We start from the raw sequence: 71,494 nt of genomic DNA, 5'->3' as shown, positions 1-71,494 counted from the left end.
ACCCCTCCGATGCCAAAGTTAGTATGAGAAACTTATAGCAAATAATAGAGTAAAAATGTAGATTTGTCAGTCACAACAAACATGTCTAGATGGAGTGGATATTCGTTTGTGTCACCGTGGAAGTAGAGATTCCTTTCAATGGTCACCGGTGTGGTGCCTGCCACAACCCCTCCGATGCCAAAGTCAGTATGAGAAACTTATAGCAAATAATAGAGTAAAAATAATTAGGGATGATGTTTTTGCATTAGAAATAATGTACCTTTTTGTTGGAGGTGTGAGGGTTATATATATATATATATATATACACACACACACATTCCCTTAGTTCCTAGCTGTTGTGGCTGTTATGGTGGTCATAATTCCCTTTGGACAACGCCTTACCCCTAGTAAATGTGGGTTTTAATGGGCTTCCAACGGTTTGCATAGCTAGCATTTTAACCGTTCGACTCATTTATTGACTGTATTGAATGGCTTTTCTGCCTTTGTCAGTGGCGTGTTTGTATCACCGATGATGCTTAGTTGTTTTCGTCTGTCAAGGTTATCTCGTTAGTATTAATGACTTCATCTAAGCAGGTTGACTTTGTCAATCCCGTTAGCTGCCCCCGAGGTTCTATGGTCATTGTGACGTGTCATGATGATCATAGAAGATGAAAGGTTTTTATGAGCTGTTGATGACCCTTGGGGTTTCGCTCCATATTAAATGTATAGTGGTGGCGCCACATGCATCGTGGCCACGTGGCACGTTCTGATCAGTGGACTTAATGCTCCAATCGTATGGCTCTTGGGTTTCCTACTGATTTTCAGTTTTTTGAGCCTTGGTTTTTAAACTTCTCCCCATTTTTCCCTTTCACTTTTTTCACACTTCCAGTCATTACTTCGAGTGTCTTCTTCTCCGGTCCTCCTCTGTGATTCTTCTCCGATTTGGTGCTTGGCCGAACTATCTACATTTCCTCTTGAGTTATGTTCCTCTCCTTACTTTCTATTTCCTTTCTTTTTCGGCGTAGACATATATACTATGGTGAATTTTTGATTTTCCCTTCCTTTTCCTTTGTGTTTGTTTTTGGGTCTTGGGGCTTTTAGTATTTTCTTCCTTTGTTTTCTCGTTCTTCTATGGTTAGTGGCTCTGTGATTAGGGTAGCTTGTCCTTCAATCTCCTTTCTTTTTGCGTGTTTAGGAGGGTTATTGGGGGTTTTCCCTCATCTTGAGAACTTTGTTTTTTAGGGTAATAGTCTGAGTGTCGCGTTGGCTGATTTGCTGCCTTTGCTTCGTCAATCCATTGATTGGTATAAGGGTTTAGTGAGAGAACAAGGGATTATGTCTAAGGTAAGGTCGAGCGAATTAGAGATTGGGTTGTCCTCTAATGACGGTCCTGTGGAGGTTAGGGGCGATACTACAGTTTCTGCTCCCCGGGAGGTTAGGGCTTTTTATGCCCTTGAAGAGGTGTGTGGTTTAGATGCCGAAACGCTATCTAGATTTAAGGATAGGTTTCAATTTCCTGATAGGGTTAGGGTTCGTCTACCCAGTGAAGAGGAACAGGCATGCCATTTTTTCCCGGGGGAGGTATGCTTCTACGAGGCTGCCTTCCTGTGTAGCCTTAGGCTCCCCGTCCATCCTTTTATCATGGAGCTGTTAAGCCATTTCGGCATTGCTCCTAGGCAACTTATGCCCAACTCGTGGAGGATAGTAGTCAGCCTAATGGGAATATGGTTGGCTGTTACGGACGGAGACATGATCAGAGTGGACGAGCTCGTTCACCTGTATTGTCTAAAGGAGTTTAAGGAGCATGGGTACTATAAGCCAGTACTATGGGAGAGGAAAGCTAGGATCTTCCGAGACTTGCCTTCGTCCTTTAGATACTAGAAGTCCTGGTTCTTCTTTGTGTCTGGGATGATTGGGAGATGCCCTCTAATGAACTTTGGGGTGATCTCCCAAGGCTGCTTCGTCGGTGGGGTACCCCGACTTTAGGTGCGTCTTTATTCTTCCTCGTCTTTAATTTTCATTGTGCTTAATGATCATCACTAACTCTCCTGCTCATTGTCTGATGCAGTTAAGAGATGGCCTAAGTTCAAAAGCAGGTACGTGAGTTATGTTGAGAAGGTGGTTGAGCACGCGAAGACGATTGAGGACTGGGATGATCTGGTGGATCCACGGACCCTCGCCTTCTATTGTCTGGGCTCGGAACCGTCTGCCTACATCCTGCGAAACATTGATATTGAGGAAAAAAAGAGTAAGTGTTAGCCTCGTCATTATTAACTCCTCTCTTTTTTTATATTCTCTTGCTTATGAGCGGTTTTTTTTTTTTTTTTTAAGGAATGACGACAAAATTTAACCAGAGTATGCATGCCTGAATAAGGGAAAAAAAGAATGAGCCCTTGTCTAATCTTGGGGCAAAGAATGTGAAGGTGACGGACAAGGGTGCCTCCGTTACACTTGCAACTTCGGTTACTCCTGGTGTAGAGACGACGAGGATGGCCTCTCCAACCACCTCAATTGAAGAAATCCCTCCTCAACGGAAGAGGTAGCAGACAGGTGAAAAGGAGAAGGAGAAGGTCGACTCTTGTTCGTCCAATGTCTGGGATGATGCTGGGGTCGCGATGGCTAGGGCTCAAGAGGTTTTTACTATGGACGAGATGAAGATATTCTGGGGATCGTCTCCAGCGCACTTATAGGTCGTCACCTCCACAAGCTTGTCTAGGTAATGTCCTTGTGCAAATTCCATTTTCCCTTTTCTTTTTTTTTTCTTTTATTTATTATTATTTTTTTAAGGTGTTGGGGGAGAGCCTCTATCTTTCTTCTAAGTATCTTGCTCAGGAAGCTAAGGTCGAGTCTGCACTGTCTCGGGTGGTGGTCTTGGAGATGGAAAATTCAAAGTTGAAGAAAGAGTTGATAATCGTCATGGGAGAAGCCAACCTCGCCAAGGAAAAGGCCAAGACTCTTAGTGATGACCTCAGGGCTAAACAATAGTTAACTGTGGAGAAAGACGAGCAACTCCTTCAGATTGTCCAGATGAGCAAGTTCTTCTCTACTCTTGACGAGCATATCATCCATATACACCTCCATATTTCTGCCAATTTGCTTGTTGAACATCTTGTTCACTAGCCTCTGGTAGGTTGTTCCTACATTCTTTAGCCTGAAGGGCATCACCTTATAACAGTAGAGTCCCTGACTTGTGATGAAAGCAGTTTTCTCTTGATCTTCTTCAGCCATTTTTATCTGGTTGTATTCTGAGAAAGCATCCATGAACATCAGTAACTTATGCTTGGTCGTAGAATTCACTAACTGATCTATTCTTGACAGAGGGAAATTGTCTTTCGGGTAGGCTTTATTTAGGTTTGTGAAGTCCACGAACATTCTCCATTTCCCATTTGCTTTCTTCACTAGAACGACATTCACGAGCCAATTAGGATAGTAGACCTCTCGGATGAAGCCTGTTGATAATAGTTTGTCAACCTCGTCTGTAATCACTTGGTTCCGTTCTGGGGCAAAGACCCATCGTCATTGCTAGACAGGCTTGCTCTTTGGGTCTACGTTCAGCTTATACTGAATAACTTTTGGAGATATGCCTAGCATGTCTTTGTGAGTTTAGGTGAAGACGTCCAGGATTTCTTTAAGGAACTGGATGAGCCTTGATTTCATCTCGGGACATAGTGTTGTCCCTATTCTTGTCATCTTTGTTACCTCCCCTTCAACCAATTCTACTGTCTCCAGGGTTTCCACTTTATCCTCTTCTTTCTCCTTGATTATCCATGTATGGCTCTCCTTTGTGGCCAATACGGACTGGTAGCACTCTCTGGCTAGGACCTGATCTCCTTTTACCTCGCCGACAATAGGTGGACGTGGCTGACTTCCACCGGTTGAGCGTGGCCCTCCCAATGATCACATTGTAGGATGAGGGGCAATCTACCATTAAGAAGTCTAACTGACGTGTCAACTGCTTTGGGTAGGTCCCCACCGTCACTGTCAAAGTTACTATACCCTTGGGATATATTCTATCACCATTGAAACTGATGAGGGGGGAATCAAATGGGCGTAGTCTCTCTGGATCGAGCTTTAATTGTTGGAAAGTGGGAAGGTAGATGATGTCCGCGGAGCTACTATTGTCCACAAGGATTCTCTTGGTATTGAATCCTTCTATTGTGAGTATTATGACCAAGGAGTCGTTGTGAGGCTACTTCACTCCCTTAGCATCTTCTTCATTGAAAGACATGTCCTGGTTCGTCCGTCTTTATTTAAACGAGGGTGTCGTGTGCACACTATTCACCTGCCTCTAACATGCTTTCTTGAGAGACCTGAATGACCCACCTGTGATCATCCTTATCTCCCTTATCATGGTTTGTGGTCGTTGAGACGTGTGATCCTCATCTTTGAGCGAAAACTCGCACTGGTTTTTATCTTCGTCTCTGAACCTGCTGGATTCTCCCTTCTTCATATACTTCTGCAGTTTTCCTTTTCGTATCAATTCCTTTATCTACTCCTTCAGGTCCCGGCAATCTTTTATGTAGTGACTATGGTCCTTGTGGAACTGGCAGTACTTCTTCTTATCTCGGACATTAGGGGACGAATGTAATGGCCTTGGGCCATTTAAGGTAATGCTCATCCTTAATCTATGCCAAAATCTTGTCAACTAGCATAACTAAAGGAGTGAATTTTACCTTTTGAGGAGTTTTTTCGTCTCTCCGTTTACTCCCGTCGCTGGTCCGGCGATCTGGACGCTTCCTTTTTTGTCCTCTACGATCGTCCTCCTTCTTTCCATTGTCTGTTGGCTTCTCTATGTCTCTTATGGCGGCTAATGCTTCTTCATCATTCATGTACTTCTGTGCCTTCAGGAGCATATTTGCCATTGTTTTAGGAGGATTCTTCGCGAGTGACATCACGAATTCTCTAGACTTCAGCCCTACCTTAAAGGTCGTCAGTTGCACTTTATCGTCAGCTTCATCTACCTCCAAGGTCTCCCTCATGAATCGTTTCATGTACGACCTAAGAGTTTCTTTCTCCCTTTATCTAATAGTAAGCAAGTGGTCCATTGGCCTCTTGGGGCGTTGCCCCCGACGAAGTGGCACAAAAAGGCGTTGCTCAACTGCTCAAAGCTATCGATGGACGAAGTTGGCAACTTTGTGAACCACTCCCTTGCAGCTCCTTTGAGAGTGGTAGGGAAGGAACGACACAATATTTTATTAGGAGGCTGTTGAAGGCCTAGTGTCGTCTTGAAGGTGTTGAGGTGGTCCTAGGGGTTCTTAAGTTCGTCAAATGGTTCAAGCTGGGGCAATCGAAATTTTGACGGCACTGGGCACTCCAGGACGGTAGTGGTGAAGGGAGAGTCTGTTGCCCTAACCATTCTATCCAGGCTCCGGTCTGTCATCTCCTTAATGGCGTTCCTCAGCTAGTCCATGTCCTTCCTCATCTCTCTCGAAGATCTGAGTTCTGCTTATCTGGAGTAGCAGGCCCTCGACGGTCACTTCTTCTACGGCTATCTCCCTCATCCTCTTGATTGGCTCTGGACCGATTCTCCTCCTATTGAAGCCGCAGCCTCATTTCCTGATTCTGCCTAGTGAGATCTTCAATGGTGGCCACTAGAGCCTAGACTTGTTGAACCAATGCTGTTGAGTCCTGATTAGATTCCATATGAATATATAGAAGTTGGTAGGAACTACGTTTTTGAATCGGAGCACGAAAATGTCACAATTCCCATAGACGGCGCCAAACTGATGAAGTGTAGATTCGTCTAGATGGAGTTGGATATTCGTTTGCGTTACCATGGAAGTAGAGATTCCTTTCAATGGTCACCAGTGTAATGCCTACTGATGAAGCGTAAATTCGTCAGTCAAAATGGGCAGATGGAACTCCCCGTCAGCACCAATGTATCCTTTAAGAGGGTCATCGGTGTGATGCTTGTCATAACGCCTCCGATGCCAAAGTTAGAACAAAAAAGCAATTCACCAAATGGAAATGAATGAACTAGAATAGTAATGGGTACTTTCTTAGAGTGTCAGTATCTGTACCTTCTTCTGCCAATGTAAGGGCTTTATATATGTGATTTTGGTTGCTAGCCGTTGGAGTGTTAATGCCTTTCTTAGTAATGCCTCCAGCCCAATAATGGGGCTTTTAATAGGCTCCCAACGGTCTGTTTTGCTGGTTTCGTAACTGCTCAGGTTACTGGCTGGCTTCATTGAATGATTTTCTTTCCTTCGTCGGTGATGACTAATTTCCTCGTCACTAGGGCTGACCTCGTCATTAGCGTTGACTTCGTCAAGGTAATGCATTCTCATCACTCCCATCAGTTGTCCCCCAAGTTTTGTGGTCGTTAGTGACGTGTTATGAGGGCCATAGAAGGTGAAAAGTTTTTCTTGAGTTGTCTATGACGCTTGGGGTTCTGCTCTGAATTTAATGCATGATGGCGGCGCAGTACGCAATGTGGCCATGTGGCGCGTGCTGATTGAAGGCGTTGATGGCATGACCCTTGGGTTTCCTGCTATTTTTCAATTTCCTTGGATTTTTGGTTTCAAAACTTTTCTTTTTCCTTTACTTTGATTTTTGCTCTAAGTGTTATCTTTCTTGCTTATTTCTACGATTACTCCGATTCTGCTCCGGCGACTTTGACCTTGCTCCGGCGACGCTTCTTTCCGAATTTTTCTGGCTTCGACCGTTTTGCTCTTCAAGGTATGCTACTTTTTTATTCCCCTTCTGTTCCCTTTCTTTAACGATCTTCTTATGGGTTCCGGATTTTTCCTTTGTCCTTTGCTTTTGTTGTTTTTGTGTTTGATTTTGGGTTTTTAGGATTGTGTACCCTTTTCATGGTTAGTTCTTCTGAGGTTAGGGTAGCTTGCCCCTTAGTCTCTTTCTTTTTTGCTTGCTTAAGGGCGGCTTTGGGTGTTTCTGGTGACTTTTTCCCTTTGGTTGGGGATTATATTTTTGAAGGTTATGGGTTGAGTGTAGTTTTAGGGGAACTATCTCCAATTTTAGGTCAGTCACTAGCTTGGTTTGAAAGAGAAACGAAGAGGATGTCGGAGGTGAGATCCAGCGAACTAGACACTGGGTTGTCGTCCAGTGAAGGCCTGGTTGAGGGTGATACGGCCGTCTACGTCCCTCGTTAGGTTAGGGCTTTTTACGCCCTTAGGGAGGAGTGTGGGCTGGACGCTGACACCGTGGCTAGGTTCAAGGATAGGTTTCAATTTCCTGCACAGGTCCACGTTCGTCGGCCTGGTCCTGAGGATTGGGCCTGCCACTTCTTTCCTGGTGAAGTATGCTTCTACGAGGCTGCTTTCACTTCTGGGCTTAGGCTACCCGTCCATTCGTTGGTGATGGAGCTTTTGGGTTATTTTGGTATTGCCCCCGGGCAACTCATGCCTAATTCATGGAGGATAATGATCAACTGTATGGAGATATGGTTGGCCGCCAACAAGGATATGATCAAAGTGAGTGAGCTCGTCTACCTTTACCGCCTAAAGGAATCAAAAGAGTATGGATATTATGAGCTAGTCCCTTGGACGAGGAGGACTAGAATCATTAAGGGTTTAGCCTTGTCATTCAGGTACTGGAAGTCACATTTCTTTTTCGTGTCCGGGGACGATTTTGAGACCCCTTCTAGCGAGGCTTGGGGTGATATCCCAAGGTTACTCCGTCGGTGGGGAACCCCAAACTTAGGTGTGTCAATGTTTCTCCTCATCTGTTAATCTTCATCTTGCATATATCGTCGTCCTTAACCCCTTGTTCATTTTTCTTTGCAGTTAAAAGACGCCTCAAACTAAAGAGTAAGTACCATGGTCATATTGAGAAGGCGATAGAATACGCCAAGTCAGTTGAGAGTTGGGATGACCTTGTGGACCCACGGACGCTTGCTTTCTACTGCTTAGGCCCGGACCCATCTCCTTACGTCTTGCGCAGCATTAATATTGAGGAGAAGAAGAGTAAGTGTTTACCTCGTCAGTATTGATCTTCACGTGTGTACTTTGGATTTCTAAGTTTTTTATTTTTTATTTTTTATTTTTTTATTTTTTAGAGATGAAGACCAAGTTCAACAAAGACATGTACGCTAAGATGAGGTCCAAGAAGGACGGACCTTTAGTGAATATTGGCAAGAAGGGTGTCCGTATCACGGGGAAGAGTTCGTCAGTTCTTCCATCTGCAGACGCCACTCCCATTGTCTCTGGAGTTGAGAGCTTGTAGGTGGCTTCTCCGGCTACCTCGGTCGAGGAAATTCCCACCCTTTCCTCCAAAAGGCAGCGAATGTCGGCTAAGGAGAAGGAGAAGGAGAAAGTGGGTTCGTCTGTCTGGGACGACGAGAGTGCGGCCGTGGAGCGGGCGCATGGCGTTGTAAAGGCTGAGGACCTCAAGGTCTTTTTTGGAATGCCTCTCAACGTAGTTGCGAGTCAGCATGTACACAAGGATAATTGTGCAAATGGCCAGAACTGATAGCTGAGGAGTACTCCACAGTGCTCTTTAGTTGGTACTTCAAGGGCTTCGAGCTCCTACGTATGTATCTCGTCAAGCATCCTATCGGGGTTGACCTGCTGAGCCTGGATCTGGAAGTGGTAGATCAAGAGATGGTTGCTGACGAGGCTGCTCAGTCATCGGCCCTTGAAGGTGAAACCCCTGGTGATTCCCTCCCATCTGGTAACGCTCCTGCCGCTGACGATATCCCCGCTGACACTCCTACTGACGCCCAGACTTGATACTTGTGTAATTTTGCCCTTTATGTTTTGGGCTTCCTGATAGCATTTTTTTTTTCAATCTATTTTGAGAACAATGTTTCTTGGCCCAATGTTTTATGGGTCTTTAGGAAGAACAAGGATAATTGCCCGCTGTTTTTGGGCTTTAATTGGCTTTATGATTTTGCATTTTCCTGTCTGTATGACTATGCTTTTATTGGTAACTAACATGCCTGTGATGTTTTGAGTTCGTCCATACCTTGTACTTAGTATAAATTTCTTAGTTGTGATTTCTCCATTCGTCCATGATACTCTTGATCCTTTGGAAGGGCTTGGATACAACCTGAGTTTTGTTTTGATTTGTTGCAAGGTTCTTGTCCCTTTTTTTTTTCCCTCTCTTCCTTTATTTTTTGTGGATTCGTCAGTGGCCTGAATTCGTCAAGCGGGATCTTGTTGTTTGCACTTGCTAAAGGATTGTGCCTGCATTAGTGACTTACATCCATCAAAGCGGAATCTTATTACTTAGCTCTTTCTTGGTGACTTACATCCATTTAAGGAATCTTGTCACTTGGGCTTCGTCAGTGATTTACATCCGTCTTGGCGGATTTTTATCACTTAGATTTCATATGCCTTAAACCCGTTAGAGGGATCGTCAGTAACTTACATCCGTCAAGGCGGAATCTTGTTACTTAACTTTTTATGCCTTAAACCCGTTGGAGGGATCGTTAGTAACTTACATCCTTCAAGGAGGAATCTTGTTACTTAAACCTTTTTTATGCCTTGAACCCGTTAGGGGGATCATCAGTAACTTACATTCGTCAAGGCGGAATCTTGTTACTTAACCTTTTTTATTTTATTTTATTTTTTTTATGCCATATGATTGGCTAGACCTGCTTACACAAAGACATTAGAGGAATAATTCTCTTATTAACTTCAAGAATGAACATGCTTGTTTGTTACATCTACTTGTGGTACTTTTTTTAAATGCTCGATGTTCCATGGTCGAGGGAGTCTTTGTCTGTCCATGGTTTCAAGGTGGTAACTGCCTTGTCTTGAGTAGTGAGTAACTCAGTAAGGCCCTTCCCATGTGGGACCCAGTTTTCCTTGGGTAGGGTCTTTAGTTGCTATGTTGGTCTTGCGCAGTACGAGGTCTCCTATGTCCAGTCGTCTGAGTTTAACCCTTTTATTGTAGTATATGACCATCTTCAACTGGTACTTTGTCATCTTGCTAGATGCGTTGTCTCTTACTTCGTCTAGACAGTCCAAGTTGAGTCACAGTGCATCGTCATTGCACCCTAAATTGAATGTCCCTCGTCTGACGCTTGTTACTCCCACTTCGACTGAGATTACTGCTTCCGTGCCATAAGTAAGCCTGAAGGGGGTCTCTCCTGTTGGGGTTCTTGCTGTGGTTCTATTAGCCCACAGGACACTAGGTAATTCTTCTGGCCAGGCACCCTTTGCATCGTCCAGCTTGGTTTTGATAATCTTGAGCAGCGTTCGATTCGTCACTTCCGTCTGTCCGTTTGCCTGGGGATGCCCCGGGAACGAGAACTGATTCTTGATCTCGAGGTTTGAACAAAAGTCTTTGAACCCTTGGCTGTCGAACTGCCTCCCATTATCTGATATGATCGTCAAGGGAATCCCAAACCTGCAGATTATATTCTTCCACATAAAGCTCCGTATTCTTGCCTCAGTGATCGTTGCTAGAGCCTTTGCTTCAACCCATTTTGTGAAGTAATCAATAGCAACAAGTAGAAATTTTGCCTGACCTTTACCTTGGGGTAGTGGGCCGATGATGTCAATCTCCCATTGTGCAAATGGCCATGGGGAGGATATGGTCGTTAGTTTCTCTGCTGGAAGCCGTTGTACGTTCCCGTATCGCTGGCACTTTTCGCACCTCTTGACCATCTCAACAGCGTCCACCTGCATAGTTGGCCAGAAATATCCTGTCCGTATTACCTTGTTCACCAGGGATCTGGGGCCAGCGTGGTCGCCGCAAACTCCTCCATGGATTTCTTCTAGTATGTATCTAGCTTCTTCTTCGTCGACACACTTCAAATAAGGCATGAAGAAGCCTCTCTTGTATAAGGCGTCATTAAGGATCGTGAACCTGGTTGCCCTCTTCTTGACCTTTTTAGCTTCTTCTGTACTTTGAGGGAGGTGCCCGTCCTGGAGGAAGGACATTATGGGTGTCATCCAGCTGTTGGCGCTCTAGATGACAAATGCCGGGACCTCTTCAATGCTGGGGTGTTTCTGGATTTCCATCTTCAAATCCGCGCTAATCTCCCCTTTTTCTGATGACGCTAGCTTCGAGACTTCGTTCATCCCTATATTCTGGCTTCTTAGGATTTGCATGAACTCCACGGTATCGAATTCCCGAGTTAGGTGTTTCGTCAGCCTGAGGTACTTCTGCATCCTTTCTTCCTTCGCTTCGTACTCCCCTCTAATTTGCTCGATTACTAGTTTTGAATCATTTTGGATTAACAGGTTCTTAGCTCTAAGTGCCTTTCCAAGCCTCAATCCCGTCAGTATCCCCTCGTATTCAGCTTCGTTGTTGGTAGCCAGAAACTTTAGTTGGACCCTATATTTCAGCACCTTTCCGTCGGGGGTGGTTATGATGACCCCTACTCCCCCCTTCCTCTAGGCTGATGAACCATCAGTTTGTATCGTCCATCTATCTACTTCGTCGGTAAGTCTGTCTTTGTCCGAAAGGGTGAACTCTGCGATGAAGTCCGCCAGAGCTTGCGCCTTGATCGCCGTTCTGGGATGGTACTTGATGTCAAATTGACTAAGTTCAATCGCCCATTGGACCATTCTTCCGGCTGCCTCAGGCTTGTTCATTGATTTCTTAATTGGTTGATCCATCATTACAAGGATGGGGTTTTCCTGAAAGTATTGCCTTAGCTTGCGCGAGGCTATTATTAACGCAAACGCGATCTTTTCAATCCTTGGGTACCTGGACTCAGCCCCTTGGAAGGCCTGGCTGACGTAGTAAACTAGGAGCTGCTTCGTGCCCTCTTCTCTGATCAGGGCTGCACCTACTGCTGAGGCTGACACTGCCAAGTATAAGTATAGGTCTTCCCCTTCTTTGGACGGGCTTAAGAGGGGTGGACTACCCAGGTAACGCTTTAGTTCCTGGAACGCTGCTTCGCATTCGTTGGTCCAGGCGAAAGCCTGCTTCAAGGTTTTGAAAAAGGGTAGGCATTTGTCTGTAGCCTTGGAGACGAACCTGTTCAAAGCTGCTATCCTTCCTGTGAGTTTTTGAACTTCCTTGACGGTCCTGGGTGATGTCATGTCGATGATAGCTCGCACTTTCTCTGGGTTTGCTTCTATTCCTCTTTGGGACACCATGAATCCCAGGAATTTTCCGAAGCTACCCCAAAAAAACACTTACTTGGATTCAACCTTATCTGGTGTTTTTTGAGGGTTGCAAACGTCTCCTTCAGGTCGTCTAGATGTGTGAGCTCTTCCTTACTCTTGACGAGCATATCATCCACGTATACTTCCATGTTCCTGCCAATCTGTTGACTGAACATTTTGTTCACCAACCTCTGATATGTAGCCCCAGCATTCTTCAATCCAAAAGGCATTACCTTGTAACAGTAGAGTCCTTGACTTGTGATGAAAGCGGTCTTCTCCTGGTCTTCCTCAGCCATCTTTATCTGGTTATACCTTGAGAAGGCGTTCATGAACGTCAGTAACTTGTGCCTAGCTATAGAGTCCACGAGCTGGTCTATTCTCGGTAGAGGGAAGCTGTCCTTTGGGCATGCTTTGTTCGGGTTGGTGAAGTCTACACACATCCTCCATTTTCCGCTTGCTTTCTTTACTAGGACGACGTTCACGAGCCATTCAGGATAGTACACCTCCCGGATGAACCCTGCTGTCAGGAGTTTGGTAACTTCCTCTGCAACTGCTTGATCTCGTTCTGGGGCGAAGGTTCTTCGTCTTTGCTGGACGGGTTTCCGTTCCGGGTTCACATTCAACTTATGCTGGATGACTTTTGGAGTTATGCCCCGCATGTCCTCGTAGCTCCATGCGAAGACATCTAGATTCTCTTTAAGGAACCTTATGAGTCTTGTTCTCATCTCGGGGCTTAACGTCATTCCTATCTTAGTCGTCTTGTTCGCTTCTCCTTCTACCAATTCCACCGTTTCCAGGGCCTCCATTCTGTCTTCTTCCTTTTCTTCAATCATCCATGTGTGGTTCTCCTTCGCAGCCAGGACGGCTTGATAGCATTCTCTTGCCAGGACTTGATCTCCTTTCACTTCACCGACGCCATTATCTGTTGGGAATTTTACCTTCAAACAGTAGGTTGACGTCGCCGCTTTCCACTTGTTGAGCGTGGGCCTCCCAACGATGATATTGTAGGATGAGGGGCAATCCACCACTAAGAAGTCTATCTGACAGGTCAACTGCACCGGGTTGGCCCCCGCCGTTACTGTCAATGTCACTATGCCCTTGGGGTATACCCTGTCTCCGCTGAAGCTGACGAGTGGAGAGTCAAAAGGGCATAGTCTCCTTGGATCTAGTCTTAGCTGCTGGAAGGCTGGGAGGTAGATGATGTCTGCGGAGCTGCCATTGTCTACGAGGATCCTCTTGGTATTGAACCCTTCTATATTCAGCATTATGACCAAGGGATCGTTGTAGGGCTGCTTCACTCCCATGGCGTCTCCTTCATTGAAGGACATGTCCTGGTATGTTCGTTTGTGCTTAGACGGAGGTACGGTGTGGACATTGTTTACCTGCCTCTGGTATTCCTTCTTGAATGATTTAAACGATCCTTCCGAAAATGGCCCTCCAGTAATCGTCTTTATCTCCTCGATCACTTTGTGCAGAGGTTGGGATGGACGGTCGTCATCCCGGGAAAAGGATTCATGCTGGCCTTTATTATCGTCCCTAAATTTACTATATTCTCCCTTCTTCACATATTTCTGTAACTTCCCTTTACGTATCAACTCCTCTATCTGCTCCTTTAGGTCTTTGTAGTCTTCCGTGTTGTGGCCGTGATCTTTGTGGAACCGGCAATACTTGTTCTTGTCGCGGACATTGGGGGATGAGTGTAATGGTCTGGGCCATTTGAGGTAATGCTCGTCCTTGATCTGCGTGAAAATTTTGTCAACAGGCATAACCAAAGGAGTAAATCTTACCGTCTGAGGACTTTTATCGACCTTCCTCCTATTCCCATCATTGTTCCGACGGTCCGGTCGCTCTCTCTTTTGCCCCCTATGGTCGTCTTCTTTCTTTGCCTTGTCTCCTGGCTTCTCTGTATCCTTTATGGCTGCTAAAGCGTCTTCAGCGTTCATGTACTTTTGTGCTTTTAGGAGCATTTCCACCATTGTCTTCGGTAGATTCTTTGCAAGGGAGGCCACGAGATCTCTGGACCTCAGTCCTACTTTGAAAGTCGTCAGCTGCACCTTGTCATCAGCTTCGTCCACCTCCAGAGTCTCCCGGGTGAAGCGTTTGACATATGACCTCAGGGTTTCCTTTTCTCCCTGTCTAATGGTGAGTAAGTAGTCTGCCGGCCTCTTTGGATGTTGCCCCCCTATGAAATGGCGTAAGAAGGCATTACTTAACTACTCAAAGTTGTCTACAGACAAGGTTGGCAACTTCGTGAACCATTCTCTTGCAGCCCCTTTGAGAGTGGTAGGAAAGGAACGACACAGTATCTCGTCAGGTGGTTGTTGAAGACCTAGGGTCATCTTAAAGGTATTAAGATGATCTTGAGGGTCCCTGAGTCCGTCGAATGGCTCAAGCTGAGGTAAGCGAAACTTTGGCGGTACGGGGCATTCAATTATCGCCGTGGTGAAAGGCGAATCTGTCGCCCTGAACATTCTGTCTACACTTCGATCCGTCTTCTCCTTAATGGCGCTTCTCAGTTCGTCCATCTCTTTCCTCATCTCTCGAAGGAGATCTGAATTCTGCTCGTCCGGAGTAGTTGGCCTCTGAGGGGTACCCCTCCTGTGGCTATCCCCTTCTCCTTCCAGGTTACCCTCGGACCGGTTCTCTTCCTGTTGAGCCTGTTGGACCTACTGGAGTCGTAGCTTCATTTCCTGGTTTTGCTTGGTGAGTTCTTCAATGGTAGCTGCAAGGGCTTGAATTTGTTGGGCCAAGGCTGCTGAATCTGGATTGGGTTCCATCTGAATGCAGAGGGGTGATGGAAACTACATTTCCAAATATGAATATGAAAATGTCGTTCCCACAGATGGCCCCAAACTGATGAAGCGTGAATTCGTCAGTCAAAATGGGCAGATGGAACTCCCCGTCAGCACCAATGTATCCTTTAAGAGGGTTACCGGTGTGGTGCCTGCTACAACGCCTCCGATGCCAAAGTTAGAACAAAAAAGCAATTCGCCAAATGGAAACGAATGAACTAGTATAGTAATTGGTACTTTCTTAGAGTGCCAGTATCTGTACCTTTTGCTGCCAATGTAAGGGCTTTATATATGTGATTTTGGTTGCTAGCTGTTGGAGTGTTAATGCCTTTCTTAGTAACGCCTCAGGTCCAATAATGAGGCTTTTAATAGGCTCCCAACGGTCTGTTTTGCTGGTTTAGTAACTGTTCAGGTTACTGGCTGACTTCATTGAATGATTTTCTTTCCTTCGTCAGTGATGACTGATTTCCTTGTCACTAGGGATGACCTTGTCACTAGGGATGACCTTGTCATTAGCGTTGATTTCGTCAAGGTAATGCATTCTCGTCACTCCTATCACCTACCACAATAGTACTTAATAGTTTCAAAATAAAAAGATTGTACTATATTTTTTACAAAATAAGGGCAGCCCATTTTCCCCCGTAAATCGTTGAGGAATTGAGTATCAAGCCCGCCCATTATGGCAGCTTTCTTCCTTTTTTTTTTTTTTTCGAGAAGCATTATGGCAGCTTTCCTAGCCTCCTAGGTCCACACACGTCATAATATATTATCTGCACGCGTCATAATTGAATTGGTACCAAGCCTGCACAATCAAGGCAAACGTAGTGATTCCAAGGCCCACACACGTCATAAACTAACCCACTTTTGCTTCTTCTTCTCTTCCTTTTGTTTTATTTATTTAAATGGTTTTAAGACATTGATAAAATATATTACATTCTAGTTATATATATAAATATATATATATATATATATATCTTAAAAATCATGTTTGCTTAAATGTCACGTTTGAAAGTAAGTGTTTGCTTGTGTTCAACTTATTTAGATAATTTTTAACTTTTATGTACTTGTTAAAATGTCAAATTTCTCACTTTACCTTACTTTAATTTTCAAAGTATTAATATATTTTAAATTATTTTAAAAAGTATATTTTAATTTTTAACACGCTTTTAACAAAAAAAAAAAAATCAATAATAAGCTAAATAAGAAGAAGCTAAATAAAAAGATGTTAAATGCATATTAAAGGTCCGTTTGGATACAACTTATTTTGCTAAAAACTGAAAACACTATAGCAAAATAATTTTTAAATGTGTAATTAATACTGTGGGACCCATTTAATTTTTTTTTTTTGAATAAAGAAGTTGTGAGTTCCGTGAACTGTGCATGAATAGTGCACAATGTCTCTTGAGCAGTATAATCCGCGTGCATGAATAATGCGGGTTATTGTTCATAAACCTAAATGCACTGTTCATGTCCCATGAATAGTGCCAGAGGCGCTAAAAAAAAAAACCACAAATGTAGGGGGAGAAAGCAAATACAAATGCTCATTAAGTGTCTATTTGGGAACCTATCTAGCTTTTTTTGAATTTTTTTTTTATTTATTAAAAGTGTGCTAAAATATATTTGTACCTTGAAAAAATTTGAAAAAGTAAGAAAATGCGGGAAAAGTGAAGTTTTAAAAAATTATACATAATTTTTTTTTTTTAAAGAACTAAAAATTGAGCTTATAAATTGATGTCAATCAGACACTAAATATCAAAGGTTTATTATACAACTATAATAACCGCTTATTAACAATGTAAACAACAAAATAGATTAATACTTATCAACAAGGTAATATACTAATAAATTGAGAATGCAAATTTTATTGGTAATAGGTAGCCCTCTTACGTAAAACAATACATATACCACAAAATCGTGTAAGGTAACTATAAAACCGCATCAATAGCCACACTTGAAATAGCAAACCATTGGCAGGAAGAGAAGTAATAGCAATTGCCCCCCTTAATCCCTTTGTCTCCTGCCTTGTTTCAAATAGTCAAACCCTGCACATTAAATAAAAATTTCAAAGTCAAGAATAATTCAGTATCCCCCTTTGACAAAGCTTGCATTTGGATTGAGCATTTTGCCTAATCGGTGCGTTTTGTGTTTTTTAGTGGTTCTTATGGGTATTATTTACTTTTTCACCAAATTCAACAAAACATAGATTTTTAAGTAAATTTAGGTACTATAGTACTGTTCATATATTTAAAAATTATTTTGTTATAGTGTTTTCCTAACACACCCAAAGTTTGGCTACAAAGGAAAACTTAAAACCAGAAAGAAGAGAACTAATGAGGAAAAAGAGTAAATGAAGAAAAGGCATTAATAGAGACTCACTGCTGAAATTCTATGTTAATACATGAGGCTGAAGGTTTGGCAATCATCCCAAATGCAGTTTTAGAAAGAACAATGGTGGCACCATGCCGGGAAGGCCTAGAAACTGAACTGAGTGCTCGATCAACGATCCTTATTTGAATTGTTTGGCCTGGAATGCAGGTTCTAGGGTGAGCCGCGCTTATGCACCGCACCAAATACTGCCTCCCACATGCAGCACCATTGTCCCATATCCCCTCGCCGGCCGACGCGAAGAGGTTGCTTGAAGGGAACTGTGCTGCATTGTTTCCATAGCAGGCTGTGGCTGTGTAAAAGGAACAAAAAAAACATAGTTCAAAGTTTTGAAAAACTGTTATGGAAGTTATTTTTGAAGCCACATTTATCGAATGCTACTTACGTAAATATGGGGTTCTGTAGTGGGCAGATGTGCCAACATCAGCACGAGAGAGTTGAGAGAGATAAATCAGCACTGCCAGAATTACAAATAGGCTTTGAGAGAAAAGTTGAACCTTGTGCATGCTGTGGATCTAATTTGGTTTTAGGACAACAATGAACAATAGTTAAGATGTGATTCAACAGTTGGTAACTGGTTACAAATGTAATGACAAATAATATTTATATATATATATATATATATATATATAAAATAAACAGTAGTTAAGATGTGATTCAACAGTTGGTAACAGGATTTTTTTCTGAAAGGGTTACAAGAAAATTATTGTGTGCTCTTAGAGTACCATAAATGCATTCTCTCTCTTTTTACATGAATGGTGACTCCTAGTAATTAAATTCATGATGAGACCTACCGTTCATGTGAGAGAGAGGACCACATATTTATGGTACTCTAAAAGTATCTAATAATTTTCTTTACAAATGTAATGACAAAATAATATATATATATATATATATATATAGGGTCCATTTGGATTGAATTTATTTTTATTGAAAATGAAAACATTGTAGCAAAATAATTTTTAAATATTTAAATAGTACTGTAAGACCCATTTTTAATATTTTTTTAATAAAATAGTTGTGGATTCACATAAACAGTACTGCTACAGTACATAAACAGCGCACGTATCGTTCATTGAATTTTGTCTCTAAAAGCGGAAACAAGTGCAAAAAAAGAAAAGAAAAGAAAAGAAACAAACAAACACGCAAACTTGTAAACGCAGCCCAATCCAAACCGCACCATTATGAACAGTAGTTAATATATATATATATATATATATATATATATTGAGATAACTATTTGCCTTATATAAGAGAAATTATTGCGTTAATTAAGGAGAATATTTCGTGCAATGGGCCAACGACTCGTTGACCCGTAGGTCTCCATGACTCCTGCGCCGCTAGGCAGTCCATTTCCTCTGCCCTACCACCAACCCTAATAATAAGACAACCGAAAATCATGGCGTGAATACGTATAAAAGTTCTAAGTGATTTTTCTTTTACACAATTTGATATCAACTAATGAGTCATATATTATTTTATAATATTTTTATAAAATTTTAATAATACAACTTGAAATTCTTTTATTATTTTTTATTTGAATCTACTATTAATATCATTTTTATATTTATCAATAATCAAGGATGACATGATGCATTTTGGAGTTAAATTCAGATCTTATATATATATATATATATATATATATATAGAGGCTTCGTTTGGATTGGCATCTGCGTCCAAGATTGTGAAATATATAGGCTCTGGTAATTGGAAATGATTTTTTTATTATTTTCAGTTTTCAGTTTTCAACAAAATAAGTGATATCCAAACGCATACATATATAATTTAAACTCTAATCTCTTGCGTTTAGATGCAAAATTACTAATTAACCACATAGATTTTTTTTTTTTTGGAAGAAAGTTTATAAACACAAAAAATTTGACAAGACTTTTCACACCTATTGATGAGGCAGATTTATAGTAGTAAATAAAAATTAATGTGATGTTAGTGGTAGATGAGAACTAGTAAAAGATTTTCAACTCAATAGTTGTGAAAAATGTTATAAATTTTTTTGTGTATTGCTTTTTTTTTTTTTTAGAAGTGTTACATGTACAACATTTTCACAACAAATCTTATATGTTAATTAAGTTATTATTGATTCTAATTTGAATCCACCACTGAAATTATTTTCTATCTACCAATAATAGTTAACAATAACCTATCAAATAAAATTTATTGTGAAAATGTTGTGGACGGCTTACAGCTTATCACCAGCGAGATAGAAATAAGAGAAAAGGGAAAGACAATAATAGATAGGAATACAAAGTTACAGACAGTTTATAGTCTATAGATGGATGCTGTGCTGAACGTGAATGAGGAGGAACCTCCCGTATCAGATACCACCAATGGTAACGACAAAATCTTTTAGTAACATGCACTCAAATTGTTTGGTAAATTTTCCAAGTGTTTTACAATGTTCAAATGGCAGGCTAAATAAATCATATATATATATATATATATATATAGAGGTATGTATATATGTAAATTAATAATTTCTTTATGTTGTTAAGCATTTAACAACTACAGACAATTAAATAGTCATAAGACGAGATCCATTGATGCAATTATCTCGAGATTCAATAAACAGTAATTCTATGTAGTATTGGTTTCTCTCTTTTGACTCTTTTGATGTGTACTTCTAGTTCAGTTAAAATGACTAGTTTTCTAATTTACTTTAATCTTTACTTGTTCATTAAGGTAGGAGTCACATTAAAAAACTAATCTAATTGACCAATTTGATAAAACACTTAAGGATATGCAATTATATCCCCGTTAAACCTCTAACTTATGACACGCGCCTTATCATCAAATTAATTTACTCTTACATATAATTCACGGACAAAATGAGCTTTTGCCTTTTTTGGGCAAATTAATTAGTTTTTTGCCTTTCTTCCCAAACTAAATAGGGAAATGCCCCTTTTTTGAAAATCGAGTTTCTCAAAATCGAGTTTAAAAAAAAAAAAAATTCTAGAGCCCTATAGTGACGTTTTTAAGGACCTATAATGACGTTTTAAGAACCTATAGTGACGTTTTATAACTTGATATCCAGGAAATCGAGTTATAGGCAATTTTATTGCCTATAACTCGATTTCATGGATATGAAGTTACAAAACGCCACTATAGGTCTTTATAAACGTCACTATAAGTCCTTCAAAATGTCACTATAGGGCTTAAATCGATTTTGAAAAACTCGATTTTTCAAAAGAGGGGTATTTCCCTATTTAGTTTGGGAAGAAGGGCAAAAGGCTAATTAATTTGCCCAAAAAGAACAGAAGCCTATTTTGTCCTATAATTCACCCTATATAGTACTTCTATGGGTTGACTATCGAAGGAGTTCAAATATCTACATTGGTCATAGCAATGTATTAGATCGTTGGCTTCTTTCTCCTTCGAATTTGTATCAATTAATTTTATATTTTCTTCTTGTTTGTGGCTAATCAGTAATGTACCTACTATATAATTGTTTTCTTAAATTTAATTTTTGTGTGAAGGAGCTTGGGCAAGCCAAAGCTTTCACCAATGAGATTCTATTCACCTTTTATTTCTGGTCGCCGTAAGTTTCTTTCCATTTTGATGTGTTGGCTATCTTGGTAATGAATCTCTTCATATCAAAATAATCAATTTTGTACTGGAGATTGTACCGGTTTAGCCAGTGAAATGAAATATTTCGATACCAGTGTACCATTTTGAAATTACCATTATTTTATAAAGAGCTCAAATTTAGTTATAATGATGAAGTGTAAAACTCATGTCAGTAAAAGTCGAAGTGCACACAATTTATTAAATGTATTTATAAATTATAAGACATCTCATTTAAATAACTTTTTTTTTTTTTTGAAAAACTCATTAAATATCTTTGATCCTTAAGTTTTAGTTAAAATGCTATCTTTTAAAATTCATTATACATTGATATTATTTTTAATTATTATTGTTAATAATACAAAGTTTTTTTTAGATGACACATGGTAGTAGGTTTGCTTAATAATAATTATTATTATAATGATAAATCCATTAGATATTTATGTATTTGGTGTACTATAGTTGAAGCTAAAAATAAAAGGCGAAAAACCCATTTTCATCCTTACATTTTCACGTGATTCTCACTTTGGTCTCTATCTTTTATTTTCACCGCTTTTAGTCTCTAAAATCAAAAAAGTGATCTCGTTTTTGTCCCTACAATTAGTGCCTAATGGCAAAGTCCTAGGTGGCAGATGGAACACCCTATTAGTTGACGTGGCATTGATGTGACGATTAAAATATTATTTGACATTTTTATATGCCACATCAGCATTTTAATTTATAAAAAGCCATGTTAGACAATTTAAACCAAAAAAGAGAATAAATTTAAAAACAAAACTTAAATTTTTTTTTTTTTTTTTTACTTTCATTATTTTATCGTAAGAACTGAAGTTGTTCTTCGTGTTCTTCTAAATCCATGAAATAAACCAATCTCTAGCAAACCCCAAATCCAAATCCAGCAACCAAATCTACTCCATCAAATCTAGAAAAAAAAGAAATAAATCGAAGAAACCAAACCAAACCATAAATAAATTGAAGAAATAAACCCATAAACCCAATAACCAATTCAATCTCTAGCAAACCCAAAAACCCATAATTTTTCTTTAGAAACGAACACAAAAAAAAAAAAAAAAAACCCATAAAAACAAACAACTCCACGTTCTGAATCTAACCCAACCGGTTTGCACTTCAGAAGCCTCATCCTGCTTACTCTATACACAACAATCATCCAAAAGGAGCATAGTTTTTAAACACACACACTCTCTCTCTAACCTGCCTCTATAAAAACCCACACCCTCACTTCCTTCCTTTCCTTAAACACTATTTTTGACTCTTTCACTTCTTGTTCCAAACAAATCCAAATCTCCAAAACTTTTACAAACCCAAATGGCTCCTAAAGACAGATTTGGCTCCGTCAACCTGGATCTGAACTCCAAGGAGATCTGATACAAAGGCGTGAGGAAGTATCCATGGGGTTGCTACGCAGCCGAGATTCGCGACTCGGGGAAGAAGACCTGAGTCTGGCTCGGCACTTTTGACATGGTCAAAGAGGTGGCGCATGCCTATGACGCCGCAACTCGCGAGTACCGCAATGCTAAGGCCAAAACAAACTTCTTGAACCCTTCCCCAAACAATTCCTCCACCTGTAGTCCTCGCCAGTGCAGCATTGTTGACTCCTCTTCCCCGCCACCTCCGCCACCCAAACTTTGGGTTTGTTTGTGTTTTTGTATTTTTTTGGAGAGAACGTTGAGTTGTTTGTTTTTATGGGTTTTTTTGTATGTTTGTTTTTGAAGAAAAATTCTGCGTTTATGGGTTTGCTAGAGATTGAATTGGTTATTGGGTTTATGAGTTTATTTCTGTGATTTATTTATGGTTTGGTTTAGTTTCTTGGATTTATTTCTTGTCTTTCTGGATTTGATGGAGTAGATTTTGTTGCTGGATTTGGATTTAGGGTTTGCTAGAGATTGGTTTATTTCATGGATTTAGGAAGAACACGAAGAACAACTTCAGTTCTTACGAAAAAATAATGAAAGTAAAAAAAAAAAAAAAAGTTTTGTTTTTAACTTATTTTCTTTTTTGGTTGAAATTGTCTGACATGGCTTTTTATAAAAAATTAAAGGTGAAAACCACATTTTCGTCCTTACATTTTCATTTGATTCCCACTTTGGTCCCTAACTTTTATTTTCACCGCTTTTAGTCCCTATCTTGAAAAACACATCTCGTTTTTGTCCCTGCTGTTACATCAGAGATGGAAAATGCACACGTGGTAAAGGAAGTGTACTATTGGCACACTAAAAGTTGACGTAGCCATTAAAATAATAATAAAAAATGTTATTTGCCACATCAGCATCTAAATTTAAAAAATTAATTTATTAATTTTAACTAAATAAAAAAAATCAAAACAAAAATAAAAATAAAAATTCACATGAATTAAGATCTAAAAGAATCTTGAACAAGAACACCAAGAACACCAACCCATACTTAATATCTCAAAATTGAAAACCCAAAACCACAAACCCAGCAACAGATCAACCAAAAGTAAAATCTCCCCTATTAAAAAGGAGGCCTAGGGTTTGATACCTTCTCCTTCATCCTCTACTTCTGCAACAACAAATCACCATGAAAGCAAAGCCTCCTTCAAAACCAAAAACCCATCTTCATCTTCATCAAGAAGAACCCCAAAACCCATCAGAGTTCTCATTCGCCATACCCAAAATAGCAGTCTCGCAGATCTGCCAGTCAGTGGGGTACAAGGCCACCCAGCTCTCCGCACTCAATGCTTTGACCATGGTGGCCACCAAGTACCTTGAGGCCATAGCCAAGTCGGCCTCTTCCTTGGCCAACACCTCCAACTGCACGCAGTCGAACCTGCTGGACCTAACACTTGCCCTCCACCACCTTGTTACTCTCCATACCTCCACTCTCTTCTCCATCTCTTTCTCCAGAGGAGGAATCATCAGAGATCTCGCTGACTTCGTCTCCTTCAATGACGAAATCCCATTTGCCAAGCCAATCCCACGCCTACAGATTACTTCCATTCCTTCCTGGACTTCTTCTTTTTCTTCTTCTTCTTCTTCTTCTCATGTGCCCAAATGGCTGCCCAAGTTTCTTGATAGTGTTATTAGTTGCTCAGTGAATGAGAGGAAGTGTGGGGAGAGGTTGTGGGAGGATTCAGTTTTGGGTGGTAGAGGATTTGGTTTGGTTGATCTGTTACTGGGTTTGTGATTTTTGGTTTTTAATTTTGAGATCTTAAGTCTGGATTGGTGTTCTTGGTGTTCTTGTTCAAGATACTTTTAGATCTTTTTTCATGTGAATTTTGATTTTTATTTCTGTTTTGATTTTTTTATTTAGTTAAAATTAATAAATTAAATTTTTTTTAATTTAGATGCTGACGTGGCATTTTTTAATGCCAAATAACATTTATTATTATTATTTTAGTGGCCACGCAGCTTTTAGTGTGCCAACAGTGCACTCCGTTTGCCATGTGTGCATTTTTCGTCTCTGATGTAATGGCAGGGACAAAAACGAGACGTGTTTTTAAGGATAAGGACTAAAAGCGGTGGACATAAAAGTTAGGGACCAAAGTGGAATTGTGTGAAAATGTAGGGACAAAAATATGGTTTTCGCCAAAATTAAAATGTTGATTTGGCATATAAAAATGCCAAATAATATTTTTAATAATATTTTGATCACCACATCAGTGTCAAATTAGCGCCACATCAGTTAATAGAGTGTTCTGTCTGCCACCTAGGATTTTGCCATTAGGACACTGACGGTAGGGACAGATTGCTTTTTTGATTTTAAGGACTAAAAGTAGTGAAAATAAAAAATAGGGACCAAAGTGAGAATCGTGTGAAAATATAGGGATGAAAATGAGATTTTTGCCAAAATAAAATTCATAAAAAAATTAAAAAAAATAAAAAACTTAATAAAAGGAAGTTAAGTTTGAATTTATCTTCACGTGGCTAGGTGTTAGACACAAAAACAATAAAAGAAAATATAAAATTATTTTATTCAAATAAATTAATAATAAAAGGGCTGAAGTTGGAACTTGGAATTTATTAGTAGTAAAAGTTGGGTAAAAGTTGTCAAGCACATAAACAAAAAGAGAAATGATATGTCTACAACATTTTTACAACAAATATAAGTGGCAGGTTATTACTGGTTGTTATTGTTAGGGCAAAAAAGTAATCTTAGTGTTAGGTTCAAATTTGAACTAATAACAACTAACCACTTGTGATTTGTTGTAAAAATATTGTAAACGTAGCTTCCTTCAAACAAAAAAAGACAAAACAAAAGAAACTAAAAAGCCAAGCTAACGCAAAACAAAAGCCAAGAAAGAGGTTCTGGGTTATTTAATGAAGAAGAAGTGGAAGGAGAAGGAGATCAACAAAATGGGACTTCGGCAACATGGCGGTGATTTTCTAGTGGCGGTAGTAGCATAGTGAGAGACCGGAAGTTAATATGTACCTGAAAGAGGGAAGAGATACTGTATCTGAAAATTTTTCTTTCCTTTTGATCTGAAAGTCATGTTCCGGTCCGGTACAATTTTTCTGGCCGAAATATGCTATTTCGTCTGATATAGCCAGAACAACCTAGTATAACCGGTATTTGAACCGGAATGAAACACATGTGTTTCGGTACTGTTTTAAGCTCTGGTAGGGAAAATATAGGCCATACCAGCTGATACAGTACAGTATCGAGTAGCATCTTTGACTAGCTACTATAAGGACGGTTTTTTTTTTTTTTTTTTTCATTGTTATTAATACCGTTCCATTCTGGCCAGAACAGCCAAAATTTTTCATACCGGTATGCAAACTGGTACCAGAATACCCCCCGTTCCACCTTGAGTCAGATTTCGGGTAGTTTCAGGCCATTCTGGTAAATTTTGACAAATTTCGGCCGGTACGCAAATTTGGGCTTATTATTATATATATAAAAAAAAAAATAGTAAAGGTCCAAACGACACCATTTTGGACTTTACTAAAAGACCAAATCTCAGATTCTCAAATCTATTCTTTTCTTTCATTCTTTCACTCTGAAATCCCTCATTCACTGTCGCCATCGTGTTCTTTGTGGAGTCTCTGTACTCAGTGTGCTCTCTCATTTCATTGGCTCTGTGTTGTGCTCTCTCAGTCTCTGTCTCTGACTCTCTCACTCTCTCGGATTGAAGTATTGAACAGCCAAATCAGGTATTCTTTCTCTACTCTCACTCTCTCGGATTCAACCTTCAGCCAAATCATAAATTTTTTTTTTCTTATGATTTGTTTTGTGGTTAAGATTTAAGAACTTACTAAGATATGTGATTTGTTTGTTAAGATATGTGATTGAACAAATCGTGTAAACTTCATAAATTTTACTCTCACTCTCTCGGATTCAACCTTCAGCCAAATCGTGTTTTGTTTTTTTCTTAAGATATGTGATTTGTTTGTTCATTAACTTCATTCACTTCATGCATTTGATTGAATTTCATTTCATTTCATTGAACAGTAAACTATGTCTCATCATAGTTCAGAGGATCCCGCATGGGCTCATGCCCGTGCAGGTACTTCTTTTGCTTCTGTGGCCTTTGCCCTTGCAAGATCAGAGGATCCTGCATGGGTTCATGCCCGTGCAGTGCATAACACAAAAAATAACACTATATGTTTGCATTGTAATAAGTTGATTAAAGAGGGTGGTATTACTAGACTTAAGTATCATCTTGCTAGGATTAGGGGTCAAGTTGAACTATATAAAAAGGTTTCATCTGATATTAGGTTTCAAATGAAACAAATGATTGAAGACTTGAAAAAATCTAAACAAACTAAAAAGAGAATTCAATCAGAAATTGGGAACCCATATGATGTTGATGAGGAGGAGGAGGAGGAGGATGATGAGGTTAGGGTTGTTGAAAAGAGTCCCACTTAAACATTAGGTAAAAGAAAATCTAGGGGAAAGGATGTTGACACTGATATGGGTCAAATAAGAGGAAAGAAGAAAATTAAGAGTTATTTTGCTCCTAGAACAACCTTCGGTGCTCAACCCTCTATAAGAAGTGCTTTGGCTACAAAAGCAATGATTGATAATGCAAAAATGAATGTGGCAAGATGGTGGTATCATTCTAATGTACCATTTTATGCATCTCAGTCACCCTATTATCAACTTATGATAGATTCCATTGCTGCTATTGGGCCGAGATTTAAGGTGCCTTCTTTTTATGAGTTGAGGGGACCCCTTTTGAAAAATGCTGTTCATGAATTTAATGATTTTTTTGTTAGATATAAAAAATGATTAGAAAGTATATGGCTGTTCAATGATGTCTGATGGGTGGACAAATCAAAAACAACAACCAATAATGAATTTTTTGGTGTATTGTCCAAGGGGTGCCATGTTCTTGAAATCTATTGACACTTCAGGCCTTACAAAGGATGCTGAAACTTTGTTCAATATATTTGATTCTATTGTTCAAGAAATTGGTGTGGAATATATTGTGCAATTGATTACAGATAATGCTTTTGCTTATAAAAAACCTGGAAAAAAATTACAGCAGAAGTATGGTACTTTATTTTGGTCTCCTTGTGCAGCTCATTGCATAGACTTGATGTTGGAGAATATTGCTAATCCTAGGTGGTTCCCTCTTGTTGATGAAGCAATTAAGAAGGCAAAAAAGATAACAAAGTTCATTTACAACCATGGAGTTGTTTTAGACTTGATAAGGCAAGATTTTGCAAATGGAAGAGAGTTATGTCGTCCTGCAATTACAAGGTTTGCCACTAACTTCTTAAGTCTACAGAGCATGCTAAGGTTCAAAAAAGAGCTTAGACAACTGTTCACTTATGATAAATGGCTTTCATGACCCCATGCTAAGACCGCCGTTGGGAAGTAGATAAGTAAAATTGTTTTGGAAGATTATTCGTTTTGGTCTCAATGCAAGAACATAGTGAAAGTTAGTGAGCCTTTAGTTAGAGTACTTCATCTTGTTGATGGAGATGAGAAACCTGCTATGGGGTACTTGTATGAAGCAATGGACAAAGAAAAAGAGGAAATAAAAAGAAGGTTGAAGAACAAAGTTTCTTTGTATGGACATTATATTAGAGTTATTGATGCTAGATGGAATAAACAACTTCATAGTCCTCTGCATATAGCAGGTTGCTTTCTTAACCCTGCAATATAATTTAGGCTTTCATTTAAAAGGAAAAATGAAGTTCAAAGAGGGTTGCTAAGCACTCTAATGAGGTTGGTTCCTGATCCTGACATTCAAGACAAAATAAGTTCACAACTTGATGAGTACAAAAAGTCAATTGGTGACTTTGGCACATCACTAGCAATCTGCCAACGAGAGAGACTAAATCCAGGTAAACATTAATAATTTAATAGTATTTCCTTTTAATATGTCTATTTATCCTTTATAGTTGTTATTGTAAGATTACATGAGCAATGCTTATTTTACATTTTTATTTGTTATTGTAGTTTCATGGTGGGAGCAATTTGGACTTGGAGCTCCAGACTTACAATCATTTGCCATTCGTGTGCTAAGTCAATGTTGTAGTGCAATTGGTTGTGAGAGAAATTGGAGCACATTTGAATATGTTCACTCAAAGAAGAAAAATAAATTGGAACATAAACGAGTAAATGATTTGGTCTTTGTCCATTATAATTTGAGGCTTCGAGAAAGGTAAATTTATAATTGTTACTCATATGTAAATGAAATGTATTTTCAAATAATTATAATTTATAAAATGTTACTAATGTTTAATATTCTCATTGGTAGGAACATTCAAAGGAATAAGTATGCATTGGATCCTATAAGCTTGGATAACATTGACTTGATGGGAGATTGGGTGGCTGAAGAACCTGCACTTCTTAGTTCAGATGACATAAATTGGGATTGTCTTAATGAACCAGCACTCCTAGTGAATGTGGAAGAGGATGCTGAACTTGAAACTATTGATGTTGATGATGATGATGATGATGACAACAACAATGAACATGGCTTGACAAATCTTCCAATGGGTGCTAGTAGTTCTTGTGGAAGTTCTTTTGATGATGAATTTGATCATTTTCTCATGGATGATGATGAGGAGGAGGAGTAATATTATGTTAAATTAATGTTAAATGTTCTTATTGTGTGATGTTAAATTGATGTTATATTGATGTTTAAGACTTAAGAGTTAAGACTAAATGATTTGTATTATTTGATATTTATTTATTAGAATTGACAATTTTATGTTCTACAAGAATATATATAAATTATTTTTTAGGAACCCCAAAACACCCTGAAACGGTATGCCGAAATCGGCTGGTACCGAAATATTTCATTCCACTGGACAAATCGAAACGGGTTCCGAAACGTTATTAATAACATTGTTTTTTTTGTTTTTTTTATTTTTTTTATTTTTATTTTCATCTTAGTTTTTACTCAAACTTGCCCATATCCTGCTTCCTCAACTAAGACGTTGATGTTGTCACTATTGATAACGTATGGAATGACAGGGAAAACGTACGTACATTAACATTTTTCACCCAATGTTTTTGGATCTTTTGAATTTCTAATTAGACTTTATATATTTTTGTTTTCCAATTTGAATGCTAAATAGAAATCAAAACTCACAAGTATAATGCTTTTACTGTGCGGTATGGCCATATATGTCTGTTTTTGTTTTTCTTCTAAAAATTAAACCAGCGATAATATTTTTCATAAATAAATTACTGATCATATTTTTTATTAGTAAAATTACTGATAATATTTTTCAATATTAATCATATGACTCAGATTGTATACATTCATGAAAATGAGCATGAAGTAGAATCTCGTTACTATAAAGTGAAATTTTCGCTTTTTATAATTTGAAAGAACGGTGTTGATTTTGTAATTTGTGCAATATAAGTTTGTTTAGTTATGAATATAAGAGTTTTGAAGAAATTCCAGTGAAAAATGTGATGTTATGAATAACCAAATTAATTTTGTTGTCTTCTCAAAAAAAAAAAAAAAAAACAAAAACAAAAAACAAAAAAAAAAAATTGTTGGGCTTAATGAATTTTAGTAAATTGATATTTGGAGATTTTTTTTTTTTTTGGTCACAATCTTGCATTCTCATTGGAGCAAGCCATTGTAAAGTATAACCTCATCTATATATTATATTATATTATATTATATATATATATATATATAGGCAAAACTGAAAGAAAATCTATTTAGATTTTAAATTGGAATTTAATTAGAATTTAATTTTGCACCATGTATCCTCTCTAATCTAACGTTTTAAATTTTTTTACCAAATTAATTAATTCAGTGTAAAAATTAGAATTCAATTAAAGTTTAATTTCGCGTCACATGTCTTATCTAATATATATTTTTTAATTTTTGTGCAAATTGAGTTAATTTAATATAAAAAATGAGGAGTTCAATATGAATAAACCATAAAAAACCTAATCTCTCTCTCTCACACACACACACACACACACACACACACACACATATAACCAATACTTAGAGAAAATTCAATCACATATAACTAATACTTAGAGAAAATTCAATTAGATTCAAAATTGAATCTTGTTTTTGTTAGCTTTCCAAACAAATTAAATTGTTTAAATTTTTGCTGTTCTCTGAACTAATGAGCATATTTTTTATACTATTTCTATTCAGATATTTTGTATTCCTAGATCTTGAATGTAACAAATTGTAATTAAGCTGAACGATTGCATGCACTTATCCCTATTAATTTAGGAGATGGTATTGGACCAGTTTATTCTTTTATTTTGCGTTGTATTTAGAAGAATTTCACGAACAGTAATTGTGAATTAATATTGTATATGTAGTATCCACTAATGATTTTCAATATTATATACATAATAGCAATATAATGAGAAATTTGGCATAATTAATATCATGAAAATTGCAAGAAAAAACTATTATAGTATCTCCAAATGTCCTGGTCAAACTAATATCTTATATGTTTTATAATCCAAGCTAATATCAATAGCACTGTTGCAATTCATCATTCCCGTGCATAAGCACAAGTTACATGCTAGTTTCTTATAATTATGCCTTAATTCTAATTGCATGTGGCTATAGCTATCGTTTCTTTCCCTCTCACCTTTTACTTAGCCTTACATCGATGCCAAATTTCACCTTTCAAAAAATAGTGATTTTTTTGTTGAGAAAATTGCACTATTCAGTTTTGTGAAGATCTCACTCTCCGCTTGAACAAGCCACTAAAACCTAGTTTTTGATTTATTTTTTATAGCGATTAAAGTAAGATCAAACATATTACAAACTACACTGTTATATAATTATATATATACATGTTTATACTTTTATACAATAATTCCTATCTTCACAAACAACATAATAACCTTTTGAACTTAGAGCACTTACATTAGCCTATCTAAAATACAAAAAGTGGCCAATTTTACACATTCAACCCAAAAAATCACCCACATCAGCTTGTTTAAAATTGTGTAAATTTACATTTGAACTACAGTAATCGTGTAAACATACACAGTTACCATTCATTTGGATATCATTATTTATTAATTTCTCTCTCTCTCTCTCTCTCCCAGTAACCAATGTCCCAGATCATAACTATGGCTCTTCAATGGCTAACCACTTTGAGTTCCTCAGACCACAGAAGAAGAGACTTTGTTGTTTGAAGAACAATAATTGAGTCTTTCAAAAGCAGTTGCACTAGGAATTTCCTGGATGTGAATTTCATGATCGTTGTTTTCCTCATTTGCAGTTGCAACCAATTTCTGCAAGCATGCACTCTTGGACAGAAGGCTTTAGAGATTTTACAAATTTTAGGGTGATATAATCTGAGTACATAAAATTTGAGTTAAAAAAAAAAAAAAACTAACGTGGTTGTATAGTTTACAGTTGATGTGGCATGGAAAATCATTTTTTATTATTCCGTTTGATACGTCAGATTTTTCCATCTAGGGGATAACGATAAGTACCAAATTAACACGGCACTGAAAAGGTTAAGGACCAAATTGGCATAATTGAAAGGATAGAAACCAAATTGAAAGTGGTTTTACAAATTTTAGGGTGATATAATCTGAGTACATAAAATTTGAGTTAAAAAAAAAACTAACTAACATGCTAGTACAAGTTGTAGTTGATGTGGCATGAAAAATCATTCTTTATTATTTCGTTTGACACATCAGATTTTTCTATCCAAGGAATAACGACAAGGACTAAATTGACACAACACTGAAAAAGTTAAGGACTAAATTGACACAATTGAAATATTAGAGACCAAATTGTCATGTGATGTAAAGTATAGGAACTAACCTGAAGAAGAATAAATTATTTCATTAGGTATTAATAATGTAATATTTATTATATTAAATTATTGTGGGGCCCAAATAATTTATGGGCCGGGCCTGTTTACCCGTGAAGGGGGCCAGAGGCCCAAGCCAAGGAAAGGCTGTGGCCCAAGTTCGGCGGGATAGCCTTGAGATTCAGCCGAGGACAGTTCTGTCCTCGGCAAACCCAAAGCCCCACCAAAGAGAGGGGCAAAAACAGCATAGGACTAAGTTTGAAAGGAAATCTAAAATATCCAGGGAAAGTTGCCCTTACTGCCATTCAATGCTCTGAACCTGACAGAGCCGCATTCTTTGGCTTTTACAACCACCCCCAACGACTTTGAGTATGGGCTGATGGGACAAGTATCAGTCTTGGAAAGGTTGACCCTATACGTGGACGAAGGACAATGAACGCAGGCAAATATAAAAGGAAAAAGAAGTAACCTAAAGGGGGGGCGGGAAAAATGGCCAAAAACCAGAGCCTCCCAGCCCACTTCCAGGAGAAAGACTCCATGGGTGAAGATAACCTAGACACGCACGAATACCACGAAAAACCCACCGCCTGGCGATCAAGGCCTAGCCTTTTAAATCCACGCTCTACAAATGATATTGTTAGGGCCTTTTTACGTGCGAACCCGACACTGTTACGGTCCGCCACGAACCGTGTCCTTACAATTGGCGCTGTCTGTGGGAAAGGCTTGTGTGTTGGCATAAGCGGTAGGTCGAATTAGTTCCTTTGTCATTTCTGACAATTGGTTATAGAATTTTAGCCTAAAGTTCCGCTAGGGGCTATGCCTCTTGATTAGGGGCTACGTTTGTCAGCTTTAATCGCGCGGATAATTCTAGGGGCTTGGCTAAGGAACTAACTCCCTCAAAACCAAGTTTTAGCGCTAGAAGAAAACTAGGTTTTGGACAGAACCAGGGCATTGCATAGTCCTCGGACTCAAGCCTATGGGGAAACCAACTACTTGGATGAGGAAAACTAGGTTTTGGACAGAACCAAGGCATTGCATGGTCCACAGACTCAAGCCTATTTTGGACAGGAACCAAGGCATTGCATAGTCCTCGGACTCAAGCTTATGGGGAAACCAACTACTTGGATGAGGAAAACTAGGTTTTGGACAGAACCAAGGCATTGAATGGTCCACGGACTCAAGCCTATGGGGAAACCAACTACTTGGATGAGGAAAACTAGGTTTTGGACAGAACCAAGGCATTGCATAGTCCTCGGACTCAAGCCTATGGGGAAACCAACTACCTGGATGAGGAAAACTAGGTTTTGGACAGAACCAAGGCATTGCATAGTCCTCGGACTCAAGCCTATGGGGAAACCAACTACCTGGATGAGGAAAACTAGGTTTTGGACAGAACCAAGGCATTGCATGGTCCTCGGACTCAAGCCTATGGGGAAACCAACTACTTGGATGAGGAAAACTAGGTTTTGGACAGAACCAAGGCATTGCATGGTCCACGGACTCAAGCCTATGGGGAAACCAACTACTTGGATGAGGAAAACTAGGTTTTGGACAGAACCAAGGCATTGCATGGTCCACGGACTCAAGCCTATGGGGAAACCAACTACTTGGATGAGGAAAACTAGGTTTTGGACAGAACCAAGGCATTGCATAGTCCTCGGACTCAAGCCTATGGGGAAACCAACTACTTGGATGAGGAAAACTAGGTTTTGGACAGAACCAAGGCATTGCATGGTCCACGGACTCAAGCCTATGGGGAAACCAACTACTTGGATGAGGAAAACTGGGTTTTGGACAGAACCAAGGCATTGCATAGTCCTCGGACTCAAGCCTGTGGGGAAACCAATTACTTGGATGAGGAAAACTAGGTTTTGGACAGAACCAAGGCATTGCATGGTTCACGGACTCAAGCCTATGGGGAAACTAACTACTTGGATGAGGAAAACTAGGTTTTGGACAGAACCAGGGCATTGCATGGTCCTCGGACTCAAGCCTAAGGGGAAACCAACTACATTTCCTAAATTGCGAGGATTCTCAAGTCTGCTTTCGGGTCTGCAGCACCAAAGGAATCGATGCAATATAGAGCAATATGTCGCCTGAAAAACAATCCGAGTTCTCTACTGCTCAGTCAACTCCTCGGACGGTATTCTCACACTTATCACAGAATATTCAATTGTTACCTCGGTTAGTTTCCTAAGTTTAACTTACTATGAATTATCGTCGTAATGCCTGGTAGTGTTGGTAAATCAGAATTAGTTGGGTTATGTTTCAAGGTTTCCCGCTCTAAGTATCATTGAAGAAACACACACATGGAGCACACCCTTTCACAAAGTAGTGTTGCGAAAAGAATAGTATTCAAAACAAGTAAATAAATTTCCCTTTTTACTAAAACAAAGAAATAGTACAGCGTACAATGAAAAGCTGGAATCAGCTTATGTCAAAACTCGCTACATAATTGTAAAGGAAGATACAAGAGAATGAGATAAAGCCGAGGAGGTAGCACAGAGGAGAGGTTGGCTATTGCTTCAAGACCTTGTTCTTCCTCAATGCTTTTGCATGCCCATATAACCTAGGCAGCAAAAGAACTCAACTTGAGCCTCACACCGCTGAAGGAAAGGTGCAGGGAGCCGGGAGTTGATGAGCCTTCACCAAAAATTTGCCTGCAACAAGGCAGAGGTGATGATGGCGGAGAATCTTTCTTCTGACACACCAAAATTCTGGCATGAACAAAACCTGGTTCGGATTTTGACTAGAAGAGGGAGAAACACCCTTTCCCCTCTGTCGAAACGGAATATTCTCTTGAATTTATGCCTTCTTTGCCCGTACCTCACTATTTTGAGTCTCAGGAGGACACGGCGCCTCTGTGGCGGAGAGAGTTCCTTTTCTCCGACCCTCGCCTCAAACATGATATACTAAGGGAGGAAACTGAAGGATTTGTGCGTAAGTAAAACAACTGTCTCTCCTGTTTATTTAAAAAGATAAGGTGGTGGCATTTAATTCACGCAGCGTCCCAAGGAATGCTACAGACAAAATATCTCCGGCTCGATTTCCAACGTCATCTGCAACCATGAGATTAAAGGAGTCTCGCGAAGGCGCACCTCGAACACTAGGACGCCAAAAAGTACCGCGTGACCAAAGATTACGGAAATACCTCTTAAATTTGTGGGCCTAGTAAATTCGTGGCCCAGGCCCGTTCTGCATGGGGGCCCAGGGACTACAGCCCATGCCGAGGAATAACCGTTGCCAAGGGCAACCTCCTGCTCGGCACCTTGTGAAATACCTGAGGAAAGAGAGAAACTGAACTATGGTCCTCGGACTCAAGCCTATGGGGAAAGTCCTCGGCTCAAACACTGTAAAATGTTAAGGCCAATAAGAGTCTCAGGATGATGGCAGGACGCTCCACTATTCGGTGGCCTAAGGGGGCTGTTCATTTTTGCGGGTGATATGTCTTCGAATGATTACTTCCTACACCGCATAGAGCATCCAGTTCTAATCTCAGCATTGTTTCGGGCAAGTGTTGTTATTCACAGGTACGCATTGCTATGTCAAACAATTCTATCAAAGCTATGGTGACATCTTTTTATTAGCAACTATTTTGGCCTTAGTTGTCATTGATTCAAATGCTATATTATTGTGCCGAGCAGCGCTTGCAAATTTGTAAAAACATAGAGACAGAACATGAGAAGTAAAATAACAACAATTTTTATTAATATGAAAAATTATTACAACGTACAAAGAGGGGCTCAAACGAGCCTATACAAAAGGTAAACTTCCGAAGCAACGATAACATCCACAGTACAGATAAGTAAACAGTCAGGTGTCTTTTAAACTCGTCTTCAAAGTCTCTCCAATCTCTGCCTCAGAATTACTCATATTGAGAGAAGAACCTTCTTTGAAAAAAGATGAAGGAGAAGGAAGAAGAAGATGGAGGAGATGAATGAAGAAGATGGAGGAGATGAATGAAAAGAAGGAAGAGAAGAAGAGAGAAGAGATGAAAAGAAAGAAAAAGGAGCAAAAGAGGGAGAAGGAAAAGCACCAGGATGGATCTGGTGCTGGGAAGACTAAGAAAGAGAGGCGGAGGGAGGCGCCAGTGAACGAAGAGGGGAAGAAGCAGGGGCGCTTGGACCCTGCTTCAGTCCTGACTCCTAACACACTAGTGCCATATTAGGTATGCTCATGAGAGAGCGGATGGTACCGATGATGGGTGTCCTCGACTCAGTCACGCCGAAGGTTTGACGTGACGAGTCCCTGCTTCGGATTTTGGCTGAAAGAAAGGTGAGGTTGATTTTGAGTCTTCGCCATCCCTGTCCTGACCGAGCTATTACGAGCTTTATTGGAACGTGGCGTCTACGAGAGGGATATGGCTCCTTCATCACTCGTTGTTATGGTAAAGTGTATCACGATTTAGTGTATAAACTGGTGGGTAAAATAAACTCAGGGGGAGGCCAAGTATTTCAGATCTCAGAAGGATGAAAAGGGACTCTTTACAAAAACAATAACCTCCTACCTTCCTTCTTATACAGAGGGTGGAGCAGGAGGCATTTAATAGGTTCACAAACCGTCGAATTAAAGTAGTCTCGTAAATAGAAGTCATTAAAAGCGCGTTTTTGGATACCCAAACGATAAGAACGCATCAAGCGTAAAATTAAAAGACTGTCTCGTAGACCGGGGCATCTCCTGGGCAGATGAAGAGCCGCCAGCATTGTTGATGGGCCGAATTGACTGGGCCATAATAAAGGCTCGGTGTTACCAAAACCCCCCTTTCCAACCAAGAGGTTGGACAGTAGGGTTTTGAGGGGCTATTGTGGGGCCCAAATAATTTATGGGCCGGGCCCGTTTACTCGTGAAGGGGGCCAGAGGCCCAAGCCAAGGAAAGGCTGTGGCCCAAGTTCGGCGGGATAGCCTTGAGATTCAGCCGAGGATAGTTCTGTCCTCGGCAAACCCAAAGCCCCACCAAAGAGAGGGGCAAAAACGGCATAGGACTAAGTTTGAAAGGAAATCTAAAATATCCGGGGAAAGCTGCCCTTACTGCCATTCAATGCTCTGAACCTGACAGAGCCGCATTCTTTGGCTTTTACAACCACCCCCAACGACTTTGAGTATAGGCTGATGGGACAAGTATCAGTCTTGGAAAGGTTGACCCTATACGTGGACGAAGGACAATGAACGCAGGCAAATATAAAAGGAAAAAGAAGTAACTTAAAGAGGGGGCTGGGAAAAATGGCCAAAAACCAGAGCCTCCCAGCCCACCTCCAGGAGAAAGACTCCATGGGTGAAGATAACCTAGACACGCACGAATACCATGAAAAACCCACCGCCTGGCGATCAAGGCCTAGCCTTTTAAACCCACGCTCTACAAATGATATTGTTAGGGCCTTTTTACGTGCGAACCCGACACTGTTACGGTCCACCACGAACCGTGTCCTTACAATTATTAATTTGAGAATTTTTTTACCACTTTGTAGGTAATAATAATGCTTTTTTAACTTTACGATTAAAAATCCGTGGTACTTTATATGTTTTCTAATTTTTTTTTTTATAGGTTTTGAACTTTAAAATACTAATGATTTTATCTTTTATCTTTTATTTTTTATTTTTTATTTTTTTGTAACTGACGTTTACATATAAAAAAGTAGGTCCATTTATTGTATAAATGAAAAAAGAGATACATCAAACAAATACATAAAAAAATGATGAAGAAACACATTATGTTAATACATTTAGGGCAAGCAAAGGGGAAATTTCCCACCTTCCTCTCGATCCCTTTCCTCTGCACTTGTGTAGAATAATGATGGGCTCTCCCACCTTATTAATCAAATATTGTACGTCCATTTCAAACCCTGCAAATCAAATAAAATTTTCCAATGTCAAGAAGAATAACAAAACAGTTCCCTCCTCCATCGAGACAATTTTAAGGAAAGGGAAATGAGAGATTGGATATAGGGGAAGAAATACAATATGAACAAGAAAAAAATTGAAAACCATAAAGACCAAAAGAAAAATTAAGGGGATAATGGTGAAAAGTGGAAATGAAGAAAGACAATAATATAGAGACTCACTGCGTGAATTCTATGTTAATGGCAGGCGCGGTAGGTTTGGCAATCATCCCAAATGCAGTTTTAGAAAGAACCATGGTAGCACCGGGCTGGGAAGGCCTAGAAACTGAACTGAGTGCACGATCAACGATTTTTATTTGAATTGTTTCGCCTGGAATGCAAGTTCTAGGCTGAGCCGCGCTTATGCACCGCACCAAATACTGCCTCCCACAGGCGGCACCATTGTCCCATATCCCCTCGCCGGCCGATGCGAACAGGTTGCTCGAGGGGAACTGTCCTGCATCGTTTCCATAGCAGGCTGTGGCTGTGTAAAAGGCACAAAAAAAAAAAAAAAAAAAAAAAAATTCAAAGTTCTGAAAAACTGTTATGGAAGTTAATTATTTTTTGGAGCCACATTTGTCCAATTCCATGCACTTACGTAAATATGGGGTTCTATAACGGGCAGCTGTGCCAACATCAGCATGAGAGAGATGGAAAAGCACAGCTAGAATTACAATCAAGCTTTGAAAGAAAAGTTGAAGCTTGGCCATTCCTGCAAAGAGATAAGAGGGAAATATGAGAATAATCGTGTCCTATATGTTGTGAAATGCCAATGAGAATAATCTATTAATAACTTGGTCAGAGGATGTAAAGTTAACTTAGTAAGGTGTTATCTTTGTAAAGAACACAATTAAAAAAAAATGACAGAATTAGTTCAAGAATACCACCACCACCTTTATATAGGCGAGGGGTAACAACTTGCTTTAACAATAAACGAGTAATAAACTAATTAACTTCATCACACGCGCTTCACACCTGCGATGATGCTCTTTTTATTTATTATTATTTTGAGTTTAATGTAATTTTTCAATTTGAATTTATCAATTTTTAGTAAGGTTACACAGGAAGGAGTTTTTAAGAAACTAAAATTTAGGATTTGAAATTGAGTAAACTGTTGGTTTTAGTGTGTGCTAAATTTTAGGAAAAATGTATTAAACGTACGTGTGATATATTTAAATAGAGAGTATTCTAATTTTTAGGAAAAAAGTTTCTCTGGTAGGTTTTTTTTTTTTTTTTTTTTTTTGAATTTTGTTAAATTACAATTTTAACTTCATTTTAAATTTGTAAGAATAAGGATTATTTAATTAAATTAGGCCTTATTTTGACATTTTTTGAAATCATAACTAACTTTCTGAATTCTCTTAATATAGAGATTACCATTTGTTACTATATAAAACACTGCAAGAGACTCGGTCAAGATAACAACCTCCTTAATTAACAACTAGAATTATCACACGTGCTTTGCGCGTGCAATAATACTATTTTTTGTGTATCTATTTTATTTTTTATTTTTTTTTATTTAGTGTTGTAATGTTTAAAAGTGATATATAAATGAGATAGAGATAGAGTCCTAAGTTTTAGGTTGAACGGAGAAGATAAAGGAAAAAACCTAAAACTTAGGAAAAATAAATTACACTTTTAACCAGTTTGTGTTTTTTAATTTAAAATTATTTAACTAAAAGATAAGGGCATTTTAGAGAGTTTAAGAATTTGTGTGAGGGTATTTTAGTACGTAAAATGTTGAAAGCCAAATAGGAAATCCCATTATTAACGGTATAGATTAAAAAATTGGAAAAAAAACTTATTAAACCCTTAAAAAAAAGAAACAAAAACCCTTAAACACAGCAACTGGCTTAACACAAATAGTAGAGCTTCTACACGTTCGCTACAGGGACCGCACCCATGCAACTTACTCAGTCCATGCACGTATCAGAATATATATAATCTTGAATCCTATATACTTGTGTTATGTTTGATTCAATTTTAAGTTTTCTAAGAAAATAATTTATTTTTCAAAAAATATTTACTAAAAAAGAATATCATTTTCCTGTGTTTGATAGCTATCTTGAAAAAAAAGGTTATAAAACCTTTTGTTTTGTTTTGTTTTTGTTATTATTATTTTTTTTTTGGTGAGATAGAGGAAATTTCTGAAAAATTTTAGTGATGCGAAAAATTATCTTTATATAAATTTTTTCAACAAGATAAATGGAGAGTTCATACGGCGGAAGATTAAAATGTTTATTTATAGGAATTTTCTTGTGTGCAATATATCATGAAGAGCGACGTTGACAATTTTTAAAAATAAAAATAAAAAAGGAATTAAAGAGATTATTTATAAGAAAATAATACAGCCAAAATGATGTCGTTATGTCGAAATTTCAGGCGCTTTTGCATGTCCTATTTCCGATTATTTGCCATGCGGTCCATTCTAACGTTAAAAGTTAAAATTGCAGTTCCCAACTTCGAAATCTTTGTCAAATGTTACTCTTCGAATTTTCCGTCAATCCCAATAACGTTGTGTTGTAAATGTCTAAGACAATGATGTGTTTCAATATTTTCATTCCCTGACGTTTCTTATACAAATAAACTTATAACTCACTGCTTCAACATACAGCTAGCTAGAGCTTAAAAAAGTCGTAAGCTGCCGCCATATAGCGCAGCCACAAGGCAACAACCGTTTTGGTATCTCATAGTTTATTCTGTAGCTTATTTGCATAGTTCAATACAGAAGATATAATTTTTGGTAGTTTTTAGGTTAAATATGTAACAAAAAAACTAAAAGGTAACATTAATTTTTTTTTTTAAAATCTAAGACAAAAAGTAAAAAGTTAAAAATCAATAGCTTTAAGCCAAATAGACATTTTAGTCAGCAATTAAGTACAGGATGCCAGTGCACAATCGGCAACAACAGCATGGTCGTGGAACGCTCGAAATAAGTTCGTACGTGGAGAATTCAGGTTTAAACCTGAATTTAGCCAGGTTAGATATTGGACGTTGGAGAGAAGTTCTAGAGAGATTTTCATAAGGCCAATCAAAGCAGAAAGTCAAGTTCACAATCGTACGTAGATGCATGAACCCCAACACGTAAAGTAAAGTTTATTTTCTGAAGCTTCCAATCTTGACACGTCGTACTCCATTTTATTTGTTTAAAAAGTTTATGGGATCATTGATTCTAGTACGCTCTTTATTTTACATTTTCCATAAATCATTCAATATTCCATGGTTTAATTTTTAATTTTTCGTATAAAAAATAAATTTTATTTTTATTTTTTGGAGGGTGAAAAACTATAACTCATCTTATTAAGAATCCCCGGCTAAATCAACTTGAAAAATAGCAACAAGAGGTGAAGGAACAAATTCCATCAAAACCTCAAAATCAGAAATACTAACCAAAAAAGGTGCTAAACTATAAGCTAACTTATTACTTTCTCTCCTAATATGCGAGTAAAGTAATTTAGAGAAAGATCTAGACAGGAGTTTGACATCCTCAATCAAAAGGCCACAAGCTGAAAGAGACCGGTCCTCCCCCTGCAGGGCTTTGATAACAGTGCTCGAGTCCCCTTCCAAAATGATATTATCAACACCTATCTCCCTAGCAAAAACAAGAGCCCTGGCAGCAGCTAGCACCTCCACTTCTTCTGCACTGTAAGCTCTTGGGAGCTTCTCAAAGAGCAAGGCGATGACCAAGCCGTGACTTTCTCGAATGGCGACTCCAATACCAGATAATTCCTCCGCTTTGAAAATGGCACCATCGAAATTGATTTTGAGGCAATCGACCGAGGGGGGTTGGGGGGAGCCACTTAACACGGGCGAGGAATGATTGGAGTTCTGGGTTGCTGCATTGCAAGAAACTCGCCATGTCGTTCCTTTGCGAGTTGAGTTATCTGGGAGAGATTGCAGCAGTTCTAGTGTAAGAGACGTACTTGATTCCTATGTGTCCAAACTGACCAGGCGATTGTTGCAAACAACTCTGGGTCCTGGTGATTAGTAATCATCCAAGACAGCAGCTCCTTAAAGTCCACAAATTGTCTAGTTCGTCTAGCACTCCACAGGATCGGGTCTGACCAAACAACATCGAGCCCAGGGCAGGACCAAACAGCATGAATGGTCGATTCTGCATCTTGCGGGCATCGGTCACAGCTTGGGTTATTCAGGATAGTTCGTCGTACCAAGTTAGGCAAAGAATTACGACAGGCTCGCCACATTAGATTCTTGATTTTATTCGGACAATTCAAAGACCAAACACCTTTCCACAGCTGATTGTTCATAGGTACCACAAACATGTATTCAGCCAAAAAAAAAAAAAAAAAATTAGACATGAATAAAAATTGTGTACATCGTGTGTAAAATTATAAACAATTGTATATGGAATGAATATCAATGAGTGTGTATGAACAATTCCCCAAAGTTTATGACACTTTTATTGTGCGCATGGAATAGGATTGCCACATGTAACCTTGCAAAATTGGATCCACACCAGTCAATCTGCCCTGACCTTTAAAAAAAAAGGGTATGGATAATAGAAATAGCGAGCAATTTGTTTTAATTAAATAAGTTTCTAACTTGCACCCAATTTTGATATGACACCTCGATCCTACTGGGCTGAACTTGTATCTAATCCATTCAGCAAACTTTTATTATAAAATTTTAAACTTAATTCCTTTTACTCATTTTCAATATGTGTTTATGTGACACTATTTGTCAACTTGGCAAGCAAATCTCAAATATAAATGTTTTCAGTATCGACTACTAATGTTGAGTATTTTTTTTTTCTATGTTCATTATAGGTTTTCATAATAGCTAACTCTTATTTTACATTAAGATATGTTGTTGCATGCAATAGGTAATCTTTTATTTTACATCAAATTATATTATTGTAATAGGTTAAATCCTTATTTCACATCAACCTTCTTAATTTGATGTAATAGAGGTGAATAATTGAGTAGCGGGAAAATTTGAGAAATTGGCAATACTTATTATTATTTTTTCATCTCAGTTTCCTCTCTCACCCATGTCTATCATTTTTTTTTCTCATTTCAATTTCTCATCTCACCCACACTTGTCTTCCCCCCCCCCCCCCCCACTTTTTTTTTCTCATTTTAGTTTCCCTCTTTCTCTTACCCACATCTCTCTCTCTCTCTCTCTCTCTCTCTCTCTCCCCTATCTATTTCTTATTTTATTTTTTTCACGTCTTAGTTTCCCTCTTTCTCTTACTCATGCCTATCTCAATATTCAAATTTATCAACTAACTACAAATTTCATCTCTCAAATTTCCATCTTTCTCTCATATCTACTAACTCCAAATTTTCTCTCAAATCTTAGTCTCTCTTTCATAATCTACTTGGAGAGACTCGATCCCTATTTCTCAAATTTCTTTGTAGTTTTGATCATTGGTTTAAGAATAATCTCTATTACTTTCAGGTAATCTTTTAGTTCTCTTTAAATTTTAATTTGATTTTTCTTTGTTTGTACAGGCTTCAAGTAGTAATGGTGATTTTGTTTTGGGGAATTAGGGATGGTATATATTGGTGTCATCGTGTTGTATATATGGTGCTTTTCAACTTTATACTTATTTTGTTATTCTTTTTTCAGAGTTTGTTGATATTTCTTCTGAGTCTTTTGCAAGGTTTCCTTTCGATTTGGAGACAAAGATGCTTCATGTGACTAGCTCCTCGTAACCTTTCTCCACAATCTCCATACATCTTGGGATCCAAGTAATGCCTTTTGGGATCTAAGTAATTTCTTTATTTGGATGCTTCAATTATCAAAATTTCGTTTGATAAGTTGGGGAATTTGGAATGACTTGATCCCAATGGCAATAGTCATTCTCTCTACAAACTGGTGTGCTCTAATTATACCACTTTGATGGGAATTAGTAGGCCTTTCCTCACTTGCAATCCCAAAATCTCACACACCAGCCAAAGAAAGTGACTCACACTCACAAAACACACAAAAGAAGAGAGTGTGGAAGGGAAAGAGTAAGAGAACTCTTTGAGATTGACAGATGCAGAAGGTATATATATTATATGCCATCAAATCTTTTGACTCCCAAGACATTTATTTTCTATACCCATACATTTATAAAAACCCACACATAACTTCAGGAAACCACCAACATGCATTTGGTAAAATCTTGTTTAATTTATTAATGAAACTTTAATTAAAAAACAAACAAGTTTAACTTCTAACAAAGGGGGCAACCCTTGGCTCCGCTATGCCCTTATGTAAAAAAGTGATGGGCTCCCTCACCTCATCAATCAAATACTGTGTTGACTTCAAGCCCTGCACATTAAATAAAAATCAAAACCATAAAGACCAAAAGAAAAATTAAGGGGCTGATGGGGAAAAGTGAAAATGAAGAATGACAACAGAGACTCACTGCTGGAATTCTATGTTAATGAATGAAGCCGAAGGGTTGGCTATCATCTCAAATGCAGTTGTAGAAAGAACCAAGGTAGCATCATTCTGGGAAGGCCTAGAAACTGAAGAAAGTGCACGATCAACAATCTTTACTTGAACTGTCTGGCCGGGTTTGCAAGTTCCAGGCTGAGCCGCGCTTATGCACCGCACCAAATACTGTCTCGCACAGGCGGCACCAAAGTACCATATATCCTCGTTGACCGATGCGAACAGGTTGCTCGAAGGTAACTGTGAAGAATCATTTCCATAACAGGCTGTGGCTGTGTAGAAAGAAAAATAAAATAAACAGTTCAAAGTTTTGAATCGCAGTCATGGAAGTTATTTATGAAAGTCACATTTGATTTGTCCAGTGTCACTTACGTAAATATGGGGCTTTATATTGGGCAGCTGTGCCAACATCAGCATGAGAGAGACAAAAAAACGCTGCCAGAATCACAAATAGGCTTTGAAAGAAAAGTTGAAGCTTCGCCATTCCTGCAAAGAGACTAAGAGGGAAATTTTTGGAAAATCGTTTCCTTTGTGAATACCAATGAGAATAATCTCAGAATTTGTTCAAAGGATCGATGCAAAGTTAACTTAATCAGGTATTGTGGGCCAATAAGTCCAGATGTAATACGTCTGGTATGGGACCGTATCCTTACCTATGATGCCTGCCTTTGGAAAGAACACAAAGAAAACAAAGATACTCATAGAATTAGTGGTAAACTAGTTACTGTCATTTGGCATCACTAGCTACTAAAACACTGCAGCTCTGTCAAAGTAACAACCTCCCTAATTTGCAATGGAAAATAACTTATTAAACCCTCAAAAAAAGAAAAAAACAACTTAAACACAGTACTAACAACACGTGAAGTACTATATTCAGCCTAGAAATAATGTTATCAATAAACACTTGTCTTATAGGTTCCAAATAGTCCAACTAGTAAAATTTTCTGTTGTTAAATAAAGATCTGAGATTCGAACCCAACTTTCTGTTGTTAAATCGATTGATATCTTAGTTTGATGAAAAACGAAAATCATCACCATAAGTTAAATTCTATCTCTACCAATTCAGGAATCACAACAAATGGGCAAAGCAGGCCACTAGATCATACATCAGAGTAATCAGGCATTGACCCTATTTTTGGAAGTGAATTATGAAAGATGGTGGGTTTTTGTTAGCTCAACTGGTAATTTTTTTTTTAATTTTTTTTTATAAAAAAATTAAAAATATATTATGAAGAGTGACGTTGTCAATTTTTAAAATACAAATAATAAATAATAATAAATTATTTAAAAAGATAAAATACAGCAAAAATAATCAGCCATCCCATCTTCAATTATCTGCTGTCCGCTTCTAAGTTCTGACGTTAAAAGTTAAAACTGCCGCTCCCAACTTCGAAACCCTTGTCAAATAATTATACTCCAAATCTTCCACCAATCCAATAACATAGTGTTGTAATTATCTAAGACAATGATATTTGTCAATATTTTCAGTCCCCAACATTTATTAAACTGAATTCAAAATTTAATCGTGAGAAATAAAGTGTATAATGAAAAAATCAAGGCCTCCACCGCAATACATCTAAAACCATTTCATTGAAACTATATGCAAATTTTGCATTTGGATGGAAATTAGAAATTCTACTATATTATTAAGAGTTTTGTAGTCTGATGGCATTACACAATCTCCTTTATAAGAAGAAATATGGTTTGAATTCTTCTTCTAAAATTTATTCTAACAATTGAATCATAAAAAAGTGCAACTTCAATAATCTATAGGCATAATACTGTCTAAGTGCAAAAAGAAAAAGAATTAAAAAGTGAATTGAATTGAATTGTTGAATGACACTCAAGATGCTAATTTTGTTGTTAGAAAGACACTGATAGATCTCAATTTGTTAAATTACCGATTATCCCAAAAGTATAAACTATTGTGATATGGTAAATTTAATTATTTGATCACACAATTTCAGAACTCAAAATTAAAAACAACAGAGTAAATCAATGATCAAATTAATATATTATTAAATATATGAAATATATATATATATATATGATGCAAAATTGAATTTTCTAAAAAATATAGAACTGTATTAAAGAATTATTAAATAACAATCCGATCTGAGAAATGGAGGAAAAGGAAAAGAGGGTTTATTGTACATTCCTTTCAATAAAAAGTTTTTGAAAACAGTAATGCTATATATACAATGTTTTTAACAAGAAGTTTCACAGTTGTTTAGCAAAAAAAAAAAAAAAAAAAGTTTCACAATTATTGGGTTAATAAACTGTGAGTGGAAGATACAACTAACATTCATAGATCCACCTCCGTAAGTGATGGAATGTAAAATAAAAAACCTCTTGTCCTCTCTATTTGAAAATTACTGACAAGAAAAAAAATGGATACAGGAAACTCATTAGTTCTTTCTTTAGGTAATTCAAATAGAAAACATACATGATATCGTGAAACTGATCTGGGAGTAGGAGCAACAGGCACGGATTGGCAAAATAAAGGTGAAGACCTAACCCAAGTTTTGCGTAGAAGATTTCTTTATAATATAATATATGAATGTTGATAATAATGGCAGTTACTAATATGTATTTATTATGATTATGCTTTTATAGATATTTATTATGATGATATTTATGGTAATCTTTAATATATATTTGTTTTGATTGTGTTTATATATGAAACTATTTATTTTGTTAATTAAAGAAAAAAATGATGTGGCAAGATTCTTTATTTATTTACTTTAAGAATACTAAGTATTTTAACACACACATAAGAAGAGGAGAGAATGTCATAAAGAAACCGACAATGATATATGTATGGCACTGTGATACCCAGGCCCAGGTGGGCCTTGGATCTTTAATCAACAGTGTGGCCAATGGCATCAACCTCTTTCTACCTAAGGCCTCAGCTTGAGCCCACAAAAGCCACAATCCTAGGCCTCATATCACCCAAAAGCCTAAGGAGTAATAATCTCAATTAGCATGCACCCTGTTCCGCCGCCTGGGCCTTGCTCGGTGAACCATATCCCGAGCAAGAAGAAAGGCGCTCGGGGACACCATCTCTTATATGCCCGGCAGTGCCTTGGGGATATCGTTGTCGAGCATATCTACTGAAGTGGGAACCATTTCCAAAGCTACTCTCACCACACCCCACTCCCACCTAAACACCCACTTACAATTAACGACATTGGACCTCTCATTGCACTAACCATGGAAGTAATCATAGTCTCTCCACTAATTTTGGGCTATAAATATGAGAAGTTAAAGGAGAGAGGAGGAGGTTACAGAGAGAGAGGGAGAGAAAAATTCATTGAGTCTCTGTGCCAACCCAAAGTAGGAAATTCAAGCCCACAATACACATAGATTGTGAGCCCGAGTGAGGCCCAACCCAATAGTCTCGTCTTTGGCATGCACAATATATATCCAAGAAACTGGGACTAGGAGCAAGAGGCATGGATTGGCAAAATAAAGATGAAGACCTAACCCAAGTTTGTTGTAGAAGATTTCTTTATAATATAATATATGAATGTTGAAAATAATGACAGTTATCAATATGTATTTATTATGATTGTGCTTTTATAGATATTTATTATGATGATACTTATGGTAATCTTTAATATATATATATATATATATATTTATTTATTTATTTTGATTGTGTTTATATATGAAACTATCTATTTTGTTAATTAAAGTAAAAAATTGATGTGTCAAGATTCTTTTTTTTAGAATACTAACGACATGTTTGTGATGCAGCGTAGGCGTGTAGAAGCAAAATCTATAACACACAAATACTACAACTCTTCCACTATACCTAAGTTCTACAAGAACACTAGGCTAATAAGCAAAATAATAGAGAAAACCTCTCTAACAAGCTTTTATTAATCAACACATAACATCAATAATCTCTCTATAAAGAGTATTTATAGGAATAGAATTTCTCCTACTCCTTTTAAGAAAAGAAATAATAAACCTACTTCTACTTGAAAAAGGAAAAAACAATTTAACTAGGAAAAGAAAAACAATTAAAATCCCAATTCAACTAGGAAAAGGATTTTAATTCAAAGTACTAGAGTAAATAAATCCTAATTCAAATAGGAAAAGGAAAACAATAAAAACTATTTGTTTCTTCATAACGTGATTTGCATCATTCTCCCTGGGTTTGAAGAAACTCGTCCTCGAGTTTGGAGTCTGGATTGGAATTGTCTCCTCGATATGGAACAAGATGCTTAACATTGAAGACGTCAGATGTACGCATATGACTTGGAAGTTTCAATCGATAGGCATTAGGATTAATTTTCTCAAGAATCTCCAAAGGACCAATCTTTCTAGCAGCTAGTTTGTTGTACTCTCCCACAGGAAAGCGATCTATGGTCAAAATTGCCCAAGCAAAATCACCAATCTCAAATTCTACTACTCGACGTTTCTTGTTAGCGACTTGTTTGTACTTAGCGGAAGTCTCCTGTAAACGCTTAGCAGTAGCCGTATGAATTTCTTGAATTTGTGCGATTAGATCCTTAGCTTTCACATTGACATGCTTCAAGTCAGGGATAGGAGCCAAATCAAGTAGTGCACGTGGGTTGTAGCCATAAGTAATGACAAAGGGATTGAAGCCAGTGCTACGATTAACAGAACGGTTGTAAGCAAATTCTGCCCGGTACAAGCGTTGATCCCATGATTTAAGATGATCACTCACCAAGCTCCGAAGTAAATTGCCCAAGGAATAGTTTACCACTTCTGTTTGACCATCAGTTTGAGGATGATAGGCACTACTAAAATTAAGTGTGGTGTTTGCCAAACGCCATAAGCAACGCCAAAAGTGACTAAGAAAACGCATATCACGGTTTGAAACAATTGATTGTGGTAAGCCATGGAGGCGATAGACCTCTCTAAAGTAAAGTTGAGCGACATTAACTGCATCTGAGGTTTTCTTACAAGCAATAAAGTGGGCCATTTTGGAAAACCGGTCCACAACAACAAAAATTGAATCGTTACCTCGTTGTGTATGCGGTGATCCCAAGACAAAATCCATACTGACATGAATCCATGGCTGGTCTGGTATGGGAAGAGGCATATATAGGCCAACATTGGTTGTGGTGCCCTTGGAAACTTGACAAATACGACACCTCTCAACAAACTTGGTAATCTCCTTTCGCATGGTTGGCCAAATATAAGAGCCTGTCACAAGCTTCATGGTTTTATCATGTCCCATATGGCCTTCATTATGCAACTCTTGAATAACCCTTAAGTGTAGGCTACTATCAGGTATGCATAGTTGATTCCCTTTAGAAAGGAAACCATCATGTATAAGGAAGTCAAACTGCTTTCTTGTTGCCACATCATCCATTATAGGGCCAAAGTATGGGTCACTAGAAAGTAACTCACGAAATAAATCAAACCCCAACACTTTGGTTTGCATTGTGATGAGTAAAGAGGCCCGTCAACTAAGAGCATCTGCCACTCTATTCAATGCTCCGGATTTATGCTTGATGACAAAAGAAAATTGTTGAATATAAGCAGCCTAAATTGCATGTCGAGATGAGAGCTTGTCTTGGCTATTGATATGCTTCAACGCATCATGATCTGAATAGAGGACAAACTCATGATAGGCCAAATAAGAACTCCAATGCTTCAAAGCGCAAATTATTGCATAAAATTCCAAATCATAAGTGCTGTAATTTAATTTTGACCCACTCAACTTCTCACTAAAGTAGGCCACTGGTTTGCCATTTTGACTAAGAACAGCTCCAATTCCAATCTTGGATGCATCACAATGTAACTCGAATGGTTGAGAGAAATCAGGAAGAGCTAGAATAGGTGCTGTAGTAAGCTTTTCCTTGATCTGATGAAATGCCTTAGTGGCTTCAGTTGTCCACAAAAACTTACTAGCCTTCATGCAATCTGTAATCGGTGCCATGATGGTGCTAAAGTCAGGGATAAATCGCCGGTAGAATGACACCAACCATGGAAACTGCGGACCTCGTGGACTGTGGTTGGTATTGGCCATTGTTTAACAGCAGTAACCTTTGATTCATCAACTGATAGTCCATCCTTGGACACCACATAACCAAGAAATAAAACACTATCTGTCATAAAAGAACATTTGGTTATGGCAGCATAAAATTTCTCCCTACTTAGAACTATGAGTACCTCACGAAGATGTTGGAGATGTAAATCAATATTGGCACTATATATCAGGATATCATCAAAATAAACTACAACAAACTTGCCGATGAAGGGGTGAAAAATCTGGTTCATAACACGCATGAAGGTGCTAGGAGCATTAGAAAGTCCGAATGGCATTACTAGTCACTCATACAACCCCTCACATGTCTTGAATGCTATTTTCCATTCATCACCAGGATGTACTCGAATTTGATGGTACCCACTTTTTAGATCCAACTTAGAAAACACTGTAGCACCACTCAACTGATCAAGCAAATCATCCAATCGAGGAATAGGGAATCTATACCGGACTGTAATTTTGTTGATGGCACGACTGTCGACGCACATTCGCCATGATCCATCCTTTTTGGGTGTTAGTAAGGTTGGCACGGCACAGGGACTAAGACTCTCTCTAATGTGCCCTTTTAACAACAAACCCTCTACTTGTCTTCTAAGTTCTTCATGCTCTTTTGGGCTCATATGGTAGTGTGGGCGATTAGGTAGATTCGAACCTGGTACAAGATCAATTTGGTGTTGTATATCTCGGAGTGGTGGTAACCCCTCAGGTAGATCACTAGGAAATACGTTTGCAAATTCATCTAATAAAGATTGCACAGCCTCTGGTACTACACTACCCTTTGAGCTCTCCTTTCCCAATAATACAAACACCAACCTTGAATCAAACATCTCTTCAACAAATGCCCTTTTAGCTAAGAGATTCTTACCCCCTTTTGAAGTTGGCTTAGGTTCAATCTCCTTACAGGGCAACAACACAATTTTTGTGCTACCAAACATGAAATTGTATGTATTCTTCTTACCATCATGTTGAACCTCTCTATCATATTGCCATGGCCTACCAAGGAGAAGATGACATGCATCCATAACTATCACATCACACCATGCATTATCCTTATATTTCAACCCAATAGAAAAAGAAACCAAACAACGTTTAGATACAGTTACCTCATTGCCCCTTTTGAGCCAAGATAGTTTGTAAGGGTTAGGGTGCTTCTCTGTTGCTAATCCCAATTTTTGAACAGCCTCTTCTGATACCACATTCTCACAGCTTCCGAAATCAATAACGAGTCTACATACCTTGCCCCCCATAGTACATGTAGTTTGAAAGATATTGCTTCGGAGCCAATCCTCGCCTTCAGATTTGCAAGGTGTGAAACACGCCCTTCTTGTAACTAACAAAAGGCCATCATCCCCCTGCACATACTCCTCTTCCTCTTCAGCATCATAAACAGCTTCTTGCTCAAAGGTATTTAAATAATCATCAGTACATTCTTCACTCTCAATAAATAAACCCTTACCATACCAGCCACCCTTCTTGCAATCAGCCATTCTATGCCCTGCCTCACCACACTTGAAACATCAAGAGCTAGAACTACTAGCTGCAGTGCGGTTGGGTTGTGGATTAGCTTGATTAACTTGGCATTTTCCTTGTGTAGATTGTGTAATTGCACCATAAGGAGGAGCTACTGGTGGTAGTCGGTTGCCACTACTATTTGAAACCATGTTAGTCCTCCTATTCATCATCTTCTCTAAATGCAAAGCTCTCTGATAGGCTTCAGATACAGAAATTGGGTCAAATAAATTCAAAGTATCTTGAAATTGTTGCCTCATGCCTCCAATATAACGTGAAACTAATTGATCTTCCGAATCTGCAAGGTCAACTCTAGCTACAAGTTGATAAAACTCTCGAGTATACTCATTTATAGATTGTGTACCTTGCTTAAGATTGTGTAGTTGTTGATATAATGTACGCATATAATTATAGGGTAAGAATGCAGCACGCATATGTTTCAAAATTTTTTCCCAAGTATTGATTTTAGATTTACCTTGGCGAATATGACTTTGCTTTAATTGTTGCCACCATGCAGCAGCACGTCCTCTGAATTTGGTCGCCACCAAAGAAACTCTTTTGTCTTGCGGCACCTCCTTAAACTCCAAAATTTCTTCAACCACAGCTACCCAATCTAGGAATTCTTCAGGTTGTAAACAACCTTTGAACTCTGGAATATCTAATTTGAACCCAGATTCCCATCTGTTTGAATTGTATGAAACCAAGGGTTTCTCCCTCCTCCTTCTATGTCCAGCAAACAGATTTTCCATCTCATCCTCAACATTATAGTCTACCTCATCTTCCTCCACAAAACATAGAGTTGGACTACGATTTTGAGGCTAGTTAACAACGGCTAAGGCAGCAAGCTGCTTTGTTAGCGCTTTAAACTGCTCTTCCATCCGCTGATAGCGTGCCTCTAGTTGTGTATTGCGTGCAATCTCATCGCGTTCATACTCACCATCTACAACAGCGTGCCTTCCCCCACGTGATCCTCGTGCCATGGTAGGAACCTAACCTGGGCTCTGATACCAACTGAAGCAGAATCTATAACACACAAATACTACAACTCTTCCACTATACCTAAGTTCTACAAGAACACTAGGCTAATAGGAAAAATAATAGAGAAAACCTCTCTAACAAGCTTTTATTAATCAACACATAACATCAATAATCTCTCTATAAAGAGTATTTATAAGAATATAATTTCTCCTACTCCTTTTAAGAAAAGAAATAATAAACCTACTTCTACTTGAGAAAGGAAAAAACAATTTAACTAGGAAAAGAAAAACAATTAAAATCCCAATTCAACTAGGAAAAGGATTTTAATTCAAAGTACTAGAGTAAATAAATCCTAATTCAAATAGGAAAAGGAAAACAATAAAAACTATTTGTTTCTTCATAACGTGATTTACATCAGTTTGGTAGGCTGTAATATGTACTGTAATGTAATAGTTATTCTTATGGTTTAGTTATTCAGTAATTTGTTTATGTTTTTATTAGAGAAAACAGTCATTCCTTATGAATAGTTATTCTTTAAAATAAAGAATAATTATTCTTCTCTCAAAGGGTTGTAATAATTATTCCTTAGTAGTTGTAATAATTTCTAACATTAATATATTTCTAAATAAACAAACTTTCCATATCCACTTAACAATTATGGAAAAACAAATCTTCAAAAAAAAATAACTTATCTCTCTCTCAAATTTAAAAATATTATTTTCTAAGAAATATAATTGTATGAGTAAGATATTTCTTAAAATAGATCTTAAACTTTATTCTATTGTTACAATTCACAACCAAACTCATGAAAATGTTTAGTTATTTCATTATAACACATTTATTCGCGATAATAAAAATTACTATTTTTATTGTAATCTACATTCAGTGTACCAAACGTGTCATAAGTATTTTAACACACACACAAGCCTAACTCTTGACAAGATTCTAATTGAGAGTTTAAATATATAATAGAATTTAAACTCAATTAACTACTCCCTCTGTCTCAAATTGTTGGTTATATTTAGAAAATTAAACTTTTTAAGGAAATATCATTTAATGCATTCTCTATTTAGTAAAAATGTATAAATTTTCAAAAATATCCTTATTAATTTAAACAATAGAGAAAAAATGTTTTTTTTTTTTTTTTTTGAGAAAACAATAAAGAAAGAATGTTATTGACTTTTAAATAAAGTAGGGGTAAAATAAAAATTTTATTTATTAATTTTGGAAAGAAGACTTCATTTTGGGGCATCCAAAAATTAAATAGAGGGCTAACAATTTAATGTCCTCAATGATATGGGCGTTATTGCAATGCTCCCCACACTTCAAAATAACAGTTTAATTTTCTGACATTCATCTCAAAATAAAAAATAAAAAACAATTTAATTGCTAACCTCGACAATGTTTACAGCCAATATCTGTCTTGCGGGATATGATTTGTATACACAAGAGCAAGGTAGAGGGGAAATTATTACATCGTTGATGGGAGAGAGGAAGAAGATGATGACATGGAATTCGGATAGTTAAAGCTGCATTTATATATATATATATATATATATTTATATTTTTTTTTTCCATTTTTTCCTTTTAATCAAAAGAGTTAATGCCTTAAATTACTAATTTTTAGAGAAGAATAATGATTTAACCATGAATGTTTTTTCATGCAATTGAAAATGAAAAAAAAATTATGCACATAGCAAGTTATGATTGGTGGAACATTGAGCGGTATACAAAAAATGGTACAGGAGATTTGTATTCAAATTAATGAATACAAATATTCTATACCATTTTTGTGAACCACTTTATATTCCACCAATAAAAACTTACCATGTATTGATTTTACTTTCCTTATAAGAATAATTGGAGTTGAAAATGGAAAAAAATCATACACATGGTAAGTTGTGATTGATAGAATATAGAGTGGTACACAAAAAATGGTACAGAAGATTTGTATTCAAATTAATGAATACAAATTCTCTGTACCATTTTTTGTGAACCATTCTATGTTCCACCAATAACAACTTGTTATGTATTGATTTTACTTTTCTTATAAAATAATTGGAGTTGAAAATAGAAAAAAAAAAAAAAAATCATACACATAGCAAGTTGAAAGGTTGTGTACCACTTTATGTTCTACCTAAGTTGAAAGGTTCATTTGGGTAATATATATGAGTTGTGTTTAAGTTACACCTCATGTAAATTTAAGTAATGATATACCATTCAATATTTTTTAGCTGAATGCAAATTTTGACGAAATTTGGATTACATTATCTTCTTATATTTTCTATGTTTGCAAAATTTCAAGGTGATAAAAAATCAATAGTCATGTCATTAATTAATTGTTTAAATTTAGTTTTTGTAGTTTAAAATAATTCATACAAGATAAGTTTATGAATCGAATGATAAATAACATCCAATTGATATAAAAATTGGCATGCATGTTAAGAACATATAAAACATGTAATCCAATTGTTGAATTTTCAAAATATGGGATGCACATCCTTTGTCTCACATTGTGCTTCACCTGTTTTATTATGACACACATCTAGGGGTGTCAATGTTCAACCCAACTCGTGAACACGACACGAACCCGACACGGGTTATTTCGGGTTAAGGTTGGGCCTTAATGGTTTTGGGTCATAAACGGGTTGACCCAAAAGCGACACGATAAGAAACGTGTCATAAGCGGGTCAACTCACGTAACCCGCAATAAACACGTTTGACACGCCAATTTATTTGTGTCAACCCAAAATGACCCACTTAACACAACCCATTTAACTCGTATAACAAATAAATATTCATCTTATTTTAGATTTATCAAATACCTTTTATATCCAACATATATTTTAAATTTAAAAAAGAAAAGTGAGTAATTACAAAAATTTACAAGGAATATAATTGAAAATTGAAACTTTACAAATCCTAGATCTCTAAACCCTACAAACCCTAAATCTCTAAACCTTCTTATAAATATCTTCTTCTTCTTCTTTTTTATTTTTTTTATTTTTTTTATTTTTATTGATTTAAATTTCAGCCGTACTACTCTTCTCACGCCCAATTCTCAAACTCAAAGTGTCTACTCTCAAATCGGTTATTTCTCTCTCTCTAATGTGTTTATATTTTCTGCATAATGCTTTTGTACAATAAACTTTGAACCCATGTGCCTTGTGTTTTTCTTGATTGCATGATATGGCTCACTTGTTTTTGTTGAACTATGTTATTTTATTTTTGTTAAACTATATTATTTTGAATTTGGGTTGAAGTGTGTAAAGTGGTGGGCTGTGCTAGTGGTGTTAGGCTGCTTCCTGCGGCACTAGGCCCAAGTTTTCTGGATAAAGGAGTTGGGACCGTTCCAGCTGCAACTTAAGTTGGTCCGACTTGTGCACAAACTAGGCCAGGTTTGCCAGGAACATGCTTACGGCAGGCAGAACTGTTTCAGACAAGTTGTGGCAAACATAATAATAATAATAAAATAAATAAAATATCTGGCCATTCAGTAGAAAATGACTAAATGGCCCTTGAACACAATTACAGCAGCAATAATAATCATTTTTACAGAAGGGAAAGAACAGAACAGAAGTGAACAAGTATTAATATGTATGGGTTAATCAGAATGTTAGGAAATCAACTAAAGTCCGGTCCGCAGGAGCAAAGCCAGAGAGGAAAGAACGTTCCTTCTCAACGCAATTAATCTCTCAGGAAAAGTCTTGCCGTGTAGATTAACTGCCTTGAGGGAAACAGACCTGAGTGGTTTATGCATAGAGGCTCCTTGTGGTTTTCACAGAGAGCCGGACTTCATGGGGGAGAGAGAGAATCAATCTACTGGTGCATGCCTGCCGTTCTAATTCTCACTTTGTTTTCTTTCTGGTTGTTTCCTTTTTTTCTTTCCCACTCGTTTCTTTTTCTATTTCTTGGTTTCTCTTTTCAAATTCCTATTTCTTAGTCAAGGTTCCCGTTGTTACTCTGTCCTTTGTTCACAGCAAGACCCTCTTTTTATAGTGCCTGCGGTGACCAGATTTTACTGTTTTAGCCCTTAACCTCCTTTGTCTGGTTTGGGTGTACTGGCCGACCATTACTGTTTCGTTTGTGTGCCACCCCCCATCACCAGACAAAGAAGGGTATTTTGTTTGCTTATCTACCGTGGCACTCTTTCCTGCTATGGTCTGGGTTCTTTCTCTCTCCCTATCCCTCATGACATGCATCCAGTGGTTCCAACTCAGCTTGCTTCTTTTGGATAGTAAGTCATCCCAATAGGACACCTCCCCGAAATAGCCTGAGCTGGAACCTCAAAAATAGATTTTTCCCCTCTTCCCACCACCAAACCATGCCTTCTGAATCTCTGACCCCCGACCTCACCTTGCTCTATATTGGCTAGGTACAGGCTGGTGATACCTAGGCCTTGTGCGTGTCTTCCTTCCATATGTGTCCAAAATCTGCTTGTTGCCCATTCGCCTGCCGTGGTCTGGGGGCTTGCCTGTATAGCCTGCCGTCCGTTTTCTTTGACATTTTATGTGGGCTGCTTTTTGATTTCCCACTCCTCTTAGGTGCTAGGCCTTATTTGATTATGGACCTTATATTCCTTTGGCCCACTTCCTGATTTCCCTCATTTCCTGCCATATTGTTTTGTTATTCCTGCTGTAATGACTCAATCCTGCTGGGCCTTTTTAGGCCAGCCATTTACTCTTTCCCCCAGTGGCTTGGTATGGCCACTAGTTTTTCCTATTTATGGGCTCCTGTGTCCCTTTTGTCTTTTTCTTGGGCATCCTTGGCTCGCTTGCTTTTTTTGGGCTTCCTTGGCCCTTTTACTAACTCTACATTTTCATGGGCTTTTACTAACTTCATTGGGCTTCCTTGGCCCAATTACCTTATTCTCATCCTTGGAGTTCGTGGGCCTACCATAAACTCCTTACTTTCTTAGTTTGCATTACTTTGGGCCTGCGGCAGCCCTTTCTCACTTTTTTACATCATACACTGCCCATGGGATGCTATTTCTCTCTTTCTAGGCTTCTTTTAAGCTCACTTGCCTCTTCAGGACGCATTTGTTTATTTCATGGGTCTGTGATCCATTATTCTTGCCACTTGGGCCTAATGATTTTGTTATCTGCTTGCCAATTCTTTGTTGCCTTTGTTATTGGGCTTTTCTTCTTTCTACCTGGATTCTCACAAATGGCCCTCAACATTTAGCCCCCTGAACATATGAAATGTTCCTGCGGTTCATATGTGAATGAAAAGACGTTTTTGTCCTCTCTCCCTCTCTTCTTTCTTTTCCTTCGCGGGCCTTTTTAAGCAGTAGACCCCTCTTCATATATATATTATTTTTTTTTCTTCTCCTGCCGCGAACAGAGTTGTCTCTTCGAATTTCTCAGTTTGACAGTTATTCTTTAAGCATAGCCGTCGTTTCATTAATTTCATCCCATTCTGATGGCTGACCCGTCGCCTTCCTTCGCGCCATTATTAATAACCTGGGTATTTAAAGAGGAGTCCCTCTGCACATTAAACACAAACTCCTTCTTTTCCAAGAACACATTCTCTCCGTCTCCCTCTCTTCACTGTCTTTTTCTTTTCAAACATTCATACCCATCTTCTCTGGTCAAGCCCTCTTGCCATGGCACCGGTGAAAAGTCAAAGCTTTTCCCGCCGTAAAGGGAAAGAAGTCACTTCCAACCCTCCTTCCGTACCTGATGTAGGCGAGGAGGCAGAGTATTCTGAGTCAGAGCACTCCGTTGGGGAAGAGATACAGTGCAACCCCGACAGTGAATGCGCCCCTCAGATCGATCCATGGTATGAAGTCCACTCTCACTTCCCAAAGGTTCCCGGCGACTATGCGCTGTCGCCACCAGGTCACAGGTGGCTCGCCCTTTGTCGGCGAAACCCCGATGTCTCTTGGGCTTTGTTAGCATCCTCAATCCCTGATCTAGCCATTCGCCAAGGCATCTCACTTCCCGTGCCCATCCATTTTGAATTTGGGTCGGGTACTGCCTTAGGTTAGACAGAATGGGTAGATAATGAGTTATCTGATGTGGGTTTCATGGGGTTATTGCAACAAGCCGGTGTCCTAAAAGCCATCGTCTCATCTTGCTACCTATCATACTTTTGGGACCTCTACAACCTTGGACATTTGGTCCGACGGTGGTGTACCACCACCCACACCTTTTTTTTCTCATGCGGAGAACTCACTGTTACCCTTGAAGACGTGGCCAATCAGTTACTCCTACCTATTCTTGGTGATGCCGATCCTGCCACTCTAGAATTTTCTCTGGAAAAAGAGGCTATTGAGGCTAAACTGAAGAAGAGGATGGTCAGGAATGCCAAACTGTCGTACTGGGTTAGTTCTTCTTCTAAGTTCTCTGTAGCTGCCCACCGAGCGGCTTTTGTTGTGTTTTGGCTTTGTAAATTTGTTTTTGGGTTCCACCCCCACTATGCCATAAAACCTTTATACTTTCGTTTAGCCATCAAAATATCTACTGGGGTGAGCCTGCCGTTGGCGCCCCCATGTTCTTGGGCATCTATATGTCCAATTAGACATCCTGCGGAGTGACGAGAGTCAGGCGGATCCTGTTATATAGTTACCTCTTCTGTCCACTGTACTATTCTGCAGCAGTTGTTATTTGAGCATTGTGCCCAATATTTGACAAAGTGTAGACCTGCTCGTTTTGATAGAGATAAATACCAATCATGTTCGAGGGTAATCACTGATTTCTGCGGTAGATTTAAGTCTGATTTTCCGTTGGCTTTTCGCTAGTCTAGCTTAAAGCCTATTGGTTATTCTGTTGTTGAGTCTTTTGATGAAGGCGTTGGTTTTTCTTGGAGGGCTTATAGAAATTTGGGTGCAAATTATACATGCATAGATTTTGCCATGGGTTTATTTGTCGATACTGTTGGGACTACTACTCCCTTGGCTGGTTTTGACGAGATGAGGATCACTTATCTGGCAGCCATTAATGTCGGATGGCTGCCTTACTTAGCCGATGAAGGCATCAAGTTCGTTCATTATCCTGCTAACTGAGTAAGAAGACAGTTTGGGTTAGATCAGGATATTCTCGACGACATTTCCTTCCTTATAGAGTCTCCTACTTCGGTTCATCCTTTTCTGCGACATACTGCCTTTGAATTCTGGAGGCAGCGTTTCAGTGCAGTTACAGTTCCTGGTTCACTAAGGGAGGGCCTCTGCACTCCTCCCATGCATGGTTATTGGCAAGTGGTGATGACTACATTTGAGAATGAGCTAGTGGGTAGGTGTGGCTTCTCTCTTATTCCCCCTGATGGGCTCAGTATGGTCATTTCAGTTAACCCTCGCTCGCTTCTTCCTTCCAAGTCTGCTTTGGTATATGCCAAAAAACTCAGCCATCTTCGAATGGGATGAAGAGAAAGAAGGATGGTACTGGCACGCTGGCGATTATCCTCCCAGTTGGGAGAAAAAGGTTAAAGTGACAAACATTTCTACACCAAGTAAGAAAGCTCATGTCAAGCTTAAATCTGCCAGTAAATCCAAGCTTGCCACTCTATTGCCGCCTACAGGTGCTCTCCTTGCCAACAGAACCTGAGACAGCAAAAGGAAGACAACTCTTCATCCCATGTCTGCTGCTGAGCGGAGGGTAAGTTATCTTTTTTTTTTTAAGAAAATATCTCTTAACTTTCTTGCGGCTAACCTTGCTAACTTCCCTCCCCCTTTTATTTTAGTCTAAGCATAAGGAGGACTCGTCAGTTACCCGTCCTATTCTACTTGATGAGCCCGAGTTTGAGGTACATCTCTTTTCTTCACTTTTTTTTTTTTTTTCTTCCTCGCATGTGCTCCCTCTGCCACATGTCTTTTGTTTGCCTCATATAGTTAATAGTTCCTTTGGTCTTCACATCAGTATTTATATTCCCCCTTTTTTTTTAGGAAGAGCCCGAACCTCTCTTCGTATATCGCCCTATTGCGAGGAGATCTCCGCCTCCATGGGTGTACCCATGGAAGGCTTTTTTGATGGGGCCGATATAGCATTTGCAACACCTACTCCCTTTACTGCTGCACATAAGGTTCTTGTCAAAGCTCCCACCCCTTCCGTCGAGTTAGTACCCAGAGAAAAGGGTACTCATACTGAAGGGGTTGGTGAGACTACACCTCTTTCCGCCAAGACACCTGCTCCTCCAGAGGGAGCCATTTCTCCTACTACCGTTCAGACCAAGACCGCTTCCTCTGCTCTGCCACTTGTTATTTCCACCAGTGACCCTTTTGCGGCTCTCTCCCAAGCTGCAAAGGACAGTGCTTCTCTGGTTGTTACTCCTTTCTCCATTTCCAGTTCCGCTACACGTGGTCCTGACACAGACTTATCCTCTGAAGGGGTCCGATGAAATTCTTGAGGATCCTGATGATGTGCCTATCCTGAAGAAGAGAATTTCTGATTCTGACGAAGAGGAGAGTGCTCCACCCGAGCCTGACTTTATGGGTATGTGTTTTCTCTTCTTTTTTGATAAGTTCACTCTTTTCTTTTCTTTTTTTTTTTCTTTTTTTTCTTCTTATATGTATTTGCGTTTCATCTGTATGCCTATCTCCCTACTTGCAGAGACTTTTGAGGGGCCAAGAGTCGCAGCAGGCGTAGGAATGCCTGCTCCTGCCATACCTGTAGCGCCCATTCCTGCTGCACTTTCTGCACCTTTTTCTGCCGTATCCACTGCACCTGTTCTGCTATGCCCACAGTACTTGTTTCTGCTGTATTTGTAGCCCCCATTCCTGCTGGCCCTGGTAAGTTTCCTTTCCATTTTATCTTCCCCTTTATTTATTTATTTTTTTTTGTAAGTCTTTTCTTCCCAGACCATGGCTTCTCATTTTACCTTGCGTTTTTCTTAATAGGTTCGCTTCCCACTGACCCTTCTCAGTTTGAGGTGGGCAGCAGTTCTGCCACCATCCCAGACCCTGCAAATGATACTGCAGCCTTCTTCACTTGCTTTCTTAATGACCTTAACTCGGCAGACTTCTAGGCTTCTAGTCCTCCTTACGTGGATTTTTATGGCTTCCGAGTTCCCGAGGATTGTGTTTCCCACTTGGTGATGATCTACATCAGCCGTGGTGATTTTATGCAAGGATTCCGTCTTGGCCGTTCTGCCAGGGAGCACTTCTTGAAGATGTTGGGATGTGTGCTGAACAACATTAAGCACAGCTTCGTTGACACTGTCTCTATCGAGAGGATCCTGCAGTGGAGGGCCGCGATTCAGGAGTTTATCAGTGTGGGTTTTGCTGTGGGGTTTGTTCTAGATCACCTCCGTGAGGTTGCCCGAGCCCTTTTTATGAGGAGAGTTCAGCCAGCTGTTGATGCTATAGATGCCCGAATCAAGATTCTGAAGAAGGAGGTGGCGGACTTGGAGGGTCGTCGCGAGCGCCTTCTTTCTAACATTGGTGGGCCAGTCATTTTGGAGATCAGACTCTCATTTCCGGACTCCATTGATGATGATGCAGTTCCCTTACCTTTTTTTTTTTTTTGCTTTCCTTCTTTTATTATTTCCTCCAGAACACTTATATGTTTCCTATAGCACTTATTTGGCGTGTGTTTGCCACAGTTTGGGTTTGTAATTATGATGCTACACTTTGCTACTACTTTTACTATTGCTATGACATAGTGCTAATACTTCGTACTTTTTCATTACATATTCATGAAAGCACGTTACAATTTTTTGTCCTGTGACCTAATCACTTGAAGGAAAAAAGTAAAGGAATAAAAACTTTTAGCAAGACAAAAGAAAAGGACAACCACATAACTCTTTTCCCTAGGCATAATAACGTTTCAGCCACTTCCCATTGATAGGATCCATTAAGTCTCTGCCATCCATTTGAGTTAGACGGTAATACCCACTTCGATGTGCCTCCCTTATCACAAGGGGTCTTTCCCACTTCGGTGCAAACTTAGATGGTACTGCCATGCCTCGCCTAACATAGTCTGCTACCTTTAGCACAAGTTGTCCTTCTGCGAACACTCTCTCCTTGGTCATCCTGCCATAGGCTTCGGTTATCTTTTGTCTGTATCTGCGGCTGCGTTCCTAGGCCTTTTCTCTCTTTTCATTAAGTCCTTCTAGATCTTCACACCTTTTTGTCACAAAGACTTCTCCCTCCTTTTCTTTTTCTCGCGTCTGCATGACTCTCAGGGACGGAGTCATTATTTCTACTGGGCTTGCTACCTCAGTTCTGTAGACTAAGGAAAAAGGTGAGAAGCCTGTGGCTGACTTTGGTGATTTTCTATAAGTCCAAAGAGCGTCTGGCAAGTGTGTCACCTATCCTCCCGTATACTCTTGGCTCATCTTACTGATAATCTTTATGAGAGTTTTGTTTGTTGCTTCTGCTTGCCCATTCCCTTGAAGGTAGTAAGGCGACGACCGGTGGTGCTTGACTTGGTAGAACTCTAGCATCTTCCTCGCGTCATTGTTGACAAATGGTGTGCCATTGTCACTGATGATCTTATGGGACACCCTAAACCTTACAATTATATTTTCTTTGATGAAATTTGCCATTGCTCCTCCTGTGGCCTTACGGAGTGGTACTGCCTCTGCCCACTTAGTAAAATACTCTGTAGCCACTAATATCCATATGTATCCATGTGATAATGGGTTAACTGGTCCTACTAAATCTAGCCCCCAAGTGTGGAAGGGCCATAGGGTGACCATGCTATGTAAATTTTGCGGATGGGTATGAATCAAGTTGGCTTGTACTTGACAACTGTGGCACTTTTTTATAAATTCTGTCATATCTCTTTTCATGGTAGGCCAGTAGTAGTCCATCTGCAGCAGGCATCTGTAAAGTTTTTTCTTCCCCTGGTGTTCACCACATTCCCCTGAATGTACTTCTTTTATCATTTTTTTTACTTCTTCAGGGCCTAAGCACCTCAAAGGGTCTCCATCGTATCCTTTTTTGAAAAGGACCATGTTATGCAAAAAGTAACGTGTTGCCAACCTCTTAAGCTTGTATCTTTCACTGTGCTTTTGTGGTAGGATGCCTTCTGTTAGGTATTGTATGAAAGGGCTTCTTTAGTCTTCGCTGATGAATACAGCGTAACTTACCTCTCTGTCTACCGCAAGCTGGCAGGTCCCACATTGGGTTTGGACTTGATTTGCGTCTTTACCCATACTTGGCCAATAGAAGCCTGCCCTTTGAAGTCTGCGGTAAAGACTGACTTCCCCGCAGGACTCGCAAGTCTTGTCGTGTACTTCTTTCAATTTTCTCTAGGCCTCCTCCTGCCTCACGCATCTGGACAAGACCCCACCTGGCATCTTGCGGTACAACTCCTCTCTTACCAAGGCGTAGTCTTTTAGTATTTTTAATTCTGCGGCGTCTTCTCCCTTTATTAAGACTTCCCTTATGGGGATCTGCCAATCCTCTTCGCACTGTTCCTCCCGGAACCTTTCCTTCAACACCTCAATGATGGATTCTTCCCTTTTACTGACTTCTATCCTGGTGCTATCCCCTTTGAAAACTATTTGCGACCCCAGTGCGGCCAATGCGTCCGCAAATCGGTTTTCGTTCCTTGGAGCATGCTCTATTTCGAAAGTTGAGAATTTTCCTTCCATCCTCTGGGCCATTGCTCTGTATGGGGCTAGGCTGAGCTCTTTTAAGGAAAGGTTTCCCTTGGCCTGGCAGACAACTAGGTTTGAGTCTCCCAATACTCTCAAATGTTTGACTCCCATTTCGAGAGCTGTGGCTAGCTAGGTTAGGTAGGCTTCGTATTTTGCCGTGTTGTTTGAACAGGGGAACTCCAGCTTGAACAATCGTGCCATCGCCTCGTTTTCTTCATGATACAAGACTACTCCCACCCCTCCAGATTGGGTAGTAGAAGACCCATCGAATTTCATTACCCATTGTTCTCTGACCTCTTCCGCCACGGATACTTCCCCTGGAACTTCATCATCCAGCGAGAATTCTTCCTCTCTCGGAAACTGTACCAATAGATCTGCTATAGCCTGACTTTTCACCACCCTAGGTGTCCCCATTCTCAAGTCGTACTGTGACAATTGTAACAACCACTGGGATATTCTACCAGAGAGGATCGGTTGTTGTAACAAAACTTTGATGGCATAGGACTTAGTCATCAACCATACTTCGTAGGCCAAGAAATAATGATGCAACCTCTATGAAGCATATACAATGGTTAGACATGCTCTCTCCACCCTTGGATAACGAGTTTCTGCATCTTTTAAGGCATGGCTAATGTAGTATACTGGCTACTCGACGCCACCTCCATCCTCCTGGGCGATTAGTGCACCAATGGCATACGAGTTGGTGGCTAAGTAAAGTAGCAATGGTTTTTTGTGGATAGGGGCCTGCACCGTAGGGAGGTTCACCATTATCTGCTGTAGCCTCTTGAAGGCTGTCTACTGCACTTCCCCCCACTCAAAACTTTGCCCCTTCTTGAGCAACTTGGTGAAAGCGGAGGTGATTGATGCCAACACAGGAATGAATCTCCGGATGTATGTGACTTTTCCTAAGAAACTTTTTAACTCTTTTACCATGACTTGAGGTCTCATAGTTGCTATAGTCGTGGCTTTGGTCGGGTCCACATCTATCCCCCTGCTGTGAACCAGGAAACCTAAAAATTTCCCAAAGGACACCCCAAATGCGCACTTGAGGGCGTTCATTCTTAGCTTAAAGGCTCTGCATCTTTCGAATACCCTTTTCAACATGTAGAAGTGTTCTTCTCTCCTCTTTGATTTAACCACTATGTCATTCACATAGTCCTCTAGTTCCTGGTGCATAATGTCGTGAAATATGGTCGTCATTGCTCCTTGATAAATCGCACCTGCATTTTTTAACCCGAAGGGCATCACAGTGTGGTAGAAATTGTCCATAGGCGTTTTGAAAGCAGTTTTCTCCGCATTCTTTGGTGCCATCCTAATCTGATTGTATCCGCTGAACCCATCCATGAATGAAAACATGGCGCTTCCCGCCGCAGAATCTATTAGTAAATCCATGTTTGGCAATGGGAACTCGTCCTTTGGATAGGCTTTGTTGAGATTTTTGAAATTTACACAACATCTTATCTGGCTGTTCTTCTTCTTTACTGGTACTATGTTAGATAGCCAGTGAGGATGTTGAATAGGCTTGATGAATCCTGCGGCTAGCAATTTATGTACTTCTTTGACTATCTGCCCTTCTATTTCTGTGTGAAATATCTTGGCAGGCTGGGCCACCGGCTTGGCCTCTGGGTCTACATTTAATGTATGCGCAACTAGCCCAGGGTCTAATCCTGGCATTTCACTGTAGTCCCAAGCGAAAACGTCTTTGAACTCTTTCAACAGGAGTATCAGTTCTGACTTCTCTTTTTCTGTCAAACTTGCACTAATTGAGATAGGCCTTGGTTCTTGTGAACCAGACCCTAGGTCAACTTCTTCCAATTCTTCTTCTGCCACAAATTGTGCGTCTTTTTCTGCCATAACTTCCCCATTCTTTTCCTCTTCTTTTCCCAAACTTTCTTGAGCAACACAACACTCCAAACTCCTGTGTTGCCATTCTTGGGTGGGGCCCGCTTGTATCCCACTCGTGGGCCCCACGCGCCTTCATAACTTATACACAATCCTGCCATCAAGGCCTCGGACCCTAATGCACTGGGGTGTGTTATCTGATTCTGCGGCAAGCGCTTCTTTTCTTTTCTTCTTTCATGCCAGTAACTCCCTTAGATCGGGTTCTGGGTCACCTTGGACATCTTCCCACCTAGGCACGAAGGTACCTCGTGGCTTTGAAACCGAGCTTTCCCCAGATGGAGTCCATTGGTCGTAAAACATGGTTTCCACTAGGTGAGCTTTTGCTTGCTTAAATGGCGAGGGGTTTGCAGCTATACGTATCATCCTACCATTCAATCTTCCTTTGACACACTGGTGAAAGGTGGACAAGATCAATCGGTGTTTGTGCAACCAAGGCCTTCCCAAAAGCACATGATAGGATACTTCCGTTTTGACCACATGGAAACGAGCTAAAGAAGCTATGGGACCTACTTTCAACCACAACTGGATGTGGCCTGCGGTGTACTCGCCCCTTCCGCCGAACCTAGTCACTTCCATTGGGCATCCTTGGATCTTTCTTTCTGAAATTCCTGCCGCTTGCAAGGTGCTCAATGGAATGAGATTTACGGAAGCACCTGTATCTACCAAGGCTCTCTTGATGGGGATTTGGTTTATGGATGCTACCAAATAGAGAAGCCTTCTGTGATCTGGGTGTCCCACCTCCATATCCTCATTGCTAAACGTGATCTCGGTTGATTCCTATAGGAGGGCTCTGTCTTCTGGTAATTCTATTGATAAGCACTCTACCCCTGCCCTAGAGGCGATACTCACCAAAGCCTCTGTGGCTATCTTTCTTTCCTTTGCTGTGAGTCCCAACTGGTCAAACAAATTTTTGAATTTGACACTTTGCTGTAGAGTGGCAATCACTGCGGCAGGCAGGGCCAGATTCTCCTCCTCGTCCTCCCCGGGTCTGCGCATATTACCACTGTTGCTATACCCTTTCCCTTGTGGTTCGAAAGTGGGTTTCTTTGGACCTCCTACTGGGTTAACTCCAGTGTGCCTTCCTTAATCCTGCGGTGCACCAATCTGCGGAGCGTCCAGCATTCTGTAGTGGGACGTTGTACATAGTTGTGCAGGTGGTAGAAGCAAGGATCTCTTCTTTCTTCCTCCGTGGGTTCTCTGGAAACTTGGTTGGGTTTAAAGATTCTGTCTACTATCCATTTGTCTAGTAGCACATCCAGCTCCTTAGGAGTACATGGTATGGGTGGGGGCGTATCATATTCCCTCCCTTCAGTTTTCCTTCTTCGTTCTCCAGTGGACACCGCCATAGCCTGCGGGGCGTTTCTTTTTTCTGAGCTTGGTTTTACGGACTGGGCCATCTTCCTGGCTTTCTGCAACAGCTGTGCAAACTGGGAAATTTCTAGATTTTCTAGGACTGCTCTGAATTCCCGAATTATGTTAGTCATACACATTTCTACTAAGGTTCTTTCTTCACAATGGTCATAGTAGTCGAGTGCTATATCCCTGAACCTCTTGATGTATTCCATCAAATTTTCACTATTCTTTTGTTTGGTCACTTACAGGGTTGCAAGCGTTACTGTTTCCTCTCTGTGGAAGTAATTAGTACAAAATACATCCACCATGTCATCCCAAGTTGGGATCGATCCTGGTTTTAGGCCAATGTACCAGGTTTATGCCTGGTCACACAGTGACTTTGAAAATTCTCAAAGACATAAGTCTTCGTCTGCGGCGTAAGGGCCAAGGGTATCAATAAACTTGCTCACGTGCTCAACTGCACTTCCCTTCCTGCCATCGTATTGTGCAAAGGCCCTCGGCTCATACCTCTCGGGGTATGGTTTGCTGAGTACTTTTAGTGGGTAAGGAGGCCTTCGTGCGTAAAACCTTTCCTTTGGTGTTCTGACTCTCTCTTGTTCCAGGAAAGCCGCTACTTCAACCATAGTAATGAAACGTTGTTCTACATTCCGTGGGACACCTCTTGCTAGTGTCTCTTCTTTGTCTGTCGCATGTTTTGGGTCATGCTGGCTCCCTTTCTCCTTCGTCTTGTCTGCTTTTAGTTGACGGATTTCTTCCATCATTTGTTGCTGCGAGTGCTGCAGTGATTGCAATACTTCAATAAAAGTATTGACATTGTCCGTGGGAATTCTTGGTTGCGGTTGAGGATCAGCCCCCGTTCTATTGGCACCTTCCATTTGGGTAAGTTGTTGTTGGTGAGGCGTTGTTGGCTTGGACTCTGCTTGCGAGGGCACGACACTCATATATCGTGTCGTTCTGGACTTTGATGGAATTGTTTGCGAGGGGTTCTGTTTTTTTTTTTTTTTTTTTTTTTTTTTACCTCTATCTATTTCCCAACTCCTCAGTGGAGTCACCAATTGTAAAGTGGTGGGCTGTGCTAGTGGTGTTGGGCTACTTCCTGCGGCACTAGGTCTAAGTTTTCTAGATAAGGGAGTTAGGACCGGTCCAGTTGCAACTCAAGTTGGTCTGGCTTGTGTGCAAACTAAGCCAGGTTTGCCAGGAACATGCTTACGGTAGGCAGAACTGTTTTAGACAAGTTATGGTAGACAGACATAATAATAATAAAATATCTGGCCACTCAATGGAAAATGACCAAACAACCCTTGAACACAATTACAGTAGCAATAATAATCATTTTTATGGAAGGGAAAGAACAGAATAGAAGTGAACAAGTATTAATATGTATGGGTTAATCAGAATGTTAGGAAATCAACTAAAGTCCGGTCCGCAGGAGCAAAGCTAGAGAGGAAAGAACGTTCCTTCTCAATGCAATTAATCTCTGAAGAAAAGTCCTGCCATGGAGATTAACTGCCCTGAGGGAAACGGACCTGAGTGGTTTAAGCACAAAGGCTCCTTGTGGTTTTCACAGAGAGCCAGACTTCATGAGGGAGAGAGGGAATCAATTTACCAGTGCATGCCTGCCGTTCTAATTCTCACTTTGTTTTCTTTCTGGTTGTTTTCTTTCTTTCTTTCTTACTCGTTTCTTTTTCTATTTCTTGGTTTCTCTTTTCAAATTCCTATTTCTTAGTCAAGGTTCCCGTTGTTACTCTGTCTTCTATTCACGGCAAGACCCTCTTTTTATAGTGCCTACCGTGATCAGATTTTACTGTTTTAACCCTTAACCTCCTTTGTCTGGTCTAGGTGTACTAGCTGACCATCATTATTCCGTCTGTGTGCCACCCCCCATCACCAGACAAAGAAGGGTATTTTGTTTGCTTGTATGCCGTGGCACCCTTTCCTGCTACAGTCTGGGTTCTTTCTCTCTCCCTATCCCTCATGGCATACACCTAGTAGTTCCAACTCAGCTTGCTTCTTTTGGGTAGTAAGTCATCCCAGCAGGACACCTCCTCGAAAAAGCCTGAGCCGGAACCTCAAAAATAGATTTTTCCCCTCTCCCCACCACCAAACCATGCCCTCTGAATCTTTGACCCCCGACCTCACCATGCTCTATATTGGCTGGGTACAGGCTAGTGGTGCTTGGGCCTTGCGCGTGCCTTCCTTCCATATGTGTCCAAAATCTGCTTGTTGCCCATTCGTCTGCCGTGGTCTGGAGGCTTGCCTGCATAGCCTGCCGTCCGTTTTCTTTAACCTTTTATGTGGGCTGCTTTTTGATTTCCCGTTCCTCTTAGGAGCTAGGCCTTATTTGGTGATGGACCTTATATTCCTTTGGCCCACTTCTTGATTCCTCTCATTTCCTGCCATATTGTTCTGTTATTCCTGCTGTAATGACTCAATCCTGTTGGGCCTCTTTAGGCCAGCCGTTTACTCTTTCCTCCAGTGGCTTGGTATGACCACTGGTTTTTCCTACTTATGGGCTCCTGTGTCCATTTTGTCTTTCTCTTGAGCAACCTTGGCCCGCTTGCTTTCTTTGGGCTTCTTTGGCCCTTTTACTAATTCTGCATTCTCATGGGTTTTTACTAACTTCATTGGGCTTCCCTGGCCCAATTACCTTATTCTCATCCTTGGGGTTCGTGGGCCTGCTATAAACTCCTTACTTTCTTAGTTTGCATTACTTTGGGTTTGCGGTGTCCCTTTCTCACTTTTCTACATCATACACTGCCCATGGGATGCTATTTCTCTCTTTCCAGGCTTCTTTGAAGCCCACTTGCCTCTTCAAGATCCATTTGTTTATTTTATGGGCTTGTGATCCATTATTTCTGCCGTTTGGGCCTAATGGTTTTGCTATCTACTTGCCAATTCTTTGCTGCCCTTGTTATTGGGCTTTTCTTCTTTCTACCTGGATTCTCACAAATGGCCCTCAACAAAGTATATGCACTTCTTTTGGAGTGTAAAGAACTTATTTCTAAATGAATATTATATTTTTGTTGAACTATATTATTTTGAATGTGGGTTAAAGACTTGAAGTGCATGCACTCCTTTTGGGATGTAAAAAAATTATTTCTAGATGGATGTTATATTTAATATTATGTAGGTTGAAATGGGTTGTGTTACATTCGTGTCAACCTAACACGACTCGTTTATTAAACGTGTCAAATGGGTTGGGTCAGGTCAACCCGCCTTATTAACAAGTCGGGTTAGGTTGAAGGATCATGACACGATTATTAAATGGGTCGGGTTAGGGTTGAGCCATTTAGTCGAATACTCCTACCTCGACACGACACGAACCCGACACGCTAACCCGAATTGACACCCCTACACACATCTCTTTTATTTTTTATTTTTTTACGCTAATGTTCGTTTGTCTTCAAATTCTAACTCTTTAAAATTTTCCTTTTTTTCTTTCACTTGGAGCCCTCTCATCTTCAACAGCTTCAGCCACATTATTCTTCCGCTGTGAATCTGGATAATGTTGATAATCTTTTCACTCTTGGTGAATCTGCAACTATAGAAAGAGCAAAAGAGAGAAAATAAGGTGAAAGAGAAGAAGAAAATGGCTAGTGACTATAATATTTTGGTACTTATAATTTATCTCACTTGAATTTCTTTTCATAAGATATTTTTATAAAATCTAAGATTCCTTGAATATAATTAGGTGAGTGATTTTGATAAAGGTTCATTCTTGTAGAATTATTTTTTATTTTTATTTTTTGAAAAACTTACTGCCACGATTTTGTTAGACCAAAAAAAAAAAAACCCACGTGATTTAAGAGTTAGACAAACGGAGGTCAGTTTTAGGAAAGGAAAAAAAAAAAATTAAAAGGGCCACGTGTTATAATGTCATTGGTGGAGCACACAGTGAGACAAAAACTGGAACAGAAGATATGTGTTCTTAACA

At 39.2% G+C, this 71,494-nt stretch overlaps 5 protein-coding genes across 6 annotated transcripts; 1 reads left to right on the top strand and 4 right to left on the bottom strand.

Moving 5' to 3' along the window:
• Positions 1 to 16,633: 16,633 nt before the first annotated feature.
• Positions 16,634 to 17,762, bottom strand: LOC115978029 (EG45-like domain containing protein). The gene is made up of 3 exons (XM_031100059.1): positions 17,568 to 17,762; positions 17,174 to 17,474; positions 16,634 to 16,839 (listed from the first exon to the last, which is right to left on the bottom strand). Exons 1-3 carry the CDS (start codon positions 17,686 to 17,688, stop codon positions 16,833 to 16,835), a joined length of 429 nt encoding a protein of 142 aa, XP_030955919.1. The 5' UTR covers positions 17,689 to 17,762; the 3' UTR covers positions 16,634 to 16,832.
• A 5,558-nt stretch (positions 17,763 to 23,320) lies between these two features.
• On the top strand, positions 23,321 to 23,926 carry LOC115961459 (transcription initiation factor TFIID subunit 8-like). Its single transcript, XM_031080441.1, has one exon. It carries the CDS (start codon positions 23,321 to 23,323, stop codon positions 23,924 to 23,926), a length of 606 nt encoding a protein of 201 aa, XP_030936301.1.
• A 13,681-nt stretch (positions 23,927 to 37,607) lies between these two features.
• On the bottom strand, positions 37,608 to 38,757 carry LOC115978030 (putative EG45-like domain containing protein 1). 2 transcript variants are annotated; one of them, XM_031100061.1, is made up of 4 exons: positions 38,735 to 38,757; positions 38,440 to 38,553; positions 38,025 to 38,325; positions 37,608 to 37,805 (listed from the first exon to the last, which is right to left on the bottom strand). In XM_031100061.1, the coding sequence occupies exons 2-4, from the start codon at positions 38,549 to 38,551 to the stop codon at positions 37,799 to 37,801; spliced, it is 420 nt and encodes a 139-aa protein (XP_030955921.1). In that variant the 5' UTR covers positions 38,552 to 38,553; positions 38,735 to 38,757; the 3' UTR covers positions 37,608 to 37,798. The 2 variants fall into 2 exon arrangements, with proteins under 2 accessions (XP_030955921.1, XP_030955920.1); XM_031100060.1 differs by lacking the exon at positions 38,735 to 38,757 and adding an exon at positions 38,660 to 38,684.
• A 5,459-nt stretch (positions 38,758 to 44,216) lies between these two features.
• LOC115974167 (EG45-like domain containing protein) lies at positions 44,217 to 54,274 on the bottom strand. Its single transcript, XM_031094397.1, has 3 exons — positions 54,240 to 54,274; positions 44,622 to 44,704; positions 44,217 to 44,521 (listed from the first exon to the last, which is right to left on the bottom strand). The coding sequence occupies exons 1-3, from the start codon at positions 54,272 to 54,274 to the stop codon at positions 44,217 to 44,219; spliced, it is 423 nt and encodes a 140-aa protein (XP_030950257.1).
• A 9,680-nt stretch (positions 54,275 to 63,954) lies between these two features.
• LOC115961452 lies at positions 63,955 to 64,416 on the bottom strand. The gene has a single exon (XM_031080435.1). The coding sequence runs from the start codon at positions 64,414 to 64,416 to the stop codon at positions 63,955 to 63,957; it is 462 nt and encodes a 153-aa protein (XP_030936295.1).
• Positions 64,417 to 71,494: the final 7,078 nt, after the last annotated feature.

The sequence above is a fragment of the Quercus lobata genome, chromosome 2, assembly GCF_001633185.2.
Source record: "Quercus lobata isolate SW786 chromosome 2, ValleyOak3.0 Primary Assembly, whole genome shotgun sequence".
NCBI classification, from domain to species: domain Eukaryota; kingdom Viridiplantae; phylum Streptophyta; class Magnoliopsida; order Fagales; family Fagaceae; genus Quercus; species Quercus lobata.
Note: the sequence above shows the minus strand (reverse complement) of the source record. Positions and strands in the feature narration are given on the sequence as shown.

Bases quoted from the DNA above. Each gene is read 5' to 3' on its own strand.
- LOC115961452 (XM_031080435.1), bottom strand. From the start codon at position 64,416: ATGGGAGTCAAACATTTGAGAGTATTGGGAGACTCAAACCTAGTTGTC.
- LOC115978030 (XM_031100061.1), bottom strand. From the start codon at position 38,551: ATGGCCAAGCTTCAACTTTTCTTTCAAAGCTTGATTGTAATTCTAGCT. The intron at 38,326-38,439 runs GTAAGTGCATGG...CCTTTTACACAG, and splicing joins TTATAGAACCCCATATTTAC to CCACAGCCTGCTATGGAAAC.
- LOC115961459 (XM_031080441.1), top strand. From the start codon at position 23,321: ATGAAAGCAAAGCCTCCTTCAAAACCAAAAACCCATCTTCATCTTCAT.
- LOC115978029 (XM_031100059.1), bottom strand. From the start codon at position 17,688: ATGCACAAGGTTCAACTTTTCTCTCAAAGCCTATTTGTAATTCTGGCA. The intron at 17,475-17,567 runs GTAAGTAGCATT...CCTTTTACACAG, and splicing joins CTACAGAACCCCATATTTAC to CCACAGCCTGCTATGGAAAC.
- LOC115974167 (XM_031094397.1), bottom strand. From the start codon at position 54,274: ATGTCATCATCTTCTTCCTCTCTCCCATCAACGAT. The intron at 44,705-54,239 runs GTAATAATTTCC...TTTCTTTCAAAG, and splicing joins TCCTCTCTCCCATCAACGAT to CCTATTTGTGATTCTGGCAG. The intron at 44,522-44,621 runs GTAAGTGACACT...CTTTCTACACAG, and splicing joins ATATAAAGCCCCATATTTAC to CCACAGCCTGTTATGGAAAT.